The 72,089-nt window shown below is 38.6% G+C and overlaps 5 protein-coding genes across 5 annotated transcripts; all 5 read left to right on the top strand.

Annotated features, from left to right (window-relative positions):
- The first annotated feature begins 5,907 nt into the window (after nt 1-5,907).
- LOC145579525 (cysteine-rich receptor-like protein kinase 10) lies at nt 5,908-7,895 on the top strand. Its single transcript, XM_081636766.1, has 5 exons — nt 5,908-6,034; nt 6,318-6,528; nt 6,605-6,842; nt 7,147-7,297; nt 7,413-7,895. The coding sequence occupies exons 1-5, from the start codon at nt 5,918-5,920 to the stop codon at nt 7,746-7,748; spliced, it is 1,053 nt and encodes a 350-aa protein (XP_081492892.1). The 5' UTR covers nt 5,908-5,917; the 3' UTR covers nt 7,749-7,895.
- A 9,789-nt stretch (nt 7,896-17,684) lies between these two features.
- Nucleotides 17,685-20,671, top strand: LOC145578312 (cysteine-rich receptor-like protein kinase 26). The gene is made up of 7 exons (XM_081635655.1): nt 17,685-18,495; nt 18,840-18,955; nt 19,136-19,246; nt 19,414-19,627; nt 19,698-19,935; nt 20,030-20,180; nt 20,345-20,671. The coding sequence occupies exons 1-7, from the start codon at nt 17,685-17,687 to the stop codon at nt 20,669-20,671; spliced, it is 1,968 nt and encodes a 655-aa protein (XP_081491781.1).
- A 20,558-nt stretch (nt 20,672-41,229) lies between these two features.
- Nucleotides 41,230-46,267, top strand: LOC145578311 (cysteine-rich receptor-like protein kinase 15). Its single transcript, XM_081635654.1, has 8 exons — nt 41,230-42,001; nt 42,378-42,512; nt 42,684-42,808; nt 43,048-43,258; nt 43,363-43,600; nt 43,694-43,844; nt 44,069-44,119; nt 46,004-46,267. Exons 1-8 carry the CDS (start codon nt 41,230-41,232, stop codon nt 46,265-46,267), a joined length of 1,947 nt encoding a protein of 648 aa, XP_081491780.1.
- Nucleotides 46,268-51,668: 5,401 nt separating this feature from the next.
- On the top strand, nt 51,669-52,424 carry LOC145578310 (cysteine-rich receptor-like protein kinase 25). Its single transcript, XM_081635652.1, has one exon. It carries the CDS (start codon nt 51,669-51,671, stop codon nt 52,422-52,424), a length of 756 nt encoding a protein of 251 aa, XP_081491778.1.
- Nucleotides 52,425-54,665: 2,241 nt separating this feature from the next.
- LOC145578309 (uncharacterized) lies at nt 54,666-55,523 on the top strand. The gene has a single exon (XM_081635651.1). It carries the CDS (start codon nt 54,666-54,668, stop codon nt 55,521-55,523), a length of 858 nt encoding a protein of 285 aa, XP_081491777.1.
- The last annotated feature ends 16,566 nt before the right edge of the window (nt 55,524-72,089 follow it).

The following is a 72,089-nucleotide window of genomic DNA, read 5'->3' as shown; positions in this document are numbered from 1 at the left end:
AGAGTCGTTGGCCTATTTTAGTGGAATGTTTCGAGTCAAAATCTCTTTGGGTCGAGGTTTTTCACTTCCTATTTGGCCTAGGAAGTTTTCCTCGTAAAATCTCTCTTGCTCTATTTCTCTATTGCGTTAAGTTTCTTTTAATTCCGCAAAAAGTAACTAGCAATCTCCATACTACAATTCACCCCCCCCCTCTTGTAGTATTTCATCTAAATAACAAACCCAACATCAGACCACCGCCGAAACCCAACATCAGACAACCACCAAAACCCGAAAAAATTAACAAAAAAAAAGGAAAAAAAGTTGAAATTCAGACCAAAAAACTTACTACAACGATTCAAAGTCTTGAAATTGGTCTTAAAATTGGTTATATAAGGCCAAATTCGACCATGGAAGCGCTAGATCTAGCATTTTCATGGTCGAACTTGACCTTAAAACCACAACATGCCGGGAACTTGGTCGGGAAATACATCGGGGTGCTTCGTGGGCTAGCTTCGGAAATCAACAATGGAGGAGAGATAAAGAGAAGAGTGGGAGTAGCGAAGGAGATCGAGAAGAGAGGGAGTAGCAAGAGAGGAGAGATATAGAGAGAAGGTAGATGAAGAAAGAAGAGAGAGAGAGGGTGTGCGGCTAGAGAGAGGAGAAAGAGAAAGGAAACTGAAATGAGGCCATGAGGGGAGTATTTTTTAGGGTTTTAGCTATTTATACGATTTTTTTTTTTTGTTTTTTTAAATAAATATTATTAGATGCCTTTTCGACGGAAATTTCCGTCGGAAATTATTTTATTTCTGACGGATTTTTCTGCTGGAATAACTTTCCTAGGAATTTCCATCGGAATAAAATTCTGTCGGAAATTTTGCGATTTGCGACGGATTTTCGTGTCCATCGGAATTCGGCCTATTTCTAGTAGTGCTTGTGGAATGATGAACCAATATGTAACTAAGAAAAGTCCGACCTCAAGCTATGGCTTGGCTTGATAGTCATCTTGATCGACTAGCTACCACTACACTTAATTTTTATACTTCCTCCGTTTTTTTAGTTGCTACACTTTTTTTTTCACGGTCTTTTAGACAAATTTTTAAGAGGAGAGAAAGAGAGAAAAATAATAGGGACCCATGTGGGTAGGAGAGAGATAGAAAGAAAGAAATGTCAAAAAAGGAAAGTGTTGTAACTAATTAAGAATTTTCAATATAGGAAATTATAGCAACTAAAAAAACGGAGGAAGTACATATAAATTTTTTTTTTATCAACTTATTATATTAAATTTTCTTTTGCAAAAATTCATAAGGAGTTCATGTATAAGCTAACTAATATTATTTTTCAATATACAGGTGGAGGCAAGTAGGTCCAACGACACTAACTAATACAAGCGTACAAGAACATGTATAAGCTTGACTGGAATCGATGAAAGTTCAAAATGCTCCATAATTTACTTATTGAGACCATTTTGTTTGACAACGTTTTTTTTGGGTTGGAAAATCATCCCAATTTCCAACTCAAAATTGTAAATCAAAAATATATACTCCAACTTTTTTGAGTACATTATATTGATCTTCAAAAATATTCACCAATGAGTCATTGAATTAAACACAAACAATTAATGTACTGTACTTTATCGTGTTTAAAGAAGACAATAATGAAAAAGGTATTTAATGATTTCGTTGGTTAATTACATGTGGCCACCAACAGTGAAGGATATTTAGGAAACTCTAGCTACTGTAAGAAAAGGTACTCCCTCCCTCAGTCTCTAAATTACATTCCTACTTCTAGTATTTATTTGTCCTATAATAGAGAGAAATAAGAATGTAATTTAGGGATGAAGAGAGTATAATAAATTGGGGTTATAAAGATATATTTACATGGAATAGAAATAAGTATTTTAAGTCATTGATAACTCGGTTTTAATTTGGCTTTTACAGATAAAAATGAAAAAAAAACTGGTTTATATAATGAGAAAACTAATCATTCGTAAGTGTTAATGACACAATATAAAAAAGACACAAAAATGACCTAATAATAAGTTAAATAACTCAATAATTACTCCCTACTCCCAAACATTTTGTAGTTGGTGGGGCTTGAACTCGTGATCTCAAAGTCACAAGGTAAGTTCCCCACCAACTCCACCAAACTGACCCTATATAGAATCAATCTTCAGTTATCCTAATAAAATTAAATCAAAGTTCGTATTGAAATCAATTCGACCCAAAGTCCCTTGACCCAAATTTAATGTGGTGAAACTCGTTTTAAAGTTGATACAAATGTATCCAAACCAAATATGAATTGATTTGATGTTGACTAGACATTACACCCCTTACAAATATATTTTATTGACTAGTGTTTTCTCCAAATGTAGTAATGTATAGTACAATCAATTGAACGCATAAAGCACGTCCAATTGAACCCATAAAGAACGCCTTTGTGGTTGACATTCGACACCGTAGTCTATTCGCTAATTGTTATATTACCCCGTCAAGTACGTTACAAGACCTTAATTATTCTTTTCTTATTGGTGGGAGAGTGATGGTGGGGGCGTGAAAGGTGCTTGACAAGGAACTAAAAGTGTTGAACTTTTTTTTTTTGAAACAAAAAGTGTTGAACTTTCTAATTTCAAGCAATGCCTGGTTCTCCTCAAAAAAGCAATGCCTGGTATGCCCCACATGATCAAATTTTCCTCAATTCATAAATGCATTTATTTAACTTTTTACGTTGTTCATAAATCTAGAACTAAAATATATTTTTTTTTAAAACAATCTTGAACTAAAATTATTTCTATTGAAAAACATTATTTTAAGAAGTATTGTTGTTTTCAGCTTATTTTATTGAATTAAAATTATTATTGTAGAAATAAAATTATTTTTGGTAAACTTAAGTTATTTTAATCTTACGTAGAAATTTCAAAGTTAGAATATTTTTTATAAATACATAGTTATCGTAATATACTTTTATATATATTTTTTTTCTTATGTATAAATCACTATAAATGGTCAAGGGCGTGTGAATATAATTTTAAAGACCGAATGTTGCTAGATTTATGGGGCAAAGTAAGTAGGTTTTGTTTATTAAATGCAAAAGTAGATTTAATTTTTTTTTAAATTATCATATAACTAATATATAAAACTAAACTTTTAGTCAAGCAACGAGATAGCGACACTTGGCGTTCTAACTTTTCGTCAAGTGTCGCGCCACGTAGGATATAGTTATATATAATTCAATTTGTTAGATAAAAAAGTTAGGGCCTGTTCACATTTACTGAACTGAGCTGAATTGAACTGAACTGAACTAATTGGAGCTGAACTGAACTGAACTGAGCTGAAATGAATATTTTATGAGAGAGGAAAATTAGGAGCTGAACTGATTGGAGCTGAACTGAACTGAACTGAAATTAAGTAAATGTGAACAGGCCCTTAGTTTAGAATTTTATTTTCAATCAAATTTTGATATAATTTTAGAATAAAATTGTTAATTTAGAGTTTTATTTTCGATAAAATACTAATATTTCATATGTACAAATTGAATTATAATTTTATTCAAAAACATAATTAGATTACAACTCTTATAAATTATCATATAAATTTATTTATTTTTTGTATTTGGAGCGAAGGAATTAGTTCAAAATGTACCACATCCATTATTTATAATATATTCGAATCAATTAAAATAATATACTTCACAATCTAATATAGTTTTATTACTGTGTGTAGACCTGTCAATTGAGTCGGGTCATGAGTCATTTCGGACAGGGTCATTATTTCAAATTACGGGCCAAGAAATGTTTTTCACGAATATTATTATTATTAGTCATTACATGCATACCGCATAGTTTAAATCGTCACAAAAACACATCAATTCCTAACTAATTTTGTATGAATGATATGTTTTGAAATTTGACATATAAATTAAAAATTTATCTTAAAATTTAATAAACAACTTGGCATCGAACGGGCACAAAACTAGTAATTTATAATCTGCTACAATTCCGAAGTGTCGTTAGCGCTGTTAGTCAAAGTCAAGTATTACATACTAAGGGTGAACCATACATTGATAACTATATATACTCAAACTAGCTAATGTTAATTTACAACACTAGGAAGCTGCATATGAGCGTGATAACTTGAAAAAAAAAAAAAAAAAAAACACACACACACGCGCGATGAAATCCACAAGATTATACATAAGAATAATACTAGTTATATTTCCCGTTACTATAATCTTGTTTGCCACTCCTACAAATTCTCAGCCTGAATTTCAAGCCTATACATGCGGGGATCTCATAGAAAATTAGACCAAAAGCAGTCCAACTTACAAACAAAATCTCCACACTCTTCTATCCTCTATAGCTTCGAATCCTCGAATCAACTATGGCTTTTATAACCTTTCAGTTGGCCAAAAACTCGACAAAGTTTATGGAGTCGCCCTATGTAGGGGCGACGTTCCTACCTCCAAATGCAAGACGTGCGTTGATTATGCGGCAGCTAGGATTGGCTTAGATTGTCCTAGCTACAAGTCTGCTATCGGATGGTACGATGAGTGTATGATTCGTTACTCGAATACTGACATATTTAAGGGGGAGATGTCTCAACCACGGTATAATTTGACACGTCCTATAGAGGCATCCGATCCCAAGGGGTTCAACTCGACGATATCAAACTTGATGAAGAAGTTGGCTTATAAGGCTGCTTCAGGGGATTTTCGTCGCAAATATGCTACGGGAGAAGTTAATGTTACTAGAAATTTCAAGGTGTATGCACTCCTACAGTGCATACCAGACTTGGAGGAATATGACTGTTTGAATTGTCTAAATCTTATCATTAATTATACCATTTCTGATTGTTGCTACGGCAAGGAAGGGGCCAGAGCTGGTGGTCCAACGTGTAACCTTAGATACGAGAACTACCAATTTTACGACTCTGTTGTTGCGCTACCACCACTTCTACCACCCTCAACACCGTCTCCATCCACTATCATCACAACGCCAAAAGGTAACATAATTCATTATATATGTTTAAGAGACTTTTCATTTTATTTCTAATTATACTAGAGATCGATGTATCCAAGATTATATCGGCAACTCATTAGTCTTTACTCTTTAGGGGTATGAATTTGTACAAAAAAAAATATAAATGCGTATTCATTGCCAGTGCAAAATTTTCTAACTTTGATGATTGGCTTCTTCAGGAAGAAGAAGCAAGAGGTCTACACTTGCCATGATAGTTATCATCCCCATCTTCACGATTTTAGTAGTGGTAATATGTATCAGCTGCTACTTAAAAAGAAGAGGAAGGCCATTGCAGAAAGTTGAAAGTAAGTTTTGATTACAATAATTTTAAAAATTTATTACGGATTCATACTCCCTTTGTTTTTAAAGTGCATCACTTTGATTGACGCATACGTTAATGTACAACTTTCACTGGCAATTTCTTTTATAGATTATAAAAATAAAAAAAATAAAAAAATAAAAAGAAAAACATAAAAAGCAGATATAATGAAAATATGGCATAGACTTAATTCTTTTACTAATATAAAATAAATAAATTCTATCATGTAATATGCTGAGGGTTAGTTACAAAACTTACAATGTTTACTTTAATAAATTTTATAGATATTGATGATTAAAGAGTTGTCTCAACAAATATTTCAAATCCAATTGATGCATTGTAAAAAAAATAAATAAATAAATAAAATAAAATAAATATTTATAAAAAATTTTATTTATATGTTATCAATATTACATAGCCAAAAAATATTTATAATAAATTTTATTTATATGTTATCAAATTTATTTTTAATTATTGAAATTTATTTTACTAAATATTTTTGTTTTAAGATTAAGAGAATACAACTTAAGCATTCCTTAATCTAATACTCTCATATCATTGTAACTTGAATATCCTCTATGAATCTGAAGGCGAAGAGGTCGAAGATGATTTGCAAAATGATCGAATATTTGCGATTGGAATTTGACACTATTAAAACTGCGACAAATAACTTCTCCAATTCTAACAAGCTAGGCCATGGGGGTTTTGGTACTGTTTACAAGGTACGTACAATTACCAATATTTTACTTTATTTATTCATAGGAATTTATTAGCTGGGTTCGTTTGACATCGCTTTGGTTTTTTGTTTTTTGGTTTTTTGTTTTTTAAAAGTATATTATATATGTCACATAATGAATCAAAAATTATTTAGACTTATTCAAATCATGATGATTTTGAAAACTGACAACAGAAAAGTGGAAACATCTTTTTCTTGTTTCCTGTTTTTGGTTTTTAGTTTTCAATGCACAAATTGTACCTTACATATATAGAAGCAATCAATTTCAGGGTAGACTTCAAAATGGACAAGTAATAGCAGTAAATAGATTGACCACAAGTGCAGGACAAGGTGAAAAGGAATTCAAAAGCGAGGCCTTATTAGTAGCTAAGCTTCAACACAAAAACTTGGTGCGATTTCTTGGTTTTTGCCTCGCGAAAGAGGAAAGACTCTTGATCTATGAATATTTACCCAACAAAAGCCTCGATCAACTCCTTTTTGGTAATGCTTCGACATTAAAACTGTAAAATTAATCTAATTCAAAGTTACTACACTTGTTTAATCTAAAACTATGCAGATCCTATCAAGAGCAAGTATCTAGACTGGGAAAAGCGCTACAAAATTATAGGCGGAATTGCTCGTGGACTACTTTACCTGCACGAAGATTCTCGATTGTTAGTTGTCCACCGTGATATCAAAGCAGGAAATGTGCTCTTAGATGCAGAGATGAACCCGAAAATTTCAAATTTTGGTGTTGCGCGTTTGTTTGGAGCAGATCAATCTCATGTGTACACAAGTAAAATTGCTGGAACTTGGTAAGTCATACTTCATCCTTGCAAATTCCATGTAGTACACACTCCATCCTTCCACAATTTGTCATGACATTTCTCCTAACAACCTAACCCCTCATAATTAAGGATATGCCACGGTTTTACCAAAAGGCCATTTATTCATAATAATTGGATTGCTCATAATTTCATTTGCTATTTTTAAAATTATAGTAAAAATATCTAAGAAAAATCAATCACAACTTTTTCAATGACTATTAATATACCAATTAATTTTTAGTTCTAGTTAGTTACATCTAACTAACTAACTTCCTTGCATTGTATCTAATAGTGGATATATGCCTCCGGAGTATGTTATTCATGGAAATTTCTCGATCAAGTCCGATGTATACAGTTTTGGAGTGCTAGTACTAGAAATCATAAGCGGCCAAAAGGTCAGCAGGTTTTCACAAGCACATAATGGAGATAGTCTCCTAAGCTTTGTAAGTGAGCGAGGAAATTATATATGTTTATTGATGATATAATTTGAGTTATTTTATACTTTCCAAATTTCAATTTCTTATCTTTCATTTCCAAATTATCTTGGTATATTTCCAGGCTTGGAGAAATTGGTCCGAAGGAAATGCGATGAAATTGGTGGATCCAACCATTTCAGCTATACATACAAACGAAGTCCTAAGAACCATACACATTGCATTGTTATGCGTCCAAGAGAATGCAACACAAAGGCCAATCATGTTGTCCGTTGTTCTAATGCTAAATAGCTATTCTATCACTCTTCCAGTATCCTCGCGGCCTGCTTTTCTGATGCAGAATGATTTGGACTTAAATCAACCACTTGGATGTGATATGCCGCATCCTGATGATTCCAACGACGAAGCCTCCCCTTCATCGTTTGATGCTCGAGACTACGTGCAAGAAGATAAAAACTAAAAAGCAAGTCCAGCCTGATTGTAATAAGGCGGGGAATTGAATGTTTTCCGTTAGCAGCAAACATCATACCGTAAATTCTTCAGTTGCGCTACACTAGTTTCGACTGTACATCAACTCAACTTCAAATTCGTAGAGTTACATATCATATATTTTCATTCAATTGAACATTTTTACTTCTATGCTTCACTCAATTTTTACATGTATGATCCAACGAAATGATGTTAGTATATGTGTTACATTGTTGTTATTATAAAATATGTGTGATTATCTCGTCTTCATGATGAATATATCAAATCAAGATTGATTAAAGCAACACATAATCTTTAGGCTTGATTATTTATGCCCTTTGATTAGTAGAACGAAATAACAACTCATATACAGACAACTAAGGGGTCGAGCTACATACAAACACACATTTATTCCCTTATTACACCTTAGTATAGGGGTATAAAATTGGCAATGCATTATTAACAATTAGCTTGAGCCATATATACACAATTAATAGCTTGAACCTGATAATACTTGGCTAATTTCATCAAAACTTTGTGAACTGTAAAGTATGGTAAGAGGTGAATGGTGATCATTGGTCAAATCGGATTTTCCCTTGAAAAATAGTAGCTCGATCTTTTTTATTTCGAAAGATGTATTGAAACCTACTACGTACTAACATGAAGCAAGCCTGCCTAATCAAAACAAAAGCGAGCATAGATTAATAAACATATTTCAATTAAAATTTCAACAAAAAGCCTATCTTGATTGCTGAATTTCAAAAATATGTTTTATACTATATCATGATCTTTCACATGAGAGGTTGTTGGGCATAAAGTGTAGATGCAACATGAGACTAAGAGGGGTGAATGAGATTTGAACTCATAACCTTTTGATTATATACTAGCTCAACAATAAGTAATTAAATACAAATTTAAATAACTAAAATCAGTATTTGAAATCATACCATGTTAATCAACTCAACTAAACAAGCAATCATCTGATCTAATTAAGAAGAATGTAGATTATTATTAAAGCAACTAAACAATTTTTCAAATATGGTTTATGGTTAAAATATGTGCAACTCAAACTTAACGATGAATCGATCCCCATTTCCCTTTTGGCAATTTTCTCACCCTAGCTTAGACAACTTCAACTTTGTGCACAATGACAATAGATTCTACAACGTACAAGTTAACTCGCTGCTGAATTAGTTGGATATTGTGTCCATGCAAGTCAAAATTAGATAAACTTGAGTCTTGATCATTTATTGTGTCCATACAAGTCAAAATTAGAGTTGGATATTTTTCGGATCAAATTCAAATCGAGTCAAGTTGGATGTGATTTAGACACCTCTACATCACCAAGGCACTAAAAATAACAACTTTAGTCCACTAATTTTGGGCATTAACAAACAAAATTGAATTCCAAATTTATTGGAATAGTCATCCAACATCCAAGTTATACGCTTGTAGAAGTAAATCTTTAACCATAAATTCATAATAATAATAATAAATTCATCATTTTGCTTAGTCTCCCACGCACAAAAATTTCCACACTCTCCTCTACCGTCAACTCCAGCCAACACGTACAAGTTAACTCGCTACTGAATTAGTTGGTCATATCTTTGTCGAATTGAATAAATTTATAACAGCATTAACAATAATGATCAATCACATATTCTACAATGTAACTTCAACGTAACAATGTAACATACGTTAACTGAACTTTCATATGGTATTGACAACTCTATTTAAGACCCAATATTAATAACATGAATTTTTTTTTTTTTAAAAAAAAAATCAAGACTAACTTAAAGAAAATTAGATAAATTATTGATTTTTTTTTAAAAAAAAGAAAATTGTCTCAAATGACACTAATTTTCATTAAATAAAGTCATATAAAATCTACAATTATTGATTAACAACAACATAAACATATTTAACAAAATCAAACAAGCTAAGGGTTCACTATGGAAAGGCTAATAGCTAATAATAATATTACATATCACTACAAGAATCAGGTCGAATTCCGACGGAAAGGTTCCGACGGACCTAAAATTCCGTTGGAAAAACCAAAAATTACGACGCAATTATATTCCGTCGTATATTTCCGACGAATTAAAAAATTCCGTCGGAAATCCGTCGGAATTTTCCGACGGAAAATTATTCCGTCGCAAAATATGCACTTTCCGACGGATTATTTCGTCGGAAATTTAATTTTCCGACGGAATTTGTATCCGTCGGAAATTTACGACGGAATTTCCATCGGAAGTCCTATTTTAAAAAAAAAAAATTTAACATTTCAAAAATAAAACCCTAAAGCTAGAGGCGCCCCTTTTCCCTTTTTCATCTCTCCGCCTCTTTTTTCACTTTCCCCTTTTCCTTCTCATTCTCTTTCTCTCTCCTCTCCTCTTCTCATTTCTCTTTTCCCTCTGTGGCTCTGCCCCTCCCCTCTTTCAATCTCTTTCGCCTCTCCTCTTCCATTTCCTCTTCTCTCCTCTTCCCTTTCCTTTCCTCTTATCTTCCTCTTGTGTATATCCGCAACATCAACCACCGACGTCGACCTAAAAATCCAAGGAATACCGACATCAACCATCTTCTCCATCAACCACCACCAACATCGACCGCAACAACATCAACAACGCTACAACGCAACAACGCAACAGCAACAACAATGACGCAACAATATTATAACAAAGTCGACTGTTTTCAAGGTTTTTGTTTTGTAGACCTAGTTTTAATTTAGGTTAGATTGTAGATCTAGTTAATTTCTTTGTAATTGTTATGTTAATTTATGAATTTTATTGGCTAATTGTATATTTTTGTAATTGTTATGTTAATTTATGAATTTTATTAGATAATTGTGTGGATTTTTTCGATTTCGTTGTTAATTTAAGATTTTTGGGCTAATTTTCATTGTGGTGTTAATTTTCGAATATCTAGGGGTGGATTTTCATTTCGTTGGGGTTGATTTTTGTTTCGTTGGGTTTAATTTTCATTTTTTGGTGTTTAATTTTCGTTTTTTGGGTGTTTTCGGGATTTATTTTCATTTTTTGGGGTTCAATAATGGTGTGGTAGTGTCGGTGGTGGTGGGATAAGATCGATCTGGAGGTTCTGGGGTGGGGTCTGGTGGTTCTGGTGGTTCTAGGGTGGGGGCTGGTGGTTTTGGGTGGGTGCAGTTTTTTTTTTGTTTTTTTAATTAAATTTTCCGACGGAATTTCCGTCGTTATTTTCTGGCGGAATATTCCGACGGACTTTCCTAGGCTCGAAAACCTCTTCAGACGGACTGGTTTCCGTCGGAAATTCCGTCGGAAAACGCTTTTCCGACGGAATTTTCGTAGGAAAAGTGCGTTTTTCCGACAAAGTATATCGCGACAACCAGTTACGACGGAGTTCCGTCGTAATTTGGCTGTTTTCTAGTAGTGTATGTTTCACATTATGTACAACATTTGAATATTTTTTGTGAGACAAAAAATATTTCAATTGCCGCTCATAGTGAAATGGAGGCAGTGTATGTACAGACATAACAATTCGGCATATTCTGAATCATTGTCTCGGCGGCTTTATAAGTAGATTTATCATCATTTCGTAATTCTAGGATGAAAATAATATTATTGGGATACCTATTCGTAACTTGAATATGAGCAAACCGCAAAATTACGGTTTGTATTTTTGAAAAACCGCACTTCTAGCCAAACCGCACCGCAAAACTCAGTTTAGTGTGGTGCAGTTTGCGATTTAACCATAATTTTTTAAAATTATAATTATTTTTTAAAAGCAAAACTTTTACTTTATTTTGAGATTATTAATTAAAAATTCAACTATTAAATTCTTTTTCGCTAACCTTTAATTAGCTATTAGTCAAAGATTAGCTCATATTTTTTTGCTCTTTTATATAGCAAATGACATCAGAGTGCGGTTTGGTCTAATTTTTTCTAGAAACCACACCAAACCGGAAAAACTGCACCGCACTTTTCAATTCGCAAACCGCACCAAACCTTTGCGGTTTGGAGCGTTCTAAACCACACTTTGAACAACCTTATTTTCATCATTCATTGTAAATTAATAATTCCTTCCTCGTTTGTAGTGATACTTGTTTACACTACTAGAAAAAGGTTGTTTTCTGACAGACAATTTTTTACAGACACATTTTCCGTCGCAAACATTGAAATTTCTGACGGATTTTTATTCCGTCGGAGATTTCCAACGAAATAAAATAAGGAAAAATTAACAAAAATAATCCAAACTATTGGCTCCCTTCTTATTTTAATCCCAACTACTATTTAAATCAGAATAATCCCAATTATAAGAGTCCCTTCTCAAATTAGTTTCAAACTTTTGTTAACTTGTTAATCAGGTAAATTGAGCCATTTTTCAACATATTATTTGTTTTATTATTCACATTATTATAATTTTTTTTACAAAAAAAAAAAAAAATAAAAAAATAAAAAAATAAAAAAAAAACATGCTCTTAAATCTAAATTCATACCACCACCTTCTGAATGTTATGATCTCACCACCTACCCAACCTAGTCCTTCCACTAAAACCACCTTAACATCCACCCCCAGCCACCAAAAGAATCTTTCCAGCCAAGCCCATCCACCAAAACCATCATTTCTACCACCCCGCCCATGAATCACCATCAAGCACTACTAACCACCGACATCAATCACACCAACGACTGCTGAACAGGAAGAGGAGATAGGAAATAGAATGGAGGCAATTTGAGAGAGGGGAGAAGAACATAGCGGTTGGACAAGGAGGAGATGAAATGGGATGCGCAGAAGCGGGAGGAGATGCAGTTGATGGTGTGGCGAGGTAGCGAATGGGGCATAGGTGGGGTTAGGTAGTTGAGGTAGGGGCGCCGCTGGTTAAGGGAGGGGAGAGGTGGGTGATACGGAGGTGGTGGATGGGGTTGTTATTGTGGTATACAGTGGTGGTGTTCTGGCACTATGGCAGTGAGGAGGTGGTGGGTCCATGGTGGTTGCAAGATTTGGGGGTGGTGGACTACTGGTTGGCTTGTTGTGGCTATGGTTGGGTTGAGGGTTGTAGGTGGTGGGTGAAAATAATAAACTAAATAAATAAAAAGTTAATTATTCTCTTATAAAAGATTAAAAAAAAAAAATTACCGGTATTACAGGTTGTAGGTAAGTGGGACTAATTTGAGAAGGGACCCCTATAGTTGGGATTATTCTGATTTAAACATTAGTTGAGATTAAAATGAAGGGGGTTAATAGTTTGGATTATTTATGTTAACTTTTCCTTAAAATAATCAGTCGAAAGTTTGTCGGAAATTTCCGACGGAATTTAAATCGGTTAGAATATTAGTCAGTTCCGACGGATTTTTCCGTCGAAAACTTAAATATCCGACGGAAAGTAATAAATAAAAAAAGAACCTTAACCTCTTAGCCTAAAACAGGCCACCTCTTCCCCTTATTTCATGTTTTTTCTTTCTCTCCTTCTCTGCCCTATTTCTTCTCTCTCTCCTCACGTCTCTCTCTTTCTCTGCCCTCTTTCTGTTTCTCCTTCTTCTTTGTCGGGGTTCATCTTCTTCTCCACCCTCCTCTTTCTCCTCTTCTTTTTCTCCGTTTTCCTCCTTCTCCGGCCTCCTCCCTCATAATTCCGGCCTCCTTCTCTCTCTTAATTTCACCTTCTTCAGTTTCTCTTTCTTCTCTTTGTCTTAGGGTGGTGGACTGGTCGGAGGGAATAATCGGTCGTTGGGCAATCACCCTCAAGCCAAACACTATTTCTACCTAAACTAACCTAAGACGACAAGCCTGGGGCAAGTAAAGGATCATATCCACAAGGAATGGGTATGAGTACACCGAGAATAAGAAACGGTTGTAATCTAGTTCGGTCACAAATGAGAGGTTTGATTAAATAACTACTATATGGAGAGAAACACTAGGGGGGAAATGAGAATCGACACCAACCAAACCAATGAATCAAAACAATAGGCAAGCATGTACACAAATTGGGTGATAGAAAGGGCACTCAACATTGTCTTCTTTCGAAGCCACCACACTAAGCATTCTTAAACCAAATTCAACCAGCAAGATAGGCCAACCAAGTCTTAGCAATAGGAAGTAGATTACTAACTCGGGTTTGTCTTTCGATCGGTTCGAGATAGTACTAAGGCACAAATAATTGGGATTTCTCACCTAATTATCACAACTAAGACTACTACATCATCCAAACAAGGAACCGTAATCAAGATAGAAATTCGGTCTAATCATACACATAAAGGTTCACTTCTTTCGAAACTACAATACTAAGCATTCCTAAACTAAACTCAACTAACAAGATAGGCCAACCAAGTTTTAACGATGGGAAGTAGACTACTAACTCGGGTTTGTCTTTCGATCGGTTCGAGATAGTACTAAGGCACAAATAATTGAGATTTCTCTCCTAATTACTGCAACTAAGACTACTACATCATCCAAACGAGGTACCGTAATCAAGAGGAATTTAGCATAATCATACAAGAAAGGGCTCACAACTAGACCTCATCTTTCAATGCAAGCATAGAAGTCAATACATGAGCAATAAGTGGCCATCCAATTACACATGCAATTAACCAATTCTTTAACAATCAATCATCAACCCAAAATGAACATGCAAACACAAACATCAATTAACCCATGGCTTGGTTGGGTCTTCACCCAACCCCTAGCTAACTAACTACTCACTAAACATGGTAAAGAACATTCTAACAACAATATCTAAGTTCAAAATTAATCTAACAAATTGAAGAGAGTAGTAAGAACAAAGTAGATTGAACATGCAACAATAATTAACCAAGATTAAGAGAGAAATCTATAATTCAAAGCAATTTAAAAACAGAAAATAAAGAGTAAGAGATAGAGGAAAGAAATTACTAATGAAGCTTCAAGGTTGAGAAAATGTTGAAAGTGAGAATACAAACTTCAATTAATCTACTTCAATGATAGAGTTTGAGAGAAACTAAGCTAATTAAAAAGAGTTTAGAGAGTTAAGGGCCTAAGAAGACTAAAGGGGAGAAGGTGATCTTCTCCAAGGAAGAAGATGCAGAAAACTGAAGCCAAGGGTCGTATTTATACACCCCGAAGTCACATCGTAAAATCCACCCAAAAAGTCGGGTCTGCATGTAGGAGCGCCCGCTCCTCAGGCTGGAGCTCCCGCTCCTCAGGCTGGAGCGCCCTCTCCTGGCTCTTGCGCGCCCTCTGCTCCTGCAGCAATTTGAGGCAGTTTGTGGAAGATCAGGGAGGAGCGCCCGCTCCTACTATGGTGCACGCCCTCTCCTAGCTGGGAATAAAGAGAGGCAAATTGTGGCGCTTGGGGTAGGAGCGCCCTCTCCTCAGGGGTTGCACGTCCTCTCCTCTTGTGCTTTGCTTCCAATATAGTTTTTCATGTTCATGCTATATAACCAATTTCTCCTTGCATCTACAAACACGAACACACATAAAAAGGATCGGGAAAGCCAAAAGCTGTAATCATACACAAAAAAGGAGTCGGAAAGGGGGTAAAGGGGGGAAAATGACAATAAAATTGTGTTAAAAATGCCATGATAAGTGGACAAATAAAACACTTATCATGGACTTTCTTGGTTTGACCCTAAAAAGCTTAGAGGAACGACGGAATTCAAAGTCTCATGGTCAAAACGAAGGTTTTTAGGTGAAATTCGAACATGAAAACTCTAGGTCGAATTTCACCTCATAAACCCAATTTATGGTTTTGTTCGGTGAAATTAAGGTATGTATCTCTTGTTTTTTTTCTTAATTTTGATTTTATTTTGTTAATTATTTTTTGGGATTTTTTTTTTTGAAAATTTTTGGTGGTAGTTGTTGGAGTTCCGATTTTAGGGGTTGGGTCATCGAATTTATGGTGGGTAAATCTTGGTTATGGTCAGATTTGTTTGTTGTTTTTTTGGATTGCGGTGTCATGGTGGTGGTGGGTAGATCTGGGTTTTGGGTGGGTGGGGTTTAAATTGGGTGGGGGCTGGTGGTGGTGGCGGATTAGGGTTAGGGGTTGGTAGGGGTAGTGGAGGTGGTGGTCTAATGGTGGGTAGTGTAGGGGATGGTGGTTGTCTGATGGGGTGGAGGGGCTGGTGGTGGTTTGATGGGGGTAGTGGAGGTGGCGTGGCATTTTTTTAATTGCTTTAAAGAACTTTCTTACGGAATTCCCGTCGGAAGTTTCCGACGGATTTTACTATTTCGTCGGAAATTTTCGACGGATTTTTCCGGTGCCTGAAAATCTCAGAATTTTTTGACTTTGAGTACAACACTTTATTAATTTGGAATTGAAGTTAATAACTTGACTAAGCTAAAAACTTGCAAAAGCGCCACCTGGAAAAAAAAAAAAAAAAAAAAGTCATAATTACAATTCAACATCATAGTTTTCTCCAAAAAAAAAAAAAAAAACATAATTGTTTGCTCCACCTCTCTCTAAAAACCACCAATAATTAACACCCATAGGTTGCTTGTTCGTTCTAGGAAGGTAGCCCCATAATTTCACAATAGACTCTACAATTGACCAATATTGTAGTCCTTTCTAACAATGTGTGCTACCTGTGACTAGTCCCTAATAGGACAAGGGCTGCTGCTTTATCAAGTGGGAAACCAAATTTGGCTTAATGTATCATTATTCTGAGTAACAATTTGGCAACATGGTTGTATTAATTTTAGTATATTTGAATTTAAAAATCATACAATGAAGAAGTACCAACCATACCAAAAGAAAGTTATCCACATTCTCTTATCATTAGTTTCTTCTCATAAATTTTTTCTTTTTCGAGTTTTCTTTAAGTATGAACTCAACAAACACGGTTGTTATAACATTCTTATAATACACATTCACCTTAATAATCATTTGTAGCTTATATACATGATCTCTCTTATGTCGAAGCACAAAAGAGGGAGCTGATTCATTAATAATTAGTGTTAATGCCACTATGGACACTAACTCTGATAATCATAAGGAAAGACAATTAGTGAGTTTGTCTACAAATGATGATTCGATTACTGATCTCCATCCACGTTAAACAGATTGTTTGTGAAGATCACAGATTCACAATTTATTTGATATCTCTTGTTGGATAAAAGTTTAGATTAGAATGATAGAGAAATTTAATTATTGGTTCAGTTATTATCTTGTAAACACTTGTATAATCAAGATCATATATAAATTGAACCACGAGTCCACGATTGGTGATGCAATAATTCATGGTCAATCATTCAAGTGTTGCAAAGATGAACTTAAATTTCCATGAGTCGGCCAACTTCAAGTAAATTTGTTAGTCTTTTAGCACAACTTTAAGTAACATCTTTGGATAGTTGAATAACAATGTGTTCAATTCACATGAATTTTACTTATTTGATCCTGCAACTTGTTAAATATGAAACTGATTCTGTTAAGCTAGAAACAGTAGAAAAATTGAGAGAAAAGTAAGTAAGATTAATTTTGGGAATAATATTATGGGAAAAAACTGAAGAAAAATACACCTAAAAAATATACTCGTATATAGTTAGTTACATATTCTAATTAACTCTGCCAGTTAGAACAAAGAGCGATAAATATCTAATGCTGAGTTGTACAGTAGAACATTCCTGAACAGAATATTAGAAGCTTCTGATAGAATCTTCTCTGATTATCATTTTAATTTGTGATTGAAGGAGTCAAGAAAACACATGGACCAAAATGAAAAGTCTAAATTTTAAATGACATGGAAACACCATTTTAATTTGGAAAAATCTTAAAATTTTATAAAATACGATGAAAAATCATATCACAGGAATTTGAAGTCAAATCAAATCTGAATAATTGAAAATGACTGCAAAACCTCACTCAATCAATCAATGTTTTGTACGTATTCTTCCGAAAGTATATGCAATACAACTATACAAGTGTTATACCGCTAATTTCATGATTTAATTAATTTATATCATTAGTATTAAACCAGGAACAAAAATGAAGCCTTCAAGTCTGTCCTTGTTGCTCTGTTTAGTTTTCTTTACACAACTTACTTTCATCGCCGCTCAGTCTACATTCTCCTTTATTAAGTGTATGGATTCCGCCGGCAATTATACAAGCACAAGTGCCTACCGTAATAACCTTAACACACTTCTGTCCACCATATATACCACCACTCAAATTGAAAACGGATTCTACAAATTTTCAGTGGGTGATTACCCGAACCAAGTTTATGGAATCGCGGTATGTAGGGGAGATCTTTCAGTTTCTGACTGTCAAGACTGCCTGGCTGACTCCACCAAGAGGCTCCCACAGGATTGTCCCACACAAAAGGAAGCCATTGGGTATCACTATAGAAATTGTATGGTACGGTATGCAAATAGGCCTATTTTTGGAATCAAAGAGCTCAGCCCCAACTGTACAAGCTCGATGAGTAAATTCAAGATACCTGCCTCTGATGTAGAAAAGTTCAGGTATAAGCTTTCGATTTTGTTTGATGGACTAAAAAACGTCGTGTCTGCAAGGGATTCCCGTAATAAATTTGCAATTGGATTTGAAAATGTTACTGCTTCTCTCTCAGTGTATGGATTAATGCAGTGCAATCCTGATTTATCCAATTCAGATTGTTCTGATTGCCTGCAAGTGGGGATTAGACAATTAGAGTCATACTTTAGCAATGTAACTGGAGCAGGAATATATGGACCGTCATGCAGTCTTCAGTTTGAGAACTATCCATTTATAAACATGTCTAGTAATTCGCAATTGCCAATTTTATCCCCATCTGCTTCACCTTCAAATCATTTCCAAAGTAAGCCAGGTGAAGTTTTTTTATTTTTTATTTTTTAGCTCATTAATTCTTGAATGATAGCATATATTCTCATCATAATAGCAACAATTTTCGTTGTTTCGTGTTTTCTATATTTCTCTGACTAATTTGGTAGGCTATAATGATATAGTAATGGTAAAAGATCTAATTTATATAGATAGTTTATGCCAAATTCTATTAATTAATTGTTCACCTTTAAGCGCATCTCTTCATTATCACGAGTTGGGAACGCGTGGCATTACATTGAACATTAATTCCATTATATGATGTGCCATACTTAAATTTAAATATGTTGTTTTTTTGCTTGATTACTATCTGTCATTCAGGAAAAGGATGGAACAGTCGCAAAAAATGGATTGTCATTGTTGTTGTCCTGCTTATTCCTTTAGCTGCACTTGGATTGTGGCTCTCGGGAAAAAGAAAAAAAAGGATACATAAACAAGTTAGGAGTAAGTACAACTACAATACTTTGTCAAGCAAAATCAACACTTCAAAATTTGTTTGATATAATTTGCTATTAAAACAGAGGAGTAGCAAATTATATCAACAATTTTTACCTTACTTGAAATAAATTCTAAACTGTTGTATATTTTTCCACTTTCCCCTTCAAGACAATGTACAGATAACATGTGTTGACTCCTTGCAATTCGATTATATCACAATACAAGATGCAACAGATAGCTTCTCTAACGCTAAAAGGCTTGGGAAAGGCAGTCCTACGAAAGTATATAAGGTACGAGTACTGATATCATAGCTAGCTTTGTCTTGTGCAATGCATACAATTAATGTAATGTTAATTTTTTAGAGTTCATCATTGACAAACCGAGAAAATAGTAAATTCGAATAATCTTCTTACTCTAAATTGATTTCAACATTGTTCGTTCCTTACATGGTATATAGGGTAAGCTTCCCAATAACGAGCAAGAAATAGCTGTGAAGCAGCTCACAATAAATGGCAGGCATAGTGAACTTGAATTTAACAATGAGGTTTGGTTGTTGGCCGATCTTCAGCACAGAAATCTAGTAAAACTCTTAGGATTCTGCATAGAAAAGGATTCAAGGTTTTTAATTTACGAGTATCTGCCTAATGAGAGTCTCGATTGGTTCTTATATGGTAAGGCTTCATGTTTACAACATCAACAGCATATATGTACGTGAATCTTAAGTATATATATTGAATGCAGATTCTGTCAAGCGTGCACACTTAAATTGGGAAACGCGGTACAAAATAATTCTAGGAATTGCTCGAGGTTTGCTTTACCTACATGAAGATTCTCAAGTAACAGTGATCCATCGAGATTTGAAACCCAGCAATATACTATTAGATTTAGCAATGAACCCCAAGATTTCAAATTTCAGCAAGGCTAGCCTTGTTCATGCAGACCAAAGTAGGCGAGATAATACCACAGTTCTAGGTACCTAGTAAGTGTCCTGTTCTAATAATTGCAGCTATTACTTCATATATATTCGAAACCACAATATATATGCTAATCATCACACGCGCTACAATGTGCAGTGGATATATGCCTCCGGAATATGTGAAACTGGGACATTTTTCTGTCAAATCTGATGTGTTCAGCTTTGGCGTTTTACTCCTGGAAATCATAAGTGGTAAACTGATCTCTGAGTTTTTAGACGGGGGAAGAGGAGAAAGTCTGCCGAGCTTTGTAAGTAATAATATGTTGCCAAGTTTTTTGTTTCATTAAAACATTATGGTAGTCAGATCATATATATTTCAATCGACCACTATAAAATTTTCAAGGAATTAAAAGATAGTAATTAAAAGAGGGGAATTGAAAATGGAACTAATTAGTTTGTTTTCGGATTTCAGGCATGGAGGAAATGGGTTGAAGGTAAGGCCGTAGAAGCAGTGGATCAAATACTTCCGCAACTACAGAGGGAAATGACTCAAATCTTAAAATGCATCAAAATCGCGTTGTTATGCGTTCAAGAAAATCCAACGAGCAGGCCTAATATGTCTACTGTTGTATTCATGCTAAATAGCAACATAGTGTCGTCTATTGCAGAGCCTTCGAGACCTGCATTCATTATCTTTAGTGACATGTATCAACCCTCAAGTAGCTCTAGTAGTCAAAAAGACAAATCAAATGAAGCATCTGTAAACGAGGCTTCCATCTCTTATCTTGATCCTCGTTAAGCATCTGTTATTTGTGTTTAGTCATCAATCAAATTAAACCGAATTTTGACCGATTACGTTAAGCCCATTTTTTTTTTTCAAAGTATCCAACCACTTTCCCCTTTCATATATAAACTTTACAAAAAAAACCTAATTTTCAATTTTCCTTTCACAATATCTTACTCTCTCACAACGAATGTTGTTAACAAGAAATGATTGCAGGAATTTTCTGGGTGAAGTTCGGGTTTCGAATTTGAATGTTGCAAAAGAAGGGAACAAATTTCGATTTGGATTGGATTCTAATTTGAAAAACCGAATTAATTCGGTTTGATTTGGATTGGATTGAATCTTAAATCGGTTTGGATTCGGATTGAGATTTCCGAAACCGAATTAATTTTGATTGGATTCGGTATTGGCTATAATCCAAACCGCAAACCGAACTTTCACCCCTAGCCAAACACATAGAGTATCATATTTGTTTATAATATTAACACTTATTCTTCATTCATTTATAAGGTAACATATATTTTTTTTTTTTTCATATTCCCAATTTATTTTACAAGTTATTGGGAAATTTAGAACAAAGAAAACCCGGCCAATAGAGTACTAATATAATATGAAGAAAAATGCTTTTTACTTGCTTAATTAAAAGATTACAACATCTTTTATATATAAATCTGGGTGCACATGGATGCATCTAAGGGTGATTTAGTATTAAATGAGAAGAAAATACCTAACAAATTTGGTTAAAAACTAGGATCCCAACTAGTTAATGGAATATGTGACCCACTATCTCCTATATAAGCTATATTCTATGAACATGAAAAAATCAACAGAGAAAAAAAAATATTATTTGGCTATTATTCCACTAACTTAGGGCCTGTTCTCTTCAACTTAATTTCAGTTCAGTTCAGATTAGTTCAGCTCAGCTCCACTCAATTCAGTTCAGCTCCAATCAATTAAGTTCAGTTTAGCTACTAATTTGCGTCTCCCATAAAATATTCATTTCAGATCTACTTAGTTTAGTGAATTTCAGTTCACTTTAGTTCAATTCAGTTCATTAAATCAAAATAGGTCCTTATTATTGCTAAAATAACGGAACTAACTTGAGAAGTAACACGAAGACCTAACAACACAAGTAACATATATAAATTAACTAAAAATTTTTAAAAAAATTAACTCTATTTGTTCATTTGAATAATCTCCATTACATTATTTCGTGATTATAACAATAGCTGCAGTTAGAGCTGTCAAAAGCTGACCCGACCCGAAATACCGACCCTAACCCGACCTATTAACCGTCCCGTCTGAACCCGAAAAAATGGTGACCCGGACCTCACCTAACCCGACTTGAAACCAACCCTAGACCTGAGTTGACTCGAGTATTTGAGACCCGAACTCGAACATTAACCGACCTAGAGACGACTCGACCCGAATGTAATCCATAAATTATTAACCTGAACCTAACCCGACCTGAACCGAAATTGACCCAAACCCGTTTTAACCCGTCAAAACCCAAATTCAACCCGACTTATTCCTAACCTGACCCGAATTCAACCCGACCTGTTCCTTACCCGACCCGAATTTAACCCTACCTGCTACAAACCCAACTCGAATTTCAACCCGACCTGTTACAACCCGACCCGAATCAACCCGACTTGTTATTGACCCGACCCAAATTCAAACCGACTCGTTATTGAATCAATATGTATAGGTTGTTATCTCATGTTGGTATTGGAACGAAAATTGAATCCTAACTCTATTCCTTCAATATTTCACTTTGATTTTTAAGAGGTTAGTTTCACAACATGTGTTTTAGGGACGAATTTCAGGGACGAAACATGTTTTCCGCAAATTATTGTCTTGAATCGAACCCGACTCGAACCCGGGAATGACCCGACTTGATTATAACCCGCAAATTATTGACTTGAATAGAACCAAACTTAAACCCGAGAATGACCTAACCTGATTATAACCCGTAAATATTTGACTTGAACCGAACCCGACTTGAACCCAATAACGACCCTAACTCGTTTTAACCCGTAAAGACCCGAATTTAACTCGACCTATTTTTCACTCGACCCGAATGTAACCCAACCTTTTACTAACCCGTCCCAAACTCGATAAGATGTATGACCCGACTTGACCCGACTCAAGCATATTGACCCAACCCGAACCCGACCCGCATATGTTATGACATTAACCCGTATTGACCCGACCCAAGATGACCCGACTCACACTAACCCGACCCGTTTACCCGAATTGACAGCTCTAGTTGCAGTTGTTTATAAGAGTAATTTAATTCCTTTATCTCTATTACCCTTATCTATTAGGGTTATAACCTCAATTGATCATTGCTATAACCCTTGGCCTAATACTCAATTAATTGTTATACCATCAACTAATAGAGTAAGAGATTAAATATAAGAGGAGGAAGCCCCAATTTAATTAACTTCTAGATGAACACAATATGTTTATGTAAAATTGTAAATATATTAACAATTTTGTCTAGTAAGCAGGGGATATAAAGTCCCTCGTAGTAGGGTTCTCGTGAGTCCCTCGTCTAGGGTTCGCGAGTTCGTATTTTCTGGTCGTTTCAAGGTCAATTTCTACCGCTTTCCTCATATTTGTTTGTATTTTCTGCAATTGGAACGTAATATACTGCTATTCCTTTGATGCTTGGTGTGTTTTTGCTTCCAATAATAGCGAGTTTCCATCATAGGGTTTCGCAATGTCTTGTTTTTGTACATTGGGGTTAATTCTTTTCTGCTAGCTCCTTTACTGCTCGTGATTTTGCTAGTGGAATGTTATTTTCAATTGTGGTTTATTGATTATTGTACGTGGTTCTTCCCAAATAAAAAAAAAAAAAAAGAATTGTTCATGCCTGAATTGATGATCATGGTTGAGGAGCAATGAAAATTTTAAGCTGGAACTGCCGAGGGTTGGCCAACCCTCGGTCAGTTAAAGCTCTCCGGGATTGGTGTTGGAGAGAAAAGCCAAATATTGTCTTTCTTATGGAGACAATGATTGATGATGTTAGTTTGACGAGAATTAAAAATAGGTGTGGTTTTGTTGATGGTATTTGTGTTAGTAGTAGGGGTAACTCGGGTGGCATGGGTTTTTGGTGGAAGGACCTAAATGCTAAAGTGAGTACTTTCTCTATTCATCATTTTGTGGTGGACGTACTTGACCATAATAATAGTCCTAGTTGGAGAGCGGTAGGGGTTTATGGATGGCCGGAGCAAGAAAACAAGCATCTTACATGAGCAATGTTACGTAGAATTAAATATAGTAGCAATCTTCCGTGTGTGATGTTTGGTGATTTTAATGAGATATTAAGTCATGATGAGGAGGAGGGAGGTGTCCCACGGAGTGAGAGTTGTTTAGGGTAATTTTACCCCGCCACGTGGTCCAATCAGAGGATGACACGTGTCAGCCCCAGGATGGCCCAAAGTGGACCTATCCCTGCTTGACATGTGTCACTCCAGAAACCTAGGAGGAATGGCGGCCTTCAGGCCCAAATGCCGAGAAAGCCGCAATGCGGCGCATCCCACCAATGATTAGGGTTCAGTGACCTAATCAGGGGCACAAATCCCGAGGACCCTATAAATAGGGAGATTCTCCTCTTTTGGAGGGCACGTTTTACCATTTATTACAAACTGTCCTTGTGATAGAGACATCTGAGCTTGGAATCCGAGCAGATACCCACCTAAACTTCCGCACCTTTTTCTCTCCCTTCAAGTTACTAACTTGTTCGTCGGAGGCGGAGCACCACCCAACCGGTGTCTCCGTTAGTTTTGCAGGTACAGCTCACGCCGGATCAGTCTTCGTATTGTAACTCTCCCGAGGGACAAAAACACCCAAAACATTTGGCGCCGTCTGTGGGGAGAGTACCTCGAAGATGGTTCAAGAGTCTATACCACCTCCTAACCTTCTAGGCAATGACCCAGAAGTCTTTACAGACCAAAAGGATGAAGATCCTCAGGTCGAAACCTATACAGCCGATGATGGCTCTCTACTAACCAAGCGCATCCGGCCTAGAGAGACTCTAGAGCGGGGTACCTCCCAGGGGGGTGCAAATCGACCCCCTGGGCAGCCGGAAGGGGAAACCCATACGGCAGCTGGATCAGCCCCTGTCACCCGAGACGAACTCATGAGATTCATGACTAGTTTCAAGGGTGAAATTAAAGAACTGATCACTAAGAGCCGGGCTGGCCCAAGTAGGGGTCAGACGGTTAAGAAGACTCCTCTGGAAAAGGGGAAGTCAGTCAGAGATCGGCAGCCCACTCCTCATCCAAAGGAGAAGGTAGCCGGGACCATTGATTGGTCTAAAATTCTTCTTCCTAAGAGGAATACCAACCATACCCGCCGGACTCAACATCCGGTGGGAAGTAAAAAATCAACTCTTGATGCCCGGGAAATCATCAACCGGAAGAGAAATCAACTGTTGTCTGAGTCGGCTTCCACGTCGAAATTTCCTGACAGCTTCAATAACACCTCTGCAGGGAATGCACTTTCCTTGCATGAAAGCCAGACAGGCAGTAATACCGTCCATTCTGGCCCTCATATGATTGGAAATGTACCGTATGTACCATCTCTGGTCTACGGTCAGTATCCCCCTCACTTCATGCAGCTGGCCCTCTTCGGAGGTCAGGCGGCATATCACAATGTCCATCCACTGGATTGGCAGCTCCGTCTGCTTCGCCTGGGTGAACAACCTTCTGCGTTCACCCGGGAGATAACCGAGGCGGCACAGCCGACCAAGGTTAAGAATGTATTGGTAGGTACCTATGATGGTACCACCCACCCGGAAGATCACCTTATGGCTTACACCAACCTCATGTACTTACAGGGGTTGGATGATGCCGCTTGGTGTCGATGCTTCCCGGCTACATTGAAGGGCATTGCCCAACAATGGTTTGGCAACTTGCCAGCCGGGTCCATTGATAGTTTCAGGAAGCTTGCCTTCCTGTTTGCTTCCAACTTCTCAATGAACATCCCTGCTAAGAAAACAAGCCTAGACTTGAGCACCATTAAGCAGGGGGAGAGAGAAGGGCTGCGCTCCTATGTCAGGCGGTTCAATCTGATTAAAATTCAGATTCAAGGACTGTCTGATGAGGTGGCTTTTACAGAATTTTTCAAGGGTCTGAGAGACGGGTCTACTTTTAAGTTCGACCGAGTCAGAAAAGGGGCTTTCACTTTACAGGCGGCCCTGAGGGAGGCAGAAAGCTATATTCAAGTAACCGACCTCTGCTCGCCTGGTAATCAGTCGGACTCCAAGAAGTCTGACAAACAGAAAGACAGCCGGCCTGCTCAGCCGGCCAAAAATAAAGAAGAGAGCAAGAAAAGAAAAGAAATCTGGGTGGTTAGTGACTCTGACCAGCCGTCCCAGAAGAAAAAGAAAGAATTTAAACCGTACGCCCCTAAGTATGAGTTTAATAAGGACTGCAACTCCATCCTCATAGAAATTAAGGACCGGTTGTCCCTAGAGAAACCGAATCCAATGAAAAGTTCCATTCAATCAAGGAACAAAAACAAATTCTGCCAATACCATGAGGAAGTTTGCCATGACACCAACGACTGCTTCAGCCTTCAACGGGCGTTGGACCGTCTGGCTGACAAGGGGATGTTAAAAACCTACATTTCTAAGTCCCCAGCCGGGGCAAAGAAGAAGAACAAGGGTCAGTCCTCCAAGACTACCCCCCAGCCTGCTAGTAGCTCGGATACCGACAAGGAGCCGGTCTACACAATAGCAGGCGGGTTCTCATGCGGTGGCCCTACCATCCGAGGCACCAAGAGCCATCTTCGAAAGATGGACAAAGATGATGATGAGCAGGCGTCTGCAAGCTCCTCCTTCCAAGATGTCTTGATCACTGAGAAGGACAGGGGCAGCGTCTGGCGTCCGCATGATGACCCGATCGTCATTGAATGTAAGGTTGCCAACCAGCTGGTTGGACGGATCCTTATTGACACCGGAAGCTCATCAGACATCATCAGCCTCAGGTGCCTGCAAAAGCTGAAATACAATGTCAGCAGCATGCATCCGGTCACCCACCCCTTGGTTGGTTTTGGGGGTGGGATGGTCTACCCAGCCGAAAGAATTGACTTACCCATCCGGAAGGGAGAGAAAGGTCAGGGACAACATGTTGTCGTCAGATTCTTGGTCGTTGAGGAGTTGACCGCCTACAACATTATCCATGGCCGGCCAACTCTCAACGAAGCCAAGGTGGTAATCATCTCGTCTCTCATGCTCATTAAGTATGAGAGGGATGACGGCTCTGTTGGTTCCTTGAATGGGGATCAGAAGACGGCCCGGGAGTGCTACCTCTCAGCCGTCAAAGATACTGTGGCCCCAGGCGGCCAGGAACCAATAGACCTTGACAATGTCAAGGATGCCGAGCCTGTACCTGCCCCACCAGCAGTCGGGAAGAAAAGAAAGGCACCTCTGCTGGTGGAGGTGAAGAAAGATAAAAAATAGCAACCACTGACCGGTGAACGGTCAGACGAGCTCCGTCCCCAACCGGCTGGTGAAAACATTGATCTCATTCTGGATGACAGCCGTCCAGAACGTACTGTAAAGGTTGGGACGGTTGCTCATGCTACTTTGGGTGCAAGCTTGCACCTTCTGCTGAAAGAATTCAAAGACATTTTTGCCTTTGAAGTGGAAGAGATGTCAAGCGTCAGCCCGGATCTCGCTGTCCACAAACTCGCCGTGGACCCCAAAAAGAAGCCCATCCGGAAAAAGGAAAGAAACCACGACGAGGAAAGAAGTCAGGCGGCAGCTGCCGAAGTCAAAAAGCTGCTAGACGCCTGGCTCATTCGGCCTTGTAATTTCCCCGACTGGGTGGCCAATGTGGTCCTTGTTAAAAAAACCGAATGGGACCTGGTGCATGTGTGTTGATTACACAGACCTCAACAAGGTGTGTCCAAAGGACAGTTACCCACTTCCAAAGATCGACAGTCTGGTCGACTCTACAGCCGGTCACGCCTTGATGAGCTTTATGGAATCCTATTCTGGCTTCCATCAGATACCCCTCTGGAAGAAAGATCAAGAGAAGACGGCCTTCATCACTGATTTGGGGTTATTCTGTTATACTGTGATGCCGTTTGGCTTGAAAAATGCTCCTGCCACTTTCCAACGGATGATTAATACGGTCTTCATTAATCAAATTGGGAGGAATGTGGAGGAGTATATTGATGACATGATAGTCAAATCCAAGCAACAGGCGGATCACCTTGCTGATCTCCGAGAAACATTCACCACCCTCAGGCGGCATAAGGTAATGTTAAACCCCAAGAAATGCGTCTTTGGTGTTAAGTCTGGGAAGTTTCTCGGATTCCTGATTGATCAAAGGGGGATAGAGGCTAATCCCGAAAAGATATAGGCGGTGATTGACATGAAGTCACCCCGTTCTGTCAAGGAAGTTCAGAGACTCACCGGTTGTCTGGCCGCCTTGGGGAGGTTCCTCAGTCGGTCAGGCGACAAATGCCTTTACTTCTTCCAAGCAATCAGGAAGAAGACCATGTTTGAATGGGGGGACGATGTAGAGACGACATTCCAGAAGTTATAAGAACATTTGCATTCTCTACCTAGGCTGGTCAGTCCCTTGCCTAGGGAGACGTTGTACATGTATTTAGCCGTCTCAGATCATGCTCTCAGTACCGTTCTCCTTGCTGAGCGAGACGGCGTTCAGCTCCCGATTTACTTCATTAGCCATGTTCTCAAACATGCTGAACTCCGGTACCCCATGGTTGAAAATTTTGGTCTTGCTGTGTATATGGCATTCAAAAAGCTGAAGCCTTAATTTCTGGCACATCCGGTGGTGATTTACACCGACCAGCCACTCAAGCGGCCAATGTCCACCTTGTAGTCATCCGGGAAAATGTTGAAATGGGCTATTGAAATGCAAAGTCTTGAAATCACTTACGAACCAAGAAAGGCAGTGAAAGGTCAGACGTTTGCCGACTTCATTGTTGAAATGACCCGTCTGGTGGCTCCGGATAATCTTGATCAGGTTTGGAAAGTGTATGTAGACAGGAGCTCTACAAAGAACGGCTATGGTGCAGGTGTAATCTACGAGTCTCCTGAAGGGGACAGATATGAGTATGCACTACGGTTCAAGTTTCAGGCCTCTAACAATGAGTCGGAATATGAAGCCTTGCTAGCCGGTATCCGTATGTGTAAGGCGGCAGGGGCAATGAAAATTGATGCCTACTCTGATTCACAGTTGGTCGTTAGCCAGTATGAGGGAAAATATGAGGCAACTCATCCGGCTATGATCAAATACCTTCAGGCAGTCAAAGAAGAGGCTGGGGCACTTGAGGAATTCCGTCTGAATCAAGTGCCTAGGTCGGACAACAACCAGGCGGATGCATTGTCAAAACTGGCATCTTCCGCCTGCCATGATACGCCTCGGTCAGTCTTCTGGAAAGTTCTTGAAAAAAGAAGCATCTATGAAGATCCCATTGGAATTCTTGACCGAAGCTCTACCTGGATGGATGGAATCCGGGCCTATCTTTCAGATGGTACACTTCCTGATTCGCCACAGGAGGCAGCCGTCCTGAAGAAGCTAGCTGCAAGCTTCGAGTTGAGAAGCGGAGAACTCTTCAAGGCGGGGTTTTTGAAGCCTCTGTTGAAGTGTGTCACCCAAGAAAAGGGGAAGGAAGTTCTCGAAGACTTGCACTCGGGATTCTGCGCGTCCCACATAGGCGGCAGGTCCCTAGCCGTCAGAGCCAGACGACATTATTTTTGGCCCACTCTTGAGGCAGACGCCAAGGAGTTGGTGAAGAAATGTGACAAGGTCCAAAAATTTGGCAAACTTATTCACCGTCCGGCTACGGATATGACGGCCATCCACAGCCCAATCCCGTTTGCAAAATAGGGCATGATCATTTTAGGTCCTTACACGCCTGCTCCAGGCGAAAAGCGCTACATCTTGGTGGCCGTGGATTATTTCACCAAGTGGGTGGAGGCTGAGGCGGTTAAGAACATCAAGACCTCAGACGTAATTTCCTTCATCTAGAAGAACATTATCACCCGGTATGGGGTACTTATGTCTATGGTGTTCGATAATGGTCCTCAGTTTGAAACGCCTCAGCTCAAAACTTGGTTGGGAGATCAAGGGATCTCAAGCTGTTTTGCATCAGTCGGCCAACCCCAAGCAAACGGCCAAGTTGAAGCCTTCAACAAACTAATCTCATACGGCATTAAGAAGAAAATTGAAAGACCCGGTCGCTTGTGGGCAGAAGAGTTAATCCATGTCCTATGGGCCATCCGGACAACAGAAAAGGGGGCAACCGGTGAAACCCCATTTCTCATGGTTTATGGTGCTGAAGCCGTCTTGCCCATTGAACATTACGAGCCGACTCTCAAAGTCATGTTATATAATGAAGAGGCAAACTGGGAAGCAATGCGCCTGGCATTGGATTCACTCCCAGAACGCAGGGGCAATGCCGCCTTGCGTCATGAGATTTACCGTCTGAGAATGACCAGAGCTTACAACAAGAAAGTTCACAAGCGTCCCTTGAAAGTTGACGACTTAGTGTTACGGAAAATGGAGGAAACCGGTAGGGCCAATGAGTTGGGAAAGCTAACCCCAAATTGGGAAGGTCCCTACCGGATCTATGAAGAAGTAAGAGACGGCAGGCGCCTGCCCAGAACTTGGAATGTAGACAATTTGAAAAAGTACTACTTCTGAGAATGTAAGTTTTTTGTAAACAGTGAGTTAATTAATGAGAATGCAGACTTTGTTTGCAAAATTGTTTTGTTGTTTTTTTATTATCCGCCTAGGTAATACTCAGACGGATTCTTCATTTAACTAACTAAGTTTCATACTTAGTAAAGGTTATAATTGCTTGACCGCCTGGGTAATTATTCAGACGGAATTTTTGTTTAACTAACTAAGTTCGATACTTAGTGTAATTCAATAACGTTCGGCCAATGCTCCGATTAAAAACTAAGCACAAAAACTCTTAGTGGCTATACAACCGGTCTCAAACAAGACCAAAGGCTAAAATGGCCGGATGGTTGCTTATTTTATAAAACCGCCTGTCCCAACATGGACAAAGGCGTCCGGCGACACCCCTCCGGGTGCAATCGTCGCAGAGAACAGACTATTCGTCGGTTCTACGTACCTATGCAGATGGCAAAAATTGAATGACTGAATTGTTCAACTCACAACCGTCTGACCAGAATGATCTATGAAGAACGATCAAGTCACCGAATACCGGATGCCCTAGGGCATCAGTCGGTCATCGGCTAAAGTTCTCACTTAGGTTATTTATTCCAAAGTTGCACTTTCTATCCCAATTGGGGCAAAAGAGTTGTGCAATGGCTATGCAATCTCTTCCAAGACGGACAAACACCGTCTGGTTAGTGACTGGGACGCATGTTGGTGTACGGCTGTGCACTTGGTTTGGTGCAATCACTACTGTGATTGATTGACTTACAAACGTATCATGCTCTTTGCAGCATCAGACGTTTCCAAGTCAATCAACCACTCCATTTGAAACCAACCACACAGCCGTCCAGGGGCAAGGACAACCGTCTTTTAAAAGTTAGGCAAAAAATCGCCGCATGCTTTTAATATAAACGCAAATGCAAAAATTGAAATCCAAACGCAAATGCAAAATGATCAAAACCGACTCAGTCGGTGCATTCATTAAAAGTCCACCTAACCAAACGATTATAGTGGATCAAATGTTAACCAGACCCCGTCCGGGAGAAGATAGAAATTGTTGATTAACCCGGCTCCTCAGCTGGTAAATACAGGGATACTCGACATGCAAGCCGGAAAAGCAAGTTTTTGGCATACTGCCGCAGATTAAAGAAAAAAAAAGAGTTGGCATACTGCCGCTGAAATTCACTGTTAGCTCACAGGCGGCTCCTCCTGGTCCTCCTTCTCTTCCTCATCATCAGAGGGAATCTCATGCGCTTCACCAGGACCGGGTAGCTCAGGCGCGGGAAGCTCAGTGTTGGCATTGGCCTAGGCGTCGAAGGACTTAGGCTCTGGCTCACCTTTCTCTCTCAGGTACACCACATCCTCGGCGTACCTGTGAGCCAGTGCCCAGACGCCATAATCCTTGTCTGGGTACAAGGCAGCCCAGGCGATCTTCATTCTGGCGTCGTTGTCAGCATCACTTTCAGCAACCAGGCGATTTTGCTCTACCTCCAGAGTTGCTGCAAAGTTTATCTGAGCCTAGGCCGCCTCCTACTCCAACTTCTCAACCTTGGCTTTTAAGTTTGTGTTCTCTTCAGAAACACCTTTGAGTGTGCCAAGGTCCGCTTGGGCCTTCTTGAGCGCCTCGTCAGCCTTCTTGAAGCCCTCATCTGCCTTTCTCTAGGCCTCCTCCGCCTTCTTCTGAGCCGTCTCAACGTCGCTCACTCGCTGGTTGGCCGTCTTCAGATCTGCCTCCAGCTGCTGGATTTTCGACGCTTGTGTCATTGTAATTGCTTTAGTTTCAAGTTCATTTACGATATTGGAGTATAAAGCAACATTATCAGCGTCTGTGGCGGACTTCTTGGCCCTTTTTACCTCTTCCGTTTGCGGGAATAAGAACGCTTGAGCTCGTCTACCCGTAGCAGAGCCTGCAAAAGCAAATCAAGTTAGTATTGCAGGCGGATTAAAGAACTTGGAAAAAGTTGTTAAGTATCTTACCTCAGGCATAAGGGACATGATCCATTCCAGGTTGAACGTCTCTATCCCAAGGATAGCGTTCTTGTCCTTCCTGCTCACCGCCTCCAGCATGGCCTTAGCATGCTTCTGGACGTCTGGCCAGCGAGGAGATTGATCTGCACCATAATCAACAGGTGTTGAGTGCGAAATTAAGGCAACACCTATCTGTTGCCGACCGTTTGAGGATGACGTCTGTTGGGAGTGGGATTTCATTCGCAAAGGCCACCCCAGCTCAGGCGGGGATTCAAATGGGTTCGTACCTTCAGAGCCGGCCAAGCGGGAGCCGCTTGCAGGCGTGGTGAACCCCCCGGTTGCTGATAGGGGGTTGACGAGGTCGAGGCCCATACTGCCGCCTATCCTCTCATTTCGGCCCCTTATCCGCATCTGGTTATTCCCGGCTGAGGCGCCAGGAGTTAAGGCGGAGGCGGACTTTTTGGTCTTGTTAGGGGTGGAGGCGGATTCCTCCCTGGCCCGTTTGAGATCTTTCTCAAACGTCTTCCCTACCTCTCCTCCCTGTGAAAATAACCAAGTTAAAGTTAACATCCGGAGATAGTAAACTTTGAGGCCAATCTAAGAAAGAGTCAAGCGTTTTTTACCTTGGCCCTGACTGCGGCCGCCTGTTTTTCCGCAAGCTCCTTGCGGATGGTTGCGGAGGACCGCTTGGGTGTCGTCTTCGTCTGCAACATGCTTAAAGCTTCTTCTGCAAAAAGAAAAAGATTGGTCAATATATCATCAATCAATTCTGATACAAAAGTACTACAGGCGGATGTGAACTCAGGCGTATACGTTTGGTAAACATGTTTCCTAGCCCGCAGGCGGCTAAGAAACACTCGTCCCTGAACCAGGCGCTCTTAGGGATCCAGTTCTTGGGGACTTTTATTTTCTCCCCGGTTGACAAGGTCGCGTCTGTGAGGCCGAAAAAGTCTGCCTCAATTATTTTGTCGAAGTCCTCATCTGGAATCCGGGGAAGACAATACTTCCGGCCCATCAGATCGGGCTTCTTATTATATTGGCGGAACTCGTAGTTCTCCCGCCTGCTAGAAGCCGACAACAGGTAGAACCTGTGCTTCCAACCGTCGAATTTAGAGACCTTGTCCAAGGTCATCATGTATTGGGGATACGTGGTTAAAGTGTACCACGCCCTCCAACCGCTTGGGCTTCGGCTAAGATAATGCATCTTAGCAAAAGCTTCCCAGCCGGGGTGGAGCCCCTAGAGTTCGCAGGCGGCAACATACCCCAAGATGTTTGCCCAAGAATTGGGGGTAAGTTGCCAGACTCCGAGGTCGTAGCCCCTCAAGATTTCCTTCACCGCCTGGTGAAGGGGAAAGCGAAGACCGGCCTTGAACGCCCCCTCATAACAGCCGAAGTAGCTGTTGGCGTTCTGTTGATCGTCTTCACAGGTGATGGTGCCATCCTTAGGCGGCACTCTGATTTTGTACCCGTCTCCTAACGGGTGCATTTGTTTAAACCTCTTCAAGTTGTCCTCCATTTGACCCCTGTCCTTGGAAGAGACGTGAATTTTGAAGGGGTCGTCTTTCTCACTCCACTTCTTCCTCTCCTCCTCTTCACTATCTTCAAGCGGTGGCAAGTGGTCACTGCTCTCAGAAGTGGAGGCGGAGCTGTCGCTCTCCGTCTCCTCCTCATTTTGTGGTAAAGGAGCTGAGACGGCTTCATCGCCGTCTTATCGCATTCTTCCAAAAAGGAATCTGCGGGAGTTGGGGGGCACGCGAAGGGGATCTCTCTAGAGCCGTCTGGTTTCTCTGACCAGACGCTTCTCTCAGGCGTTTGACCGCCTGAGCCTTCGCTTCTGTAGTCCGGATCGGGGGCCGTCTGCATAGTTCGAGCCATTGTGTCCTGCACAGACACATAAATGGTCAGAATCCAAGCAAAAGGGTGGTCCTAACATCCCGAGACGACACTCCCAGTCCTAGACTCAGCCGTCCCTGGTGATCGGCTGGACTCTAACTTAGGCTGTGTCGTGTGTGTTGGTGATGCATCCATTTATTGCAAGAAATATGTACAAGCGGTGAAACAAGAAAAAGAGCTGAGAGAGGCAGAGACGGTACCTTTAGATTTAATATCTGAAGATAGACGGGTCCGGCTGGGTTGACGAAGAACGAGTTTTCTTGCTTGCGCTTGACTCAAACGGATGACTTCTGCTCTCTCAAAGTTGTCTCTCTTGTAAATTTTTGTAAACATACAAAATTATGAGGGTAAACTGCTATATACAGAGGGTAAATGCGTGGGCATTCCCGTAATTTACTCGGAAGGTGAACGGTTACTCTTTGGCAGTAAAATTACCACCAACCGAAGCGTGACGCGTGTCACAGATGCCACGTGGCGTGCCACGTCACATCTGTGAGGGGCAAATATTTAGGGTAATTTTACCCCGCCACGTGGTCCAATCAGAGGATGACACGTGTCAGCCCCAGGATGGCCCAAAGTGGACCTATCCCTGCTTGACATGTGTCACTCCAGAAACCTAGGAGGAATGGCGGCCTTCAGGCCCAAATCCCGAGAAATCCGCAATGCGGCGCAGCCCACCAATGATTAAGGTTCAGTGACCTAATCAGGGGCACAAATCCCGAGGACCCTATAAATAGGGAGATTCCCCTCTTTTGGAGGGCACGTTTTACCATTTATTACAAGTTGTCCCTGTGATAGAGACATCTGAGCTTGGAATCCGAGCAGATACCACTAGGTGAAAAAAGTGGTTTGGCAGCGGTTCGAACCCGGTCTAAGGCAGCGGTTTGAATCGCTGCTTATGTGGGGGGTGCCAAATACCCCCTTTATAGCACCGGTTCAAAACTGGTGCCATATATCCAATTAGGCACCGGTTAACCGGTGCCAAAAATGAAGCAAAATATTTATTTCATTGGTTTTGGCACCGGTTAACCGGTGCCAAAACTGCCCAAAATATTTTTTTTTTTTTTGCCTTTAAATCAACTAAAATAAATTAAAACATCAAAATATAAATTAGAACAAGTGCAAAAGACAATGAAATGGAGTATATCAATATATTAAACTGTTATTGTACAATACAAAAAAAAATAAAAAAAATACAATGAATTATAATCATACAATAAAATTCAACGTTAAATTGATATTGAAAAATACAAATAAAAATTACAACATCAAAAACAATATTCCAAAATCAAAGTCTTGAATCGTTGTGCATCAATTAACACCTGCATCAATTAAAACCCAGAAATCAATAAAACTCACAAAAAAAATTGCAAAAAAAAAAAAAAAACCAGAAAACTCATGAATCATGTACGAACTCAAAAATCAAAATAATTTAATAAATAAATAACCAAACAAAACGCAAAAAAATCGAAACACAATTAACCACAAAATTTTCGAAATCAATTAAATGCAAAATTTTCGAAATCAATTAAACTCAGAACCCAGAAAATCAATTTCGAAAATCAATTAAACGAAAAAAAAATTCAAAATCAATTTCGAAATCAATTAAATTCAGAACCCAAAAAAATCAATTAAAATTATTCCCAAAATTTTCGAAATCAATTAAACTCAGAACCCAGAAAAATCAATTAAAATTATTCACAAAATTTTCGAAATCAATTAAACTCAGAACCCAGAAAAATCAATTTTGAAAATCAATTAAACGCAAAAAAAATTCAAAATCATCCCAGAAAATTCAAAAATCAATTAAACCCATCAATTTCGAACAATATTACAACAATCAAACAAAAAAAAATCAAGGCATTTACCAAAATTAATCAAACCCAGAAACCCTTACCTCGAATATTAAACCCAGAAACATGCAGGTGGCGGCGGTGGTTAGTAAACCCTTACCTCGAATAATAAACCCAGAAACAGTAGGTGGCGGCGGTGGTTAGTAGCGATGGTGGGCAAAAGACAGAAGGGAGAAGAAAGGTCGGAGAAGAGGGGGGAAAGAAGAGGAGAGCGAGATCGGGCAGAGAAGGAGGACAATAGAGAAGAGATCTGAGGTTTCGCGCGTTGTGGTCGGAGAGATCGAGAAGGAAGATGATAGAGAAGAGAGGAGAGAGAAGGAGGAGAGAGAAGGAGGAGAGAGGCAGCTAATAATAAGGAGAATGAAGCTGAGTTCTCTAGGGTTAGGAATATAAGTCGACCGGTTTTTTTTTTTTAAATCTAACAAGGGCACCGGTTCAATTGGCACCGGTTCAAACCGGTGCCTTTTCTCATGTTCTAAAATCCCGCCCATTTCTAGACCGGTTTTGGCCACCAGTTTGGCCTTAACCGGTGCCATATGGGGGCTGCCTATTGCAATTTTTCTACTAGTGTACCCACCTAAACTTCCGCACCTTTTTCTCTCCCTTCAAGTTACTAACTTGTTCGTCGGAGGCGAAGCACCACCCAACCGGTGTCTCCGTTAGTTTTGCAGGTACAGCTCACGTTGGATCAGTCTTCGTGTTGTAACTCTCCCGAGGGACAAAAACACCCAAAACAAGAGTCTTATGGATGCCTTCCGATGTGCTATTGATGATTGTGGTTTGAAGGACTTGGGGTATAGAGGTAGTATTTTTACATGGAAGAGGGGCTCATCACCTACTACCTTTAAAAGAGAAAGGCTCGATCGCTTTATGGCCGATGGTGGGTGGTGCGGTTTGTTCCCATCTTTTGCAGTCCGTCACTTCCCAATTTATAGATCAGATCATGCTCTAATCATTTTGAGTACAAGCAACTACTATGAGAGGGGTGGTTCAAATAAAGCTTTCAAGTTTGAGTCGTGGTGGCTTTCCAATGAAGAGTGTGGCAAAGTAGTGGAAGAAGCATGGGTGAGCAGCGTGGGAAAAGATGCAGCGAGTAGAATTGCAATGTGTGGTGAACACCTTTCCTCGTGGGCAGCAAAACAGTTCGGTACGTGATATAAAAAAGAAAATAAGAAGCACTGAAGAAGCTCTCAAAGAAATACAAGGTCGGTTGCTAGATGCCACGATGTTTGAATAATGTGAGGCACTCTCCACCAAGCTTAATGAGCTCCACCGCATTGAAGAATTGTATTGGCATGCACGAGCAAGGGCGAATGAGATTAAAGACGGTGATAAAAAATACGGCTTATTTTCATGAAAAAGCTAGTAATCGTCGCCGGTTTAATAGCATTATGGGCCTATTTGATGATGATAATGAGTGGAGGTCGACAAAGGTGGATATTGAGGGGACAGTAGTAAATTATTTTGAGGCACTTTTTAGCTCTTGCTCCCCTAATGATTTTGACCCAGCATTAGAAGGCATCAAAACCGTGGTATCTGATGACATGAATAGGCAGCTTTGTGAGGAGCCTTCATCGGAAGAAATTAAATCTGCCCTTTTTCAGATGCACCCCAACAAAGCCCCGGGACCGGATGGTATGCATGATCTCTTCGCATATTGTTGGTAGTGGCATTGTTGATCTTGTGAAGGGTTGGTGGAGAGGTGAGGTAAATCTTAATGCAATTAATAAAACTTGTGTGGTTCTTATAAAAACAACATCTGTTTTTGCCAAATTGACACTTTGTCTGGATGCTCTTTCATATTTGCTGATGATGTCAGCTACAACCGAGCATTCACTAACAGTAGCTCTAGCAAAGAGAAGGCAGTCGTCTGCAAAAAATAAATGAGATACTCTTGGGGCACCCCTGCAAATCCTCGCACCATGAATCAAATTTTCTGAAGCAGCTTTTGATAACAGAGTAGAGAAAGCATCCGCAATGATAAGAAAAAGGTACGGCGAAATTGGATCTCCCTGTCTCAACCCTCTAATAGGAACAACCGAGCCCGAAATTGTCCCATTAATTTTAAAAGCAAAAGAGATACTCGATAAGCAATCTAAAATCCTTCGAACCCAACCATCACAGAAGCCCATTTTATACATAACACGTTCCAGAAAACCCCACTCCACTCTATCATATGCTTTACGTACTCATATCTAACTTCAAAGCAATTGATCCAACATTTCCCTCCCCACCTCTCTTCATAGCATGGAAAATCTCAAAAGCAACCAAGGTATTATCAGTAATCAGTCTTTTCAGAATAAACGCACTCTGATTAATAGAGATAATTTTTTCCAGAAAAGGTTTCAGTTTATTTGCTAAAACCATTGAGATAATCTTGTACACTACATTACAACAACTTATGGGTCTAAATTCAAAAACACGTTTCGGGTTTTCACATTTCGGAATATATTGAGAGCGCCACATAAGAAAAGGTATAGTTTCGACCAATGAAAAATTAGATTAATAATTTATTTTAGAATTAAAAAATCACTCGCCACCTAAGAAAAAGTGACGAATAATATTTAAGAATTTTGACACATACGTAAAAACAACGAATAGAGAATAATTAAAATTTAAATTATTTTAAAAAACCAATAATTATCTTCTCTTAAAAAACAAAAAAAAAAACTAAGTAATAATTATCTATACACATAAGAAAAGGTATAGTTTCGACCAATGAAAAATTAGATTAATAATTTATTTTAGAATTAAAAAAATCACTCGCCACCTAAGCAAAAGTGACGAATAATATTTAAGAATTTTGACACATACGTAAAAACTACGAATAGAGAATAATTAAAATTTAAATTATTTTAAAAAACCAATAATTATCTTCTCTTAAAAAACAAAAAAAAAAAACTAAGTAATAATTATCTATATGGATGCAAATTTTTTATCGCAAATATTTTTATTCTTTTCCTAGCAAATATTATAAAAGTTTGATTTAAAATTAAATCTCATATGACTAATTTCCCATAATTTTACATTTTAAACAGATCAAGTATATTAAAATAAACACATAGGCAAAAGACTAATACGAATAAAACTAAATCTCATCTGACTAATTTCCCATAATTTTTAATAGTTAAACAATTATAAATGAGACTACCATTTTAAACAGAACGAGTATATTAAATAAACACATAGGCAAAAGACTTATTTTGATCAATAAAAAAAATTAGATTTGTCATTTATTTTATAAATTAAAAATTTAAATTGTCACATAAGCAAAATTAGTGAATAAGGTTTGAGATTTTAAATTCAAGTGTCACATAAAATTAATAAAACGATAAAGGATAACTTTAGTGTTAAAATTAAAAAATTATCTTATGATATCAGAAATTTTATCCATATATTTAATGAATGATCTTCATAAATATACAAAATTTTAAATTAAATAAAATAATTTATTAGAACCGTGCATCGCACGGGCTTACATCTAGTAATTTACTAAAGGATACACAATACTGGTGGCCAACAAGTAATGGCGAATTTAGTGTAAAATCTGCTTATTGGCTCGGTAAATTAGGGGCTACTCATGTGATAAATGAGGATGAGAGGAAGGTGTGGAGTGTGGTGTGGGGTCTTGGTGGCCCCTCGAAGCTTAGCCACTTTGTGTGGAAAGCCTGCAGAGGTAGTATGGGGGTCAAAAAAGAGCTTCATCGACGTCACATTGCCTTGGATGATCGCTGCAGTGGGTGTGGTATTGAGGTGGAGTCCATCGCTCATGCGCTATTTGAGTGCTCTAATGTGCAGCAAGTGTCGAACTCCTTTGATCTTAATGACATTATTGCTGACTCCCCACGTCACGCCCCTTTTACAGAATGGCTGCTATGGATGAACACAAGAGTTGGGAGGGATGATTTGAGAAGCATTTTAACCATTGCGTGGGTTGTTTGGTTTTGTAGAAATAAGCGCGTTTTTGCGAGAGAACAGCTTGATATGCGATATGTTGCTGCTGGTTTTCTTCGAATGGTGCGTGAACATTGTTCATACACCAAGAAGGTGGTTCAACCCCCTGCTCTTGCGAGACAGAGCTGCGTAAAAAAGTGGAAGTGCCCTTTGCCAGGCACTATAAAAATCAATGTTGATGCCCATGTTGGTGTTGGTGTTGCAGGGGGTATTGGAGCGGTTGCAAGGGACAATGATGGTAAGATCTTGTGGGCTGCCACAAAGAGAATCCCGGTGAACTGGTCGGTTGAATTGGCGGAGGCTGTTGCAGTTCGGTTTGGTTGCAAGATGGCTAGGAGAATGGGTCACTCGATTGTTTGGATTGAAAGCGATGCATTGTCAATTACGAGCAAAATTGGCAAGGCTGAAAATGGTGTCTCTCCTCTTTGGCTTGTATTTGATGATATTCGGTTGTTAGCAAGCAATTTTCATGTTTTTAATATTTCTCATATTCGTAGAGCAGGAAATACAGTAGCCCACCTTGTTGCAAGATGGGATACTCGTGATTGTTCGGAGCTTATTTGTATTGACTCTATCCCGCAAGGTGTTTTAGCCTTGTCGGAACTTGATTTGGAATAATAATCTTGCTAACCTTTCCCCTAAAAAAAAATAGTAAGCAGGACATATTCGTAAATAAATCAACAGTTGTGACCTATTTTTTATAAAAAAAGAAAATTGATTAATTTATTTACAATTTTTGCATTTGATAATGATGAAGACAAATTTGATTCCAAAATTCCAAATATACAATTTTCCATTAACGTGTTAATTATTGAAGACTTTTTTTTTTTTTTTTGAATAAATTATTGAGGACTTATTCAACGTAAATTTCTGTCGTCAAAAAAAAAAAAAAAATTCTATCAAAATAATGACGACCCACATACAGTAGTGACCAAGTCTACAAAAATTGTATGGCTGATATCTCATCACAGCGGCAGAATGCAAGATTCCAAATTGACTTGCAGTCAATAAGAAATTTCTATTTACGGAGTATAATTTTGTTTGTATTTATTATTTGTCTAAGCTAATTTTGCTCAAATAAGCTAATCTTGTTAACAAGTGTATTTAAGTAAAATTACTGTATCTGTAACGCAAGATATATACAGTTCAATTTTTCGAGAACCAACACTCTTAAAACTCATCGATCAAAATGTTATTTCTTATAATTTGTCAAGTTTTTGTTTACTCAATAATGTCTCATACCACTGCCCAACCAGACTTTATATCCCATGTATGTCAAGACACATTTGGAAACTACACTGCCAATAGTGCATTCAAAAAAAACCTAGACACCTTGTTTTCCACCATATCATCCGACACACGTATTGATTACGGGTTTTATAATTTCTCGGTTGGCCAACACTTGGACAGAGTTAACGGATTTGGCTTATGCATGCCTGATGTCGCTAGTGCTGATTGTCGCAGCTGCCTCGATGAAGGAGTGCAAGCAATTGTCCAAGAGTGTCCTACCCAGAAGGACGCCATTGGATGGTATGTGAAGTGTATGATAAGATACTCGGATCGTTACATTTTTGGGAAGATGGAATTTGACCCTTGGTATCTCTTAAGTGTTTCGATATTAATTCCCGTCGATAAGGTGAAATATAACCAAACTGTATCAACCTTGCTAGCCATGTTGCAAGCAAAGGCTGCCTCTGGAGACTCTCGTCGAAAGTTTGGAGCTGGGGAAGTTAATCTCACCGGTTCCATAACCATATATGCACTAGTTCAATGCACTCCGGATCTCGAAAGTTTTGACTGTTACGAATGCGTAGACAATGCAATAAATATTGCCCTCACTGAATACTATGGAAAATATGCCCGGATATTTTATACCAGCTGTAACATTCGATATGAGAATTATCCCTTTTACGATTCAAAGAGTTTAATGTCACTGGATCAACCTTCCGTGCCACCGCCAAAGCCACCATTTCTTCCACCCTCAAACACTATAACTAAAAAAGGTATGTACATAATACCACAAAACATGTACTTTGTACTTCAATTAAATAGCAAGTCAAATATGTTATTATTTCTCTCTTTTTTTAATGGAATGTTATCACTTACTTGTATCGCCTAAGATATTCCCCCCAATCAATACATTTCCTTTTTTATTAGAGGAGAATCAATTTTTTTTTCAATTTCTAAACATTTAATTAATTTTTCTAAAATTAAAAGATATTGAGTTCATAATATTTTTTGAAATAATTATACAAGATTCTTTTAAATCCTTTAATTGGCAAACATATTATAGGACACTCTAATAATTGGCTATGTGCAAACATCGCCTTTTGGTAGTAAAATTACTTAGCACTAGCTTTTTATCCTTTAATTTTGTAGGTAAAAGAAGCAGCAAGAAGGTAAGAGTTCTAATCGAAATCCTTCTTCCTACTACCACGTTCTTGCTCCTAGTCTCCGCTCTCATTGTATGCTACTGCTTAAAGAGGAAGCCAAACGCACAGAAGAGCGTTGAATGTAAGTTTGCAACTAGACCTCTAGACACGCACCATCCTTTCCACTATATCTTGTCCTGTATATATTAAGAGTTGGCTTATACGACGACAAAGATATATGCTACGGATGCCTTACAATCCAAATATAAGACTATTTGATATAAGGACTGACTTTTTTCTTAATTTCTTGAAGATGGTAATAAAGTTGTACGAAATCCTGAATCTTTGCAAATGAATTTCGAAACAATTAGAGCTGCCACTGGAAATTTTTCCAATGTTAACAAGCTTGGTCAAGGTGGATTCGGCGCAGTGTATAAGGTAGCATAATCGATGAGCACACTTAAATTAATACTTGTACTACCTCTGTTACAGGTTATGTGCAACGATTTGACATTTTCCCTCTCTACTTTATGTCAAATTGTTGCACATAACCTGTAACGGAAGTAGTATTATTTTTAGAGTACTTGTAGATTATCTTTAATAGAAATGGGCTGGGTGTTATGTTACATGTTGATTGGTGATTTAATTAAACACATTATTTATATGTGATGATACAGGGGAGACTTCCCAATGGGCAAGCAATAGCAGTTAAGAGATTGTCGGAATTTTCTGGACAAGGTGAAGAAGAATTTAAAAACGAAGCTGTCTTAGTGGCAAGGCTTCAACACAGGAATTTAGTGCGATTCCTTGGCTTCTGCTTGGAAGGAGAAGAACGACTTTTGATTTATGAATTTTTATCTAACAAAAGCTTGGATTGCTTTCTATTCGGTACATGATTCTAATTTGGTGTTACTTACATGCACACTATTAGCTGCAATTGTCAAATAATTAAACACTACCTTAATTAATCAACTTTTGTGTGCCTCTTTTAGATCCTATCAAGCGTGTCCAACTAGACTGGCAAACCCGCTTCAAAATCATAAGAGGCGTTGCTCGAGGATTGCTCTATCTTCATGAAGATTCACGCCTTTTGGTTGTCCACCGCGACCTAAAATCTGGGAACATCCTCTTAGATGCAGAAATGAATCCAAAGATTGCAGATTTTGGTATGGCGAGGCTGTTTGGTGTAGATCAAACTCGAGGAGATACCAGCAAAATATGTGGCACCTAGTAATGTTATTTTAACTTCATGCATAATTCTCATACATTAGATGATAATATAGTACTTGAGAAATTAACTTGTATTATACTACCTATATGCAGTGGATACATGTCGCCGGAGTATGTGCACCAAGGGCACTTCTCCTTCAAGTCAGACGTTTTCAGTTTTGGAGTGTTACTTTTGGAAATTATAACTGGCCTAAGAATAAGCAGCTATCACAATTCAGAGACTGGAGACACTCTTCTTAGTTTTGTAAGTATTGTATTAACAATAATTAAATTATATACAAAATACCAATGTTTTTGAACGTCGTATGATTATTACAGCTACTTAGATCGATTTGTTGCAATGCAAGCTTATTTGATTGTTAAAACTCGCTATAGATCGCGGTCTTTAACAAATTTATTCTTTTTCAGCTTTCAAATGGTAAAGAAACTTTATTTCCAATTATTAATACTTCTTGTACACTTTTTCAGGCATGGAGAAATTGGCTAGAAGGTACCCTGTTAAACATAGCAGATTCATCAATGACGACTGTTGGTAAGGGGGATATTCGGTCGTTGGACAATCACCCTCAAGCCAAACACTATTTCTACCTAAACTAACCTAAGACAAGTCTAGGGCAAGTAAAGGATCGTATCCACAGGGAATGGGTATGAGTACACCGAGAATATGAAACGGTTGTAATCTAGTTCGGTCACAAATAGGAGGTTTCGATTAGATAACTACTATATGGAGACAAACACTAGGGGGAAATGGGAATCGACACCAACCAAACCAATGAATCAAAACAATAGGCAAGCATGTACACAAATTGGGTGATAGAAAGGGCACTCAACATTGTCTTCTTTCGAAGCCACCACACTAAGCATTCTTAAACCAAACTCAACTAGCAAGATAGGCCAACCAAGTCTTAACAATAGGAAGTAGACTACTAACTCGGGTTCGTCTTTCGATCGATTCGAGATAGTACTAAGGCACAAATAATTGGGATTTCTCACCTAATTATCGCAACTAAGACTACTACATCATCCAAACAAGGAACCGTAATCAAGATAGAAATTCGGTTTAATCATACAAGAAAAGGTTCACTTCTCTCGAAACTACAACACTAAGCATTCCTAAACTAAACTCGACTAACAAGATAGGCCAACCAAGTTTTAACGATGGGAAGTAGACTACTAACTCGGGTTTGTCTTTCGATCGGTTCGAGATAGTACTAAGGCACAAATAATTGGGATTTCTCTCCTAATTACCGCAACTAAGACTACTACATCATCCAAACAAGGAACCGTAATCAAGAGGAATTTAGCATAATCATACAAGAAATGGCTCACATCTAGACCTCATCTTTCAATGCAAGCATAGAAGTGAATACATGAGCAATAAGTGGCCATCCAATTACACATGCAATTAACCAATTCTTTAACAATCAATCATCAACCCAAAATGAACATGCAAACACAAACATCAATTAACCCATGGCTTGGTTGGGTCTCCACCCAACCCCTAGTTAAGAAACTACTCACTGAACATGGTGAAGAACATTCTAACAACAATATCTAAATTCAAAATTAATCTAACAAATTGAAGAGAGTAGTAAGAACAAAGTAGATTGAACATGCAACAACAATTAACCAAGATTAAGAGAGAAATCTACAATTCAAGGAATTAAAAACAGAAAATAAAGAGTAAGGGATAGAGGAAAGAGATTACTAATGAAGCTTCAAGGTTGAGAAAATGTTGAAAGGAAGAATACAAACTTCAATTAATCTACTTCAATGATAGAGTTTGAGAGAAACTAAGCTAATTAATAAGAGTTTAGAGAGTTAAGGGCCTAAGAAGACTAAAGGGAAGAAGGTGATCTTCTCCAAGGAAGAAGATGCAGAAAACTGAAGCCAAGGGTCTTATTTATACACCCCGAAATAACATTGTAAAATCCGCCCAAAAAGTCGGGTCTGCATGTAGGAGCGCCCGCTCCTACATAGAGGAGCGCCGGCGCTCCTCAGGCTGGAGCGCCCTCTCCTGGATCTTGCGCGCCCTCTCCTTCTGCAGCAATTTGAGGCAGTTTGTGGAAGATCAGGGAGGAGCGCCCGCTCCTACTATGGTGCACGCCCTCTCCTAGCTGGGAATAAAGAGAAGCAGATTGTGAAGCTTGGGGTAGGAGCGCCCTCTCCTAAGGGGTTGCACGCCCTCTCCTCTTGTGCTTTGCTTCCAATATAGTTCTTCATGTTCATGCTATATGACCAATTTCTCCTTGCATCTACAAACACGAACACACACATAAAAAGGAACGGGGAAGCCAAAAGTTGTAATCATACACAAAAAGGAGTCGGAAAGGGGGGGTAAAGAGGGAAAAATGACAACAAAATTGTGCTAAAAATGCCATGATAAGTGGACAAATAAAACACTTATCAACTGTCAATACTGCTGAAGTATTGAGATGCATCAACATCGGGTTGCTATGTGTTCAAGGGAATATAGCTCATAGACCAATCATGTCGTCGATTGTCCTTATGCTAAATAACAACACCATTGCTCCACCCGTGCCTTCACATCCTGCTTTTCTCCTGGACAAGGATGAGAAATTCGAGCAATTAAACTCAACTCGTAGACCTAAAGTGCTTGTTCACTCTGCGAACGAGGTCTCCATATCCGAGCTTGATCCTCGATAATGTGAAAGATTTTTACTTAAGTTTCAAGTGTGGGAATGAATGTACAAGTCGTTTTGGATGGTTAGAGAAAGATATCTCTAAATTTTGTATCTAAGTCAATGTCTTTTGGAAGACACTTGTTATAATCTTCATTTTAAGAGCTATAATATTTTCCGTTTCTTTTTAGTTATAGTACTTTAAAAATTGTGAATTTCTAGACAATTGTTGTTTGACAAAGGAATACTTTTATACTAGTAGTTGTATTTGTTCAATTTGTAGATGTAGTATCTATTTGTAGTCAAATAGTAGTAATTGTTCAATTTGTACTTACTGTTACAAGCAAGAAGAGAAGATGAAGTTCGAACTAATTGAATGAACCACCAAAGAAGAAGAAGTATCTAATTTCCATTAATGGAGTTTCAGATTACACACTATAAGAAGAAGAAATGTAGAGAGAGAAAGCTAAGAGAGGAAATCCCAATCTTAGAGAGAGAAGTTGTTATTGAATGAATGAAATAGAAAACTAAGCAGCAGCTTATAAATGCTCTGCTAATACAGTACTTAATAACAAACTTTAATTCTTCTAACTAACTTCTTGTGAGCTGGCAAGTGTGCTGACGTGGCTAGAAGCATAACTTCACATCCCCCCTCAAGCTTGGGGTGCTGAAGACATACCAAGCTAGAACTTCAGAATATTAAACCGAGGAGAGGGTAAGATCTTAGTCATAATATCTGCCAACTGTGAACTGGTGGGAAGATAGGTGAGCTGAATAAGACCTTCAAGGACCTTTTCCCTTGTGAAATTACAGTCTATATCAATGTGCTTTGTCCTCTCATGGAAGACAGGGTTTCCTGGCTATATGCAGGACTGACTGATTGTCACGGTGTAATGTAATAGGCTTTAAATCAGAGATACCAAGATCACCCAGTAACCTGACCAACCAAGCAACCTCAGAAGAAGCAGCTAACATTGCCCTGTATTCAGCTTCAGAAGAGGATTTTGAGGTTGTGGGTTGTTTCTTTGATTTCCAGCTGATGGGAGAAGAACCCAGCATCATAACATACCCTGTGATTGATCTTCTGGTATCAACACATGCTCCCCAATCAGAGTTTGAGAAAGCCTGCAACTTCAGATCTATTCCCCCAGTAAAAATGATACCTTGTCCAGCAGTTGAGGCCACATAATTGAGAGTGTGAGTCAAAGCTTGCATATGTGAAGAACGAGTCCATTGCATGAACTGACTTAAGCATTGGACTGTAAATGCTAAATCAGGTGGTCTAGTATGAGTTAAGAAATTAAGTTTCCCAACTAGACATCTATAGTGCAAAGGGTCTTGCAGGAGATCACCATCTTCAGAGCTTAGCTTCAAATGAATGGGCAAGGGAGTGGCCACAAACTTGAAAGGATGAAGACCACTATCAGCCAAAAGTTCTCTAGTAAACTTGGCTTAAGAAAGAATAACAGCAGTACCATTATAACTAATTTCCATCCCCAAGAAATAATTCAGAACACCCAAATCCTTGATACTAAAAGTATCATGCAAGTGCTTCTTTAAAACTGCAATTTGAAGAATATCTGTGCCTGTGATGATTATATCATTTACATAGACTGCCACAAGAGTAGTGTGCTGTCCTGAATGCTTGATAAAAAGAGAATAATCATTCTTTGACTGAACAAATCCCAAGATAACTAGCTCAGGCATATAGGATGGTCTTACAAGAAGAAAGGCATAAGGCATTAAGTGCAGCAACTGATAAGGCTTATGAATTCTGGTTATGGAAGAGGTTTTAATCAACAAGGGTCTAATAAGTTTGCTGGGCGAAGGAGAACTATCAACTATTACTGTGATCATTGTCAGATGCCTGGTCATAGCATGGAAAGATGTTTTAAGTTGAAAGGCTACCCACCTGGTTATAAGGGAAATCAATTAGCTCTAACTACCAAGAAGTTTGCAAATTGTGCTGATGGAAACTCAATTTTTTATGATGCTGCAGAATCTTATGAAGAGGCTAATGTGTTGAATTTAGCTGCTAGTTTCACTCTGGATGAACTGACTCAAATGAGGTCTCTTCTTAATAGACAGAAGGCTAATCAAGATGCAAATGCTATGTTTGCAAGTAATTACTGTCTTCTGTCTTCTTCTTATAGTAATGGGTGGATAATGGACAGTGGAGCTAGTGATCATATGTGCCATAGATTGGACATGTTTGATTCATATGATTTAGTTCATGACCAGAACTGTTATATAACCATACATGATGGCACAAGAGTCAAAGTGACACATATAGGGACAACTGTTTTAGACAACAATATTACCTTGAAGAATGTCTTGTTTGTTCCAAGCTTTCAGTTCAATCTCATTTCTGTACACAAGATGTGTCAAGATGGTGGTTACACAGTCCAATTCACTTCTGATCAATGTATTGTCCAGGATCAAATGTCCTTGATTCCACCACTTGTTCTTGGTAAAGTGGGTAATGGTCTCTATTTCACAAAAGCTTCCCACAAGGCTGCTGCTGCTTCCAGTTCAGGTTCTGCTTCTTCTTCTACTATTTGTCAATCTTTTTTAGACCAAGCTAAGTTGTTGCATCTTAGGACAGGTCATATTCCTTTTACTCATATGAATATGATTCATACTATTACATCTATTCCAAGCCTTCAAAACAACAACATCAGTGGGTTTTGGCAAAGAACCATCTACAAAACCCATTTTGTTCTTAGCAGTCAACCCTTCATTGATCTTTTCCAATTACCATAACTACTCCCATCAAACACATTAGATACAAGTTTAATCCCAGTAAAATCCGAAGGATGCAGGTAATATGGTGAAGCAGGATCTTGATTAAGATCTAGAATCCTATCTGAACTAATTCCAGCCATTGAATTCAATCATGCAACAGTATATCAAGAAATTTTCACAACAAATCAACAAGAACAATTAATCACAGCTCCTCAACAATCGATTAAATTGCAGCACCAATAAATCAGAATTCATCAGAAAATTGCTCGAAAAACTGAGAAAATGGAAGTAGCAAAAATTACCAGAAATCCACCATTAAAACAGCTCAAAGAACCCTTCAAGAATCGCCAGGAAAAGCAAAGACTTGCTCTGATACCATGTTACAAGCAAGAAGATGAAGTTCGAACTAATTGAATGAACCACCAAAGAAGAAGAAGTATCTAATTTCCATTAATGGAGTTTCAGATTACACACTGTAAGAAGAAGAAATGTAGAGAGACAAAGCTAAGAGAGGAAATCCCAATCTTAGAGAGAGAAGTTGTTATTGAATGAATGAAATAGAAAACTAAGCAGCAGCTTATAAATGCTCTGCTAATACAGTACTTAACAACAAACTTAAATTCTTCTAACTAATTTCTTGTGAGCTGGCAAGTGTGCTGACGACGTGGCTAGAAGCATTACTTCACACTTACTATATAGTATTTGTAATCATATAGTTGTATTGGTGATGTAGTATCTATTTTACTAGCTCCTCTTTGGCTCTTCCAAATGATATACCCATTTATTATTCTAGGCCGGTTAAATAAGTCGAGTTGACAATGCATTCTCACCAACATTTTATTATATTATTTGAATTGAAGGACTTGGATTCTTGCTCAAGGCAATGAGTTTAGACTTTTCCTCTGAAGAGCCTCCGCTTTCAGTCTATCGTTATAATTTTATTATGGACCTGCACTCGAATGGCTTATATTACGGGCTGATCCATTCCCGCAAGTGGCCTAAAACAATTTTTGTGAATTGTTATCATTATCGATAAATTAATCTTCATTACATTCGATCTTATAAGATTTTAACATTATACGAAAAACTTTCATGTATTCAATCCATTATAAAATGTATATATAGTGCAAAAGTAAGCTAAAGTTAAGGAACATGATCCCATGATTATTAGATCACGCTTACATTATTAACCAATGAAATCAACAACTAGCTGTTAAGACTCCACTAACACACACACTAATCACTAAGTACAGCATATTGCCATATACATAATGAGTTAACTAATCACTAATAATTTGAAGCAAATATTTCAACAAATGGTAAGTTTGTAAGGGAAATAACCGTCAACTTTCATGCATGGAAATGCTAGTCTACCCCAAATAATTTTCATTTTACCTAATAATATTTCCTTCGAAGTGGCAATGGATGGTAAATTGGTAAAAAAAAAAAAAAATGAAGAAACACATGTTTGAGGATAAGATTGCCTTAACCATGGGAATTACAATGTAAAATTTATTTGGTTCATTTTAATTTACACTTAAATTCTTTCCTATTACCAACATTTATAATTGTCTATCAAACAAAACACAAAAGGTTTAATGATTTTCATAGTACTTCGAAATTGATGTCATGTTTATAGTGTTGCTCCCTCTAAGTACAATTAGATACTTAGTATTTAGCTCATGCTCTAATAATTTCAAGTTCTTGCATCCTAGTTCCCGGTTAAAAATTTGTAATTGAAGATGAGAGATGGTAGGAAAAAAAATTTGAAACCACCAAATTCGAAAGACAAAAAAAAAAAAAAAAATAAATAAATAAATAAAAAAAAATTAAAAAAAAAAGCCCTGAAAACAATCAATTGATTTTGGTAAAGTTTGCTCCGTAAGTGGAAAATTACTTACTACGTAAAGAAAAGATTAGTGATGTTGAAGAGGTCATAATGTATATTTTTATCACATTCAAGTTGTTAGAAATAACCTCACGAGTCAATGCATTATACAAATGGAGTACCAAAAAGTAAGAAGACCACTCGTATTAATTTAATCCTAGTCTTGGTTTCTTCAAAAAAAAAAAAAAAAAAAAAAAAAAAAAAAAAAAAAAAAAAAATAATCCTAGTCTTGGTAAATTAAGGAATGCAAAGACCACCACTTAAAGTAAGAAAACTTGTTTAACCACTTAATTGTTACGGAGTACTTCCTTACTTAAATTATTTCCAATTTTAACTATTACTCCATAAGACTAGAACTTGTCAATCCAATTAGAGCTTGACACATAATTATTAACTCTGAACACTCTATTAATATGGAATTAAAGTTATAACTTGACCAAAGACTTGCAAAGATGCCACCTGAAAAAACAAGATACTTTTTTTTTATTATTGGTTTACTCATTTGAAGGGTTTGACCCATAGTTCCATGTATTTGATATATACCATCACCTTAAGTCAAAAAATAAATAAAAATTAAATTAAATTAAATTAAACTTTAGTGTAATATATATTCAAGTACTTATGTTGTATAATATTCAAGCAATGAGATCATAAACTAGACAAAATTAAAGGGATAAAAATGGCTCAAAAAATAATCCAAATTTTGGTAACACTAATAATCCATAAGCTAATTATACTAATTATAATATCGAAATCAACATCCGGTGTAAACTATGTCTGCTCAAACACCACTATGTTCGCTAACAATAGCCAATATCAAGCCAACCTAAACACCCTCTTCCGTTTTCTCTCTTCCAATTCGACCAACCCCACCGGCTTTCACCAAGCAGTTTCAGGCAACGGCGAGAATTCTAAAGACACCATCGAGGCTGTTTATGGCCACTTCCTTTGTCGCGGAGACCAGAATACCAGCTCATGTCAAGATTGTGTTACCACGGCCACCACCACGGACCTCCCAAAGCTATACTGTCCTAACCGAAAAGAAGCAATTATATGGTACGACGAGTGTATGGTTAGGTACTCTAACAAGTCATTTTTTAACACGATGGATGATTCATGGGCGGTGATTATGTGGTACAATGGAAACATAAATACTACGGGTAATGCTACCCGGTTCATGGAGCTTATGTACAACATGATGAACGACGTGATCGCGGTGAGAGCTGCTGATGGAGGGACACAGAAGAAATTTGCCACAGCTTTAGTGAAAGTTTCTAAGTTTCGGACAATATATGGGTTAGGGCAGTGTACACCTGACTTGAGCGCAAGTGATTGTAATTTGTGCTTGGTTGATGCTATTGGAAAATTTACGGTGAGTCAATTTGGAAGGGTTTTGCAGCCTAGCTGCTATGCTGAATACGATGTTCATCCTTTTTTCGATATGTCAACACTTCCCGCACCACCATCCTCGCCACCATCAGAACCACCAATACCATCACCAACAGATAATTTCGACCACTCTAGTGGTAAGTTACATTTTGTTGCCTAATTCAAGTTATATGATGCTATATGAAATCATCCTTTAAAGTAAATAAATATACATTCAATGAATCTAATGATTTCCAGCATGAATTGAATATGTTATATCTTAAGAATAAATAATACGGAGCACAAAAGTTATATTGCTGCAAGTATTACTAATGAAAGAATTACGCTAATTTCCGACTTGATTTTGTAGGAAAAGTAAGCAACACGGGGAAGACTGCCATTTTAATCACAGTCTCAACATTTCTGTTAATTTCTCTTGCAGTGGGATTCTAGATCTATCTCTTATTTAGATAGAAAACAAAAGGAATGAAAAAAAAGTTGGAAATATGCAAATAAATTTGTACTCGTACTTCTGTTGGGCCCGTATTGTAATACGACCCATAACATCTAGGGCATCAACCCAAGATCAGTGGTTCAGCAAAAGAAGGCAAAACGGCTTGATTGGAGTAAACAAGGAAAGCACCATCATACGTATCAATCAAGAGGATACTTGCCAAAAATATACCTACAGAACAGGGAAGAAGATAAATCAAGAAGATCTTCTTGATTTTGAATATATTCTGAAGATATTTGTAAACCCTAGATATCCCTAGGTATAAATAAGTGTAATTAGACATTTTTTAGCATTCATATACGCACATATACTCTGAATATAATAGAATTACTCAGCATTCATCTACGGAGCTTCGTCCTTACTGAAGAAGGAGGCTATTCCTTATTCAGTATTGTATCTCTAAACTTGCTCTTTTCGTAGTAGAGTTCATTCTGTTTGTTTATTGCTGTTTCATTGCTTATCTACTGCTTTATTGGTGCTTTATTGCTATTTTATGCGCTTTTGGTAGTATGATTGTTATTACCCCTCAAACCTAGCAGATTCTCATACGTCCTTGTTGAGATTTGCCTAAACAATTTGGCGCCCACCGTGGGGCTGATAATCGATTAACCTACCAATTCGCCAAAAACCAATACAAACACCATGTCTGGGCACCAAGTACCCTTTACCATGGCCGAAATCAATGAGGGAATGAACGCATTCCGTCAAACCTTAGACCAACAAAAAAGCCAAATCGAAACATTGTTGGCCCAAAAAGTCCAAACCGAAGCCAAGCTTACCAGTCTCACCAAGAAAAATGAAGCCCTCCGTAGCCAAATACAGTCAGTCGCTTCCAAAACCGTTAATACCAGAAAAAACACTGAAAGTATAGCCATGCAGCTCGATATGTCAGGTGTCTTTCATACCCCTAACGGGGAAAAAGGATCTAACACTAGGGAAACAACCCTAGATCTGGACTCTTTGAATGCAGGAACCCCTAAGCAAAATGAACAAGAAAGATCTGAGGAGGGAAAGATAGAGAAGATAGTCAAAGAGTATCTCAAGGCAATAGAAGCAAAAATCGCCAAGATCCCTGGAATGCCAAAGCCCATGGAGGAAGAAGCATCAGATGGCTATATAGAGTCTCCTTTCTCAGAAGAGATCGCCATGGTAGAAGTGCCAAAGAGGTTCAGCACACCCAACATGGCCATGTACGATGGAACAACAGACCCTGATGAGCATGTATCCCTTTACAAACAGAAGATGATGACCAGCTCAATCCCTAGAGACATCAGAGAGGCCATCATGTGCAAAGGCTTTGGAGCCACATTATCAGGTCCAGCCTTAACTTGGTTCATTAATTTAGATAATGGGACAATTCGATCTTTTGCAGGAATGGTAAACCTATTCAAGATCCAGTTTGCCAGCAGCAGGAAAATAGAAAAGCAGTCATCGGATTTGTACCGTATTGTGCAAAGACACGGTGAATCCTTGAGAGATTACCTTAATAGGTTCAACAGAGAAAAGATTGGAATACACAAGTGTGATGCTCCCACAACCATTGAAGCGTTCAGAAGAGGATTGCTAGATCACAGTGAGCTCTACAAGGAATTGACCAAATATCCATGCGCAACCTTTGAAGATGTACAAGCTAAGGCAATGGCTCAAGTCAGATTCGAAGAAGATACATATGCAAGAAAAACTCCAGAGCTCAGAAAGGATGAAGATCGCCCGTCAAGAAGGAACAACAACTTCCCCAGGAGAGATAATCGATTCAAGCCGTATCAGCGTTCCCTCTTTGATGAAGGATCAGTCAACGCTGTTGAATGAGAGTTTTCTGATTGGAGAGAAGATCCTGAGCTCCCACCAAAGTTACACGAGTATTGCTTCAATGTCAATCCTGCAGGAGTAATAAGGACCTTGAACAAGATGGGGGATACTGTTCAGTGGCCAAGAAGGAATGATAGGCCTGGGGAGAAGAAGGATCCATCCAGATGGTGTGATTTCCATTCAGATATTGGTCACACTACTGATGAATGTGTCGCGCTCAGAAAGGAAGTTGCATACCTATTAAAGAAGGGCTACCTCAAAGAACTCTTGTCAGACAGATCTAAAGCTTCAGGGAAGGATAGAGAGTCCAAGCAAGGAGGTCCTCCACCCCCACCTCCAATTGTCAAGACCATCTGTTTCATAACAGGAGGGTCAGAAGTATGCGGCCTAACATATTCAGCAGCGAAGCGGCACGCAAAGGAAAGTAACAAAGAGCAACCAGACAAGAGGGAGAAATCAAAGATAGACATCCCTATCATGTTTGAAGAAAGCGACGTAGTAGAAGGTCATCATGACGGCCTAGTAATCTCACTCCCAGTTGGAAATTGCATGATTAAGCGAATCCTAGTTGACAATGGAAGTTCTGCAAACATCATCATGCTGGATACCCTGAAGCACATGAACATAGATGAGAAGAGTATAGTTAACAAGTCAACAATGCTAGTGGGATTCAGTGGGGAAACCAAGAAGACAAGTGGAGAGATTACATTGGCAACATATGCAAAGGGGATCAACCTGCAGGTTAAATTCTTAGTAATCGACACCCTGTCCTCATACAATATGATTTTGGGAAGACCTTGGATACACGAAATGAAAGCCATCCCTTCTACGTACCATCAGGTCATCAAGTTTCCTACTAGATGGGGAATTCAAGAAATCAGAGGAGATCCTAGGGAAGCCAAAGAATGCTACAAGATAGCACTGAAAGCAACATCTGCGGAGAAGAGTTCAGCATAGCAATCAGAGGATCAGCTGGGCCAAGAGAAGTTGAGTATATCAGAAGAGCAAGAAGCTACTGAAGTCCAGCTGAACCCCTTACATCCAGATCAGAAAGTCAGAATAGGGTCAGAACTTAAAGCGGAAATCAGACAACAAATTCACGACTTTCTAGAAGAAGAGAAAGATGTGTTTGCTTGGACCCACGAGGACATGAGAGGCATTCCCCCAGAGGTTATCACTCACAAGCTAAATGTAGACCCAATGCATACACCAGTGAAACAAAAAAGAAGAAAATTCGCGCCAGAAAGGAACAAGGTCATCAACGAAGAAATTCAAAACCTACTCAAGACTGGAAAAATCAGAGAAGTAAGGTACCTAGAGTGGCTTGCCAACGTGGTGGTAGTAAGAAAGAAGAATGGGAAATGGCGGATTTGCATAGATTTCACAGACATCAACAAGGCTTGCCCGAAAGACCCATTCCCTTTACCTCACATCGATGCTATGGTAGACGCCACAGCAGGACACGAATTGTTATCCTTTATGGACGCCTACAGTGGTTACAACCAGATCCTCATGCACAAGGACGACCAAGAAAAGACAGCCTTCATTACCAGTCAAGGAATATATTGCTACAAGGTAATGCCTTTCGGATTGAAGAACGCAGGAGCAACATACCAAAGGTTGGTAAACAAGATGTTTGAGAAACAAATTGGGAACACGATAGAAGTCTACATAGATGATATGGTAGTTAAATCCAAGAAGGCAGAAGATCATGTCAGAGACCTCAGAGAAGCATTCGTCATCCTGAAACAATATGGCATGAAGCTGAACCCTACAAAGTGCACGTTTGGAGTACAGTCAGGAAAATTCTTGGGATACATGGTTACGCAAAGAGGAATAGAAGCCAGTCCAGAACAGGTCAAAGCTATCCTAGATCTAGAACGACCAAAATCCAAGAAGGATGTACAGAGCCTAACAGGGAAAATCGCGGCATTGAACAGGTTCATCTCAAAGTCTTCAGAAAAGAACAGAGCCTTCTACGAGGTACTGAAAAAGAACAAGGAGTTTAAATGGGAACAAGAACATGATGAAGCATTCCAGAAGCTGAAAGAATACCTAGCCAACCCGTTGATTCTCTCCAAACCTAGAGAAGGGGAACCACTCCAGCTGTACCTTGCAGTGTCTGAAGGGACGGTCAGCGCAGTCCTTACAAGAGAAGAAGAAAAGGAACAATTTCCAATCTACTATGTTAGCAAGACCTTGCTCAGTGCGGAAACACGATACGCCTCATTGGAGAAAATCATTTTAGCCTTGTTCACTGCTTCAGTAAAGCTACGTCCATACTTCGAGAGTCATCCCATACAAGTACGGACCAACTACCCCATCCGAGCTATCATGAGAAAACCAGAAATGTTAGGAAGGATGGAAAAATGGGCCCTACATCTAAGCAGGTACGACATACAGTACGAACCCAGGACGGCAGTCAAATCTCAAGCTTTAGCAGACTTCGTAGCAGACTTCAGCCCTACACTTGAAGAAGAAGCACAAAAGGAAGTACTAGCCTTACATGAACCAAAGGCTGCACAAAAATGGACACTCCATACAGATGGTGCAGCAAACATACGAGGAGTGGGCTTAGGAGTAGTACTGACATCACCCCAAGGAGACAAGATAGCACAGGCAATAAGGTGAAACTTCAAGGCTACCAATAATGAAGCCGAATATGAAGCGCTCATTACAGGACTAACCGTTGCAAGAGATATGAAGATACAACACCTAGAAGTAATCTCTGACTCTATACTCATGGTAAACCAAATCAACGGGCAGTATGCAGCAAAAGACACCAGAATGATTGCCTACCTGGAAGTCACGAAGAAGCTCATCAAAGAATTCAAGGAGTTCAAGATAGAACAAGTACCCCGGAACCTAAACACCGAAGCAGATGCATTGGCAAATTTGGGATCAAACATCAATCCAGAAGAATTTGGGGCAATCCCTCTAGTACATGTACTCTCACCAGCCATAGAGAAGGAATCAACCATGAGTGTCTGCGAAATTCAAACAGGCCCTACAGAAGAAGAAGACAACAGTTGGATAACACCCCTGAAGGAATACCTCCTAGGCAACACGAAACCAACAGGGAAAGTAACAGCTCAAGCATTCGCTCAGAAAGCCTCCAAGTATTGCCTAATCAGCAATATACTCTTCAAGAAATCTGCAGGGGGACCGTTCTTAAGATGCCTGGAAAGAAAAGAAGCTCAACAAGTCTTACAATCCTTACACAGTGGAGAATGCGGAAATCACTCCGGAGGAAGAAATTTAGCCAACAGGGCACTCAGAATGGGATACTACTGGCCCAGTATGAGAAAGGACGCAGTTGAGTTCGCCAAGAAATGCTTAGCATGCCAAAAACATGCGCCCTTGACACACAAGCCTTCAGAAAAGAACAGAGCCTTCTACGAGGTACTGAAAAAGAACAAGGAGTTTAAATGGGAACAAGAACATGATGAAGCATTCCAGAAGCTGAAAGAATACCTAGCCAACCCGTTGATTCTCTCCAAACCTAGAGAAGGGGAACCACTCCAGCTGTACCTTGCAGTGTCTGAAGGGACGGTCAGCGCAGTCCTTACAAGAGAAGAAGAAAAGGAACAATTTCCAATCTACTATGTTAGCAAGACCTTGCTCAGTGCGGAAACACGATACGCCTCATTGGAGAAAATCATTTTAGCCTTGTTCACTGCTTCAGTAAAGCTACGTCCATACTTCGAGAGTCATCCCATACAAGTACGGACCAACTACCCCATCCGAGCTATCATGAGAAAACCAGAAATGTTAGGAAGGATGGAAAAATGGGCCCTACATCTAAGCAGGTACGACATACAGTACGAACCCAGGACGGCAGTCAAATCTCAAGCTTTAGCAGACTTCGTAGCAGACTTCAGCCCTACACTTGAAGAAGAAGCACAAAAGGAAGTACTAGCCTTACATGAACCAAAGGCTGCACAAAAATGGACACTCCATACAGATGGTGCAGCAAACATACGAGGAGTGGGCTTAGGAGTAGTACTGACATCACCCCAAGGAGACAAGATAGCACAGGCAATAAGGTGAAACTTCAAGGCTACCAATAATGAAGCCGAATATGAAGCGCTCATTACAGGACTAACCGTTGCAAGAGATATGAAGATACAACACCTAGAAGTAATCTCTGACTCTATACTCATGGTAAACCAAATCAACGGGCAGTATGCAGCAAAAGACACCAGAATGATTGCCTACCTGGAAGTCACGAAGAAGCTCATCAAAGAATTCAAGGAGTTCAAGATAGAACAAGTACCCCGGAACCTAAACACCGAAGCAGATGCATTGGCAAATTTGGGATCAAACATCAATCCAGAAGAATTTGGGGCAATCCCTCTAGTACATGTACTCTCACCAGCCATAGAGAAGGAATCAACCATGAGTGTCTGCGAAATTCAAACAGGCCCTACAGAAGAAGAAGACAACAGTTGGATAACACCCCTGAAGGAATACCTCCTAGGCAACACGAAACCAACAGGGAAAGTAACAGCTCAAGCATTCGCTCAGAAAGCCTCCAAGTATTGCCTAATCAGCAATATACTCTTCAAGAAATCTGCAGGGGGACCGTTCTTAAGATGCCTGGAAAGAAAAGAAGCTCAACAAGTCTTACAATCCTTACACAGTGGAGAATGCGGAAATCACTCCGGAGGAAGAAATTTAGCCAACAGGGCACTCAGAATGGGATACTACTGGCCCAGTATGAGAAAGGACGCAGTTGAGTTCGCCAAGAAATGCTTAGCATGCCAAAAACATGCGCCCTTGACACACAAGCCTTCAGAAAAGAACAGAGCCTTCTACGAGGTACTGAAAAAGAACAAGGAGTTTAAATGGGAACAAGAACATGATGAAGCATTCCAGAAGCTGAAAGAATACCTAGCCAACCCGTTGATTCTCTCCAAACCTAGAGAAGGGGAACCACTCCAGCTGTACCTTGCAGTGTCTGAAGGGACGGTCAGCGCAGTCCTTACAAGAGAAGAAGAAAAGGAACAATTTCCAATCTACTATGTTAGCAAGACCTTGCTCAGTGCGGAAACACGATACGCCTCATTGGAGAAAATCATTTTAGCCTTGTTCACTGCTTCAGTAAAGCTACGTCCATACTTCGAGAGTCATCCCATACAAGTACGGACCAACTACCCCATCCGAGCTATCATGAGAAAACCAGAAATGTTAGGAAGGATGGAAAAATGGGCCCTACATCTAAGCAGGTACGACATACAGTACGAACCCAGGACGGCAGTCAAATCTCAAGCTTTAGCAGACTTCGTAGCAGACTTCAGCCCTACACTTGAAGAAGAAGCACAAAAGGAAGTACTAGCCTTACATGAACCAAAGGCTGCACAAAAATGGACACTCCATACAGATGGTGCAGCAAACATACGAGGAGTGGGCTTAGGAGTAGTACTGACATCACCCCAAGGAGACAAGATAGCACAGGCAATAAGGTGCAACTTCAAGGCTACCAATAATGAAGCCGAATATGAAGCGCTCATTACAGGACTAACCGTTGCAAGAGATATGAAGATACAACACCTAGAAGTAATCTCTGACTCTATACTCATGGTAAACCAAATCAACGGGCAGTATGCAGCAAAAGACACCAGAATGATTGCCTACCTGGAAGTCACGAAGAAGCTCATCAAAGAATTCAAGGAGTTCAAGATAGAACAAGTACCCCGGAACCTAAACACCGAAGCAGATGCATTGGCAAATTTGGGATCAAACATCAATCCAGAAGAATTTGGGGCAATCCCTCTAGTACATGTACTCTCACCAGCCATAGAGAAGGAATCAACCATGAGTGTCTGCGAAATTCAAACAGGCCCTACAGAAGAAGAAGACAACAGTTGGATAACACCCCTGAAGGAATACCTCCTAGGCAACACGAAACCAACAGGGAAAGTAACAGCTCAAGCATTCGCTCAGAAAGCCTCCAAGTATTGCCTAATCAGCAATATACTCTTCAAGAAATCTGCAGGGGGACCGTTCTTAAGATGCCTGGAAAGAAAAGAAGCTCAACAAGTCTTACAATCCTTACACAGTGGAGAATGCGGAAATCACTCCGGAGGAAGAAATTTAGCCAACAGGGCACTCAGAATGGGATACTACTGGCCCAGTATGAGAAAGGACGCAGTTGAGTTCGCCAAGAAATGCTTAGCATGCCAAAAACATGCGCCCTTGACACACAAGCCATCAGAAGAGTTACACCCAACATTGACACCGTGGCCATTTATGAAGTGGGGAATGGATATAGTAAAATTACCACCGTCATCAGGGCAGAGAGTGTACTTCTTAGCAATGACAGACTACTTTTCCAAATGGATTGAAGCAGAAGCGTACAAGGAGATCAAGGATAAGCACGTCATTTCATTTATGAAGAGGAACAGTAGATTCGGAGTACCAGCGGAGATCATTACAGACAACGGGTCTCAATTCATCAGCAACAAAACTACCAAGTTCTGTAAGGAATGGAACATCTCCCTTATCACATCTACACCAAGATACCCACAAGCGAACGGACAAGCAGAATCAAGTAACAAAGTCCTCATAGGCAACATGAAGAAAAGGCTGGAGGGAGCCAAAGGGAAATGGGCAGACGAACTACCCAACATATTATGGGCAGACAGAACAACCCCTAAAGGCGCTACAGGTCATACCCCTTTCTCACTGGTGTACGGATGTGAAGCAGTAATACCAACAGAGGTAGAAGTGCCTACAGCAAGGTACGGACTAATGATAAAAGAAAGAAACCAAGCAGAACTAATTCACAATTTAGACACAGTAGAGGAGCTAAGGGAAGACGCACAAATGAGAATGGCAGCATACCAACAGGAAGTAGCAAGATCCTTCAACAAGAACGTTAGAGTCAAAGCATTTAAGCTAGGAGACTGGGTCCTCAGAAAGGTATACGAAAACACCAAGGAAGTTAATGCAGGAAAGCTAGCACCCAACTGGGAAGGACCCTATGAAATCACCAAGGTAGTAGGTAATGGAGCATACAGACTCAGGAATGCAGAAGGGAAAGAAGTGCAGCGAAGCTGGAACGCAGCACATTTAAAATTATATCATTTCTGAAGAAGGTACGCAATTGTTATTTCTATTTTGTATTTCAAGAAAACACAAAAAAAAAAAAAAAACAGGAAAACAAGCAAAAATGCAAAAAAAATCAGAAAACAGAAAAACACAAAAATCTCCAACAGCCAGATTCAGCACGAAAGGTACTCATCCATCTTTATCTTTTGTCAATTTACTTTATGATCATTACGAGTACTGACTTTGGCATCGGAGGGCCGTTGGGGAAACCCACGGCCACCCCTCACCTTCTTCTGTTTTGCAAGGAACACGACTGACACTACTGAACAAGGATGCAACAAAATCCCTTCACTATAGAACAAAGGCAAGGCATTCCTGAAAAGAACAGACCTACTACCCTCACAAAACTTACAAACACACGTAAGTAACACCCTTACTATACAACTGTAATACAACTGTAATACAACTGTAATACAACTGCAAACACACCACACTATGCAGAAACAACAATCACACAACAAGAGAGACAGAAATACTTAGTTGCATCGCAACGAAATTGAACAAAGCATCCAGCTACAGAAGCGTAGCGTAAAATAAAAACAAATTATCCAGACTGCACTAAGGCAGCAAACAGAAACAGCATCCAAAGTTGTACATTTTTTATTAAAAAGAAAGGTGACACAACACCAGCTAAACTAATTTTCTTCCATGTTGTCAGCAGGGGCTACTTCCTCAGCTACAGGCCTCATCACCTCTGGGGCATCCTTCACTTCTTCATTGTGAGGAGAATTCACTTCCTCGTCAGCAAAGCTCAGCAGTAGGGAACCAGGAGCAGCAGTCCCTTCAGGAAACGCCTTCTCAAAAGAAGCCTTGTCACCATCATAATCCCAAGCCTCATGCTTTCCTTGCTGAAACTCCTCCATCATCTCAAGACGTGCCTTCCCATAATAGTACGTAGCAGCATCAATGGCCTCATTAGCAGCTTCTTTCAGGGAACCCTTCAACCCGTCCCGCTCAGAAATGCAGTCCCGATGCTTAGCCCGTTTAGACTTCAAAGCCTCAGTAGCAGCCTTGTACTTGTCAGACAGAGCATCACGCTCCTTCTTCATAGCCTCATACACCCGAGAAAATTCTAACACCTTGCCCAAAACACCAAGGCAGGACTGGAGGCTCTGCACAACAAAGATGAGGTGTAAGAAGCATATTTCAATAAGGTCGATTTTATGCAAAACTTTTTTGGAGTACACTATACCTGGAAGGACTGTACAGCCGCTTCTTGTGAAAGATCAGCAAAAGTCATTGAAGACTGGCGATCCTTGAAGGAAGGAAACAACAAGGTATCCACATGAGGAGCAAGAGAGTCAAAGGAAAATTCAGCAACGTCAACATCAATGGGTATCTCCAACTTCCTCTTAAGACCAGCACGAGGCGGAGGCGGAGGTGCAGCACCCCTAGGAGCAACCATCTTGATGGGAACAGCCTCAGAAGTCTGGGGGGACGAACGAGACTTAAGACGGCCCAAGATGGAAGATGAGCTAAGAAGATCATGAGACCTCAGTGACCTTGATGTATCTACAAGGAATACAGTCAGTTCAAAAATTGTACAACAAGGATCACATCAAATATATACAGCAAGGACGCTAATAACAAACAACCAAGACCAACAAGTACGCGCAAACATGTTCAACAAGGAAACAGCCAATTCAAAAACAAAAATGCACAGACTGAAAACCAACCACGCATTCACAAAAGCATAAGCGCAACAAAACATCGAAACTCACAAGGGAGAAAGAAAACAAACCTTGAGACATGGATGGAGCAACTTTCTGTTCAGAATCAGACTCGTCCAAAGACTTAATTTGAATAACTACTTCAGGCTGCGTCAATTTGATGAAAGACCTCTCGTCTGCACTCAACTCGTATAACTTGTCTATCAAAGATGGAGACTGAGAGCGTTGCTTCAATTTACTCACTGCAACCATCAGGCAAATAAGCCCAAATCAACAAAGAAGGAAAGAAGAACATAAAAGAATAAGAAAACAAAATACCTTCGGCCTCAACAGTGTCAATCAAAAAATCACAATCATCACCCAACGAATCAATCCTCACAAAGAAGAACTTGTGATACCACTTCTTATCAAACGCCTTCTCCAAATCAGTCACCAAAGGACCAACACCATCCTTCAGGCGAAGACCAACCCGACCTTTACCACTGGTCCTGATAGTGTAAGGGTAACACAAATCCCTCACATCAAGTTCTATACCCAATTTCACACTCAGCAAATCCAGAATTCTCAATACCCTCCAAGTTTGGGGCAATAATTGACAAGGCGAAACCCTAACTTTAGAAAGAAATTGACGAACAAGAGCAGAAAAAGGGAACGTATGCCCAATTACAAAAGGGTACTCAAAGAAACACACCCAACCAGGGGCAATCCAGTCAGCCCTCTCCCTGGCTGACGGAATTTTCACCACAACCCCATCAGGAAAACGTGCAAGTGCAGCGATGTTCTGGACTTCCTCCTTCGTAACAGTGGAGGGATAGGTATCCTTGACAGGAAAGACATTCTGCGCCACCAAGTTCGGCTTTTTCACACCCTCATCCACCCCAGCAAACACCACCCTCACATGATCATCCATCGCAAAAACAAGAGAAAAGAAAAATACAAAGCAAAACAGAGCAAACAGAGAGGAGAGAGAAAGTACCTGATGGAATTGAAATTAGGGACAAAAGCAATTGAAGTGATTAGACAACAGCCTGCACACCCAATAAATACCAAAGACGGAAATAAAACCGCCCTTCACAGTTATCGAGGAAGTTGCTTTAAAACCGCCACCACTTTCTATGTTGCTAACCGTTGGAGCAATTTCTGAATTTCGAAATATTTTCTAGAATTCTCTTTAGGTAATTTTCACTTCCAAATACTTGGAAATAAAAATTAGGGGCAATTGTTGGGCCCGTATTGTAATACGACCCATAACATCTAGGGCATCAACCCAAGATCAGTGGTTCAGCAAAAGAAGGCAAAACGGCTTGATTGGAGTAAACAAGGAAAGCACCATCATACGTATCAATCAAGAGGATACTTGCCAAAAATATACCTACAGAACAGGGAAGAAGATAAATCAAGAAGATCTTCTTGATTTTGAATATATTCTGAAGATATTTGTAAACCCTAGAGATCCCTAGGTATAAATAAGTGTAATTAGACATTTTTTAGCATTCATATACGCACATATACTCTGAATATAATAGAATTACTCAGCATTCATCTACGGAGCTTCGTCCTTACTGAAGAAGGAGGCTATTCCTTATTCAGTATTGTATCTCTAAACTTGCTCTTTTCGTAGTAGAGTTCATTCTGTTTGTTTATTGCTGTTTCATTGCTTATCTACTGCTTTATTGGTGCTTTATTGCTATTTTATGCGCTTTTGGTAGTATGATTGTTATTACCCCTCAAACCTAGCAGATTCTCATACGTCCTTGTTGAGATTTGCCTAAACAACTTCACATACATATGTGGATGTATCTCATACGCTAACTATGTAATTAATCTTTCTTAACCTTCAATTTTTGATGATGATGCATAAGTTTAGTGAAAATTCTACAATGTCATTCTTTAAAAATGACCTCATAAAATATTGACATGGCAAAATCTGATTGGTTTGTATTTAGTATTTTTATTTTCATTTTGAATTATTTTTAATGTTAATAATGTATTAAAATTGTTTTTATATAATGTATTCTTTTTAATACATGTATTTTTATATCACATTTATTTTCAAAAAAATCCCAAAATTAAAATTGTTCATCATCAATGTTCGTTCTTCCTTCATCTTCATTCATCCACCCATTCCCAAACATTGTTAGGGGCCGTTTGGTTCACCAAGAGGAAAGGGAATGACTAGGAGAAAGGGAAAGAGGGAGAATGGAAAGCAACTCCCCTATTTATTATAGGTTGTTTGTTCACAAAGGAGAAAGGGAATGAAATGGAACTTCACATGGAAGTACCAACTCACTGCCAACAACCAACTCCAACCCCCTCCCCCCAGCGGCGCCGAGATCCCCCACCCACTTCGTCGGTCCCCACCCCTCCGTCGTCCATCGCGCCGCCGCCCTTTTCCTTCTAATTGTTGATGTTATCCCTCTTCTCTCTCTTTTTTAAGTGATTTGTTTGATAGATCTACTAGGTTGATTGTTAATAGAGTTTCATATGTTATTTTTTGGGTGTTTGGGGATTGTTTATGGTTTTTTTTTTTTGTTGAGAGGGTTAGGGTTTTTGGGTGGTTTTTATAGTGGTTTTCATGGTGGGTGTGGTGATTTCGAGGGTAATGAGTGGTGAACTTGGTGGGTGAGGGTTAATTCGAATGAAGTTGGGTAATTTGGGGAAGATGGGTTTTTTTCCGGGTGGATTTGGTGGTTTCGGTGGTGAATGTTGGTTTTAGGTGGTTTTGATGGTGGCTGGATGGTGGCGGCAGGGGCGTCGGCGATGTTATGGTGGTTAGCGCTGGTTCAGATGGTCAGTTGGTAGTTCTGGTGGGTGGATGGTGGCTATGCGGTGGTTCTGATGGTGTTAGGGTGGCTAGGCGGTGGTTCTGGTGGTGTCAGGGTGGCTGGATGGTGGCTAGGCGGTGGCGTCGTTGGTAGTCAATTGGTGTTTTTAAGAGTGGTCAAGGTAGTGAGAAATTTGGTCAAGGTAGTTGGGTGAAGAGGAATTTGGGGGTTTAAGTGATTCCCTTGGAGGGGGTGGGGAATGAATATAGAGGAAAATGGGGTAATGGGAGGGGTAAAGGGAATGATTGATTTTGTCTATCAAACATCAACAAAGGGATTCATGGTAGTTGATTCCCGTTCCCTTTGTTGAATAGCCCCAACCAAACGGCCCCTTAATGTATTCTCAATTCTTTCCCCAAAAACATACGAAATATATAGCTAGGCAGCGAACAACCAGAATGATGGATAATCACGGATTTGCTATCGGAGAAGAAGAACAACTGCCGGAAATAATGTTGCCTGATAAACTGCCTGAAAAGTGAAAGCTGAACAATACATTCCCTATAAAGTCGCCTGAAACCTTCTTGAAATTGACCAAAATCGATCCCAAAACTCGTCAAAACCTTGAGCTGCTGCCGTGAATCCTTTGACAGACTTATGTGCGCCGAAAAGCCGCCGGGTTGTTGGTCGGAATATTCGATAACCCAGTAAAAATACGAATTAAAGAAGAAGATTTGAAAACCCAATAAAAATATGATCTTTGGCCGACTTGTTGATCGGAATTTCGATTTGAGTTCCGACTATATTATACAAGATATTGGGGATGGTTAATTAAGATCACAAATCATGAAAGTAGCATAATCCAATTGCACAAGAAAGGACTCACCCCAAAACTCCATCTTTCGATGTAAGAAGAGGGATGAACACATGAGCATGAAGTGGCCATCAAAATACACATGCAATGATCAATTCAAGCACAAACAACCATCAATCCAAGGTAAAACATGAACAATTCCAAGTTAATCAACCATAGTTTGGTTGGGTTTTCACCCAACCCCTAACTAAGAGACGACTCACTAAGCATGGTGGAAATTACTCTAACAATTAAATCTAAGGTTTTCATGAACTTAAATAAGTTAGGAGAGAGATAGAACAAGAATGGATTAAACATGCAAGAACAAATAAAGAGAAATTATCAACTCAAAGCAATTAAAAACTGAAAATTAAGAGTAAGAGATAGAGGAAAGAGATTACTTAATAAACTTCAAGGTTGAGAGATTGTTGAAATTGATGGAACAAACTTTCAATAGTTCTTACAAAATGATTGAGTTTGAGAAGATCTAAGCTAATTAATGAGGGTTTAGAGAAACTAAGGGCCAAAGAAAACTAAAGGGGAAGAAGAATAAAAACTGAAGTCAAGCGTCATATCTATACGCCCCAAAAATTATATTGTAAAATCCGTCAAAAATCGGGCTTCTAAACAGGAGGAGCGCCCGCTCCATCTAATAGGAGCGCCCGCTCCTGGGCAAGGAGCGCCCGCTCCTGGTATCCTGTGCGCCCGCTCCTTTCTACTGCAGTTTGAGGCAGTTTGTGGAAGCTCAGGGAGGAGCGCCCGCTCCACCAAGGGTGCACGGCCGCTCCTTATAGTGCAGGGGGTAGGCAGATTGTGATGCTGGGATGAGGAGCGGCCGCTTCTCTAAAGATGCACGCCCGCTCCTGCTTGGTAAATGCTCCCTCGAGAGAGTCTTCAAACTCATGCTACTTAACCACATTCTTATTGCACCTACTAACACGAGCACACACATAAAAATAAACGGGGAAGCCAAGAGATGCAAATCGCCATAAAAGGAGTTAGGAAAAGGGATTATAGTAGGGGAAAGAGTACAAAATAGTGTTTAAAACGCCATGATAAGTGGACAAATAAAACACTTATCATTTATTAATTTTTAAAAATCATATGATTTTGGGAGTAATTTGCCATTGTTAAATGCTGAAGCAGCAATTATATTGACAAAGGTCGACATAATATTTTTATAATCATTAGCATAACAATATATATGTATTATGGTTGATTTGGTTATTTTATAAGTTATGTTGTGATCAGTCAAGTTTTGTTATTTGTCTACCATTACTGAACGTTTAAAGCTCTAAAAAATTGAATAACCATTCAATTTTTCATTTTTATTTTTGTATAATAACCAATAAATTAGGAAATGGGATGAGTTTTTTTAAAGTGGCGTGAGTTTAGGAAGGGATACATAACAAAATGTGAATGAGGATATATTTCTTGAATAAAATTTACTGTATAATCTATCATCCTTATTTACAATAGTAGATGGCGTAATTCTAGGCTTCAATATTTACATTGACTTAAATAACAAAGCAATCAAATACTATAAATTTGGAAATCTTTGCCAAAAAAAAAAAAAAAAAAAAAAAAAAAAGGAACTTAGTCAACTGTGTAATCAACTTTTTTTGGATAATAGTCAGTACAATTATCTTCTGTCAAATTGATCTCCATTATATCTCTTTTACTAAATTAAATTATTGAAATCTAATATATATATATACATATATATATATATATATATATATATATATATATATATATATATATATAAAGGGGAGTTTTTCCCCGAGTTTGTAGAGTGCCACGTAGGATTTAATTTTCTTAGCGCGTCATATAGGATTATAAATGTAAGTTGTAGCCAATTAAATAAGAGATTATTAATTTCTGTTACAATTAAATAATTCAAATGTCACGTAAGCAAAATTGACGAATGAGATTTTAAAGTTTAAATTAATTAAATACAAAATATTATCTTTTGAGATTAGGAATTTTATCCAATAGTTTAAAACTAATTTAATAACAATTTTAATCACATAAACATGAAAAATATTTTTTAAGAAAATACTAACAAACCGTGCATCGCATGGGTTTCATCTAGTTATTATATATGTTAATGATATAATTGTGTTAAGATAAAAAAAGTAATCAACTTTTTTTTCTGATAAAAAAAAATAACCATATATATATATATATATATATATATATATATATATATATATATATATATATATATATATATATATATATATATATATATATATATATATATATATATATATATATATATATATATATATATATATAATCTGCACTGTCTATCGATTTCACTACAATATTAAACGAATATTGTATTATTCATCACTAAACGAAAATTGTAATATTCCTTAAAACATTATATAAGGTATTAAAATATAAATTAGGCAGTCTCAATTAAGTATTATAGAGTCTCAATAAAGAAAAGTTGAAGATTATTAAAATCAAATTAGGCAGTCCCAATTTAGTATTATAAAGTCTCAATTAAAAAAAAGTTGAAGGATATCACATTCAAAGTAGGCAATCCCAATTAAGTATAATAGAGTCTCGATAAAGAAAAGTTTGAAGTAGGGCTGGCAAAATCTGACCCGACCCGAAAACACGACCCGAACCCGACCTGAAAATAGCGAGTTAGGGTTAAGGTTTTCGACCCGAAAACTTAAATGGGTTGACACGAACCCGACCTGATTTTTAAATGGGTTAGGTTAAGGTTGGAAATCCTAACCCGAAAATGACCCATATAACCCGAAAAAAAAAAATCAGATCATTATAGGTAACCAAACTCATTTAAGTTAACAAAAATATCTATTTATATAAAAAAAACCCAAAGAAAACCTACAGCCCAAATCGAAATGAGCCATCCTAATAAAACCAAAAACCCTAAACTTCTCCTTTCTTTTTCACTTCACTCAGCCGCTTCTCACCCTTTCTCTCTCTTAAAATTTCTCTCTCTTAAATCCCTAAACTACTCTCTAATCTTTTTCATCCCCTAAATTCCTCTCTAATCCTTGGATTTTCATCAATCTATGCTTCCTGCTAAACACTTCACCTTCTTCTCAACATCTACTTCATCATTTCAAGGTATTTGTTGTTTTATATGTATTTGTTTTATGAAAAATACGGTTTGGTCATGCTAAAGTACAGTTTTATATGCTAATAATAGTTGTTATTTTATGTTAAATTGTTATTGATTTGTTATGATTTCTGTTGTTAATTGTTGTTTTGCATGTTTTTATACGAATTTATCATGCTAATTAAAATCAATAGTTGTATTTATACGATTTTACATACGAAATTTTGTTCTTAATTATTGTTTGTGTTATTTTTTATGGCAGCAAGTTGCAGCTACTCAAATCCATCTTTCTTTGCAGAGAGGAGAAGATTCATTCCACTATGGAGGGTGGGCATAACCAAAAGAATTGAAGATTTTATTTAAATCACTATAGCTTTTGATATTCAATTTGTAATTTGTTAAGTAGACTGCTTGGTTTGTAATCTATTTAGTAGTTTTGTACTTTTGTTAGACAATTTTGTTTGGGTTTGAATCTCTGTTTTGCTTGAGAATTTAAAATGCAATTGAATGAATTGCAAAAAAAATAATCTTTTGAATGAATAAATCAGATTGGCTGGGTTGACCCAACCTAAATAAATCAACCTTTTTTAAGACCTAAAAAAGTTTTGGGTCAAATCAGGTCATTATCGGGTTGACCCGAACCCGAAAAATTCAGGTTCAGGTTGAGGTTTTCAGCCCGAAATGTTAAATGGATCAGGTTCAGGTCAGGGGGTAGCTGACCCGAACACGAACCCGACCCGACCTGATCCGATTTCCAGCCCTAGTTTGAAGGTTATTACAATTAAATTAGGCAATCTCAATTAAGGGCCTGTTCACATTTACTGAACTGAGCTGAACTGAACTGATTGGAGTTGAACTGAACTGAATTGAGCTAAAATGAATATTTTATGAAATATGGAAATTAGGAGTTGAACTGAACTGATTGAATCTGAACTGAACTAAAATTAAGTAAATGTGAACAAGCCATAAGTATTATAGAGTCTCAATAAAGAACCGTTGAAGATCGATAATTACAATCGAATTAGGCAATCCTAATTAAATATTATATAGTCCAAATCCTAATAAAATTGGGTTTTTTTTAAGCACATTTGAATGTTATTACAATCAAATTAGATAGTCCCAATTAAGGGCATGTTCTCATTGACTAAACTCTGCTGAACTGAACTGAACTGAATTGAGCTTAATTGAACTGAACTGAGACTGAGACTGAGCTAAACTGAGCTGAACTGAACTGAAATGAATATTTTATAAGAGAAGGAAATTAGGAGCTGAACTGAACTGAATTGAACTGAACTGAATTTCAACGTAAGAGAACATGCCCTAAGTACTTCCTCCTTTGTTTTTCTTTTTTTAATAATCTTCTCGTTTATTGATCATATAAATTGAAGTAATAAGTGAAAAGTGGGTCCATATTTTTACCTTTTAGATAAGAGATAGAAATTTGTTTATAAACACTAGTATTTTTAAATATAGTTTATGTAGTGAGGTAAGAATAAGAAGTGGTAAAAGTAAAAAAAAAAAAAAAAAAAAAACAAACAAAAAAAAAAACAAAAAAAAAAAAAAAAAAAACCTTAAAAGAAATATATAAAGGGTAAGTGGGAAGATAATAAAACAACATATCAAAATGAAAAGTAAGAAGATAAAAAAGAAGGGACAGAGAACTATATATATAGTCTCAATTAAGAATATCATTTGACGGTTATTATAATCAAATAAGGTAGTCCGAGTTAAAATTGTGTGTCAGTGAGTGAGCACGGTATAAACTTATAATATAAAAAGTAAGGCCCCGTTCTCTTCACCTTATTTTTGCTGAACTGAAATTATTTTTACTTAATAAAAGTGAAAAAAATTGTATGGTAAGAAGAATAAAGGGTAAGAGGGCATATAAAAAAATGAACATAGCTAAATGGAATATAAGAAGATAAAAAAAATAAAAAAAAAAAAAAAAAAGAATGGTGGGAATGATATGTAGTCCCGATTAAGAATATTTAAAGGTTATTACAATCAAATAAGGTAATC

Source organism: Chenopodium album, chromosome 14 (genome assembly GCF_948465745.1).
Source record: "Chenopodium album chromosome 14, dcCheAlbu1.1, whole genome shotgun sequence".
Classification (NCBI taxonomy): Eukaryota; Viridiplantae; Streptophyta; class Magnoliopsida; order Caryophyllales; family Amaranthaceae; genus Chenopodium; species Chenopodium album.
This window is presented reverse-complemented; position numbering and strand designations above follow the sequence as displayed.

Bases quoted from the DNA above. Each gene is read 5' to 3' on its own strand.
- LOC145579525 (XM_081636766.1), top strand. From the start codon at position 5,918: ATGATTTGCAAAATGATCGAATATTTGCGATTGGAATTTGACACTATT. The intron at 6,529-6,604 runs GTAATGCTTCGA...AAAACTATGCAG, and splicing joins CCTCGATCAACTCCTTTTTG to ATCCTATCAAGAGCAAGTAT. The intron at 6,843-7,146 runs GTAAGTCATACT...TGTATCTAATAG, and splicing joins AGTAAAATTGCTGGAACTTG to TGGATATATGCCTCCGGAGT.
- LOC145578312 (XM_081635655.1), top strand. From the start codon at position 17,685: ATGAAGCCTTCAAGTCTGTCCTTGTTGCTCTGTTTAGTTTTCTTTACA. The intron at 19,247-19,413 runs GTACGAGTACTG...CATGGTATATAG, and splicing joins GTCCTACGAAAGTATATAAG to GGTAAGCTTCCCAATAACGA. The intron at 20,181-20,344 runs GTAAGTAATAAT...TTCGGATTTCAG, and splicing joins GAGAAAGTCTGCCGAGCTTT to GCATGGAGGAAATGGGTTGA.
- LOC145578311 (XM_081635654.1), top strand. From the start codon at position 41,230: ATGTCTCATACCACTGCCCAACCAGACTTTATATCCCATGTATGTCAA. The intron at 42,002-42,377 runs GTATGTACATAA...TTAATTTTGTAG, and splicing joins AAACACTATAACTAAAAAAG to GTAAAAGAAGCAGCAAGAAG. The intron at 44,120-46,003 runs ATGACGACTGTT...CAAATAAAACAC, and splicing joins TAAACATAGCAGATTCATCA to TTATCAACTGTCAATACTGC.
- LOC145578310 (XM_081635652.1), top strand. From the start codon at position 51,669: ATGTTCGCTAACAATAGCCAATATCAAGCCAACCTAAACACCCTCTTC.
- LOC145578309 (XM_081635651.1), top strand. From the start codon at position 54,666: ATGGGGGATACTGTTCAGTGGCCAAGAAGGAATGATAGGCCTGGGGAG.